We start from the raw sequence: 71,401 nt of genomic DNA on the forward strand, positions 1-71,401 counted from the left end.
CATTAAACTTCACTTACAAAGAGCTTTTAAAAAGTTTCCCAAATCTCTCTCTCTCTCTCTCTCTCTCTCTCTGTCGTCACGTCTGTTCTGGGATCTTTGAACAGCTTGCACTAAAAATTATGATTGACAACATAAATATCTGTCAGTGAGAAGACTAAAGAGTCGCTGGAGGCCTTTCAGAAAGTGGACAGTGTGTGTGTGTGTGTGTGTTTTGTCTAATGTTGTCCGATCAGAGGCTGAGACTGTACACGCCAATTTACATAATGATGTTTTAATAATGTAACCATGGAGTGCTGCTAAACACACTCTCACACACACACACACACACACACACACACACACACAGCCTCCAGCAAGAAGTAGCAGAGGAATAGAACAACAATGGCTGCGAAACATGCTATTAATATAAGCTGGGCTTTGTGCTAAATAGGCCTAGCATTTAACCTGAGGCAAAAAAAAGAGGCCGTCTTAGCCGAGTTAAAACCAGTTTCCCACTTTGGCCATGTTTAATTGTTTATAATTGTTTAAGTAAAAATTTTAAATGTTTTATTAGTTAACCAAGTTCTTTTGGAAACACAAAACCTATATATATATATATATATATATATATATATATATATATATATATATAAATACACACAAACACACACACATATATAGATCTGTATAGATTTATCTATTGAAAATATTCCACTATTCTTTTATTAATGAAAAAAAAGTACTTTTAAAACTGCATGATTCGCCCCTAAGCAACACTTTAAATTGTTTGTACTTCTAAAGTTGAGAGACAAAACAGCGTTTTCTTTCTTCCCTTTATTCTCCTTTTCGTCCTGACGTGATGTTCATCGAGCGATACGAACTTTAATCACCATAGAGACGAGTATACTTTGCATATTGTTAGCGTATATGTATAATATTGACATTTTCGCAGTGGTGACTGTGAGTTAGTTTGAGATATAAAACGTCGCCGGTGGGGTAGCGTCGAGTACGGTGTGTTTCGTACCTGGAGTGTGTGAAGGTGTGTGACGTGGCGACTTTAACCCAGTAAAGCTTTAATGGTGCTCCTTATGGTCTGATTGTGTACCTTCAGTTATTTCAATAAAGGTCAAAGATATGCACTAACGGTACAAAGGAGACACACGTGATGGTACCACGATGGCGAGAAGGAAAAATGTTGGTACCTTCATTCCTGACAGTTCATTAGCGGCCTGTGAGGAAACCGCTGCGTATCGAAGGAGAATCCGAATATATTGCATTTCAATTTTTCTTTTTGAATGTGGAACAAATTTGGGTTTATTGGAGTGTTGACGAGTTTACAGGGAACAGTCACACACACACACACACACACACACACACACACACACAGCCATTTCAAGAAGAAGAGGAAGAAGAAACTTGTAATAATGAAGGCTCATCGATTTTTGGAAATAAATTTAGTGTAAAGAAATAAAGGCTGTGACGTGATCAGATCGAGTTTACACTTTTACACGGTTACATTTCTAACAAATTGGCTAAAAAAAACAACCCAAATTCTTGTATGCAAGAAGCACGTTTACATGTACAAGTGTGTGTGTGTGTGTGTGTGTGTGTACGTCCGTCCGTGTCAGTGCTGATGATAGATGAAGGCCTCCGCAGTCGAAACCTATTTGCACTTCCATTAAGGACGGAGGAAGCCAAATGGGGATCAGTGTGCATATTTTATAGCTGCGAAGGAGTCGAAAAGCGACACCCCCCCCCCCCCCCCCACACACACACACACACCCAATCCCTCCTCCCACTCATCCCTCCATCCCCGCATCCCTCCATCCATCCATCTCAGCCAAAACGCCGCCGCGGGATAAGGGCGCGCGGGGAAATCGAGCCCATTCACTTCCAAAAAACACTGCGGGGAGAAAAGTAAATGTTTAGCAAAGCACCTTCTGTCCGAGAGAATTAAACCAATTCCCACTTGGCCCCCTGATCAAGCACACTTAATAGGCTGTACAGGGAGGGAGGGAGGGAGGGAGGACGGGAGGGAGGGAGGGCGCATTCAACAACACCGCCTAATGTCTGTTTAATAATATTTAATAGCCAAAATGTCTGCTTGATGCATTTAATGCGTTTGCCACCCCCGAAAAGAGGCGTGTATAGGCACTGCTGTGGGTCTGCACGTGTGTGTGTGTGTGTGTGTGTGTGTGTGTGTGTGTGCGCAGCCTACTTTACTGCTTAGTTCTTATCGTATTATTGCGCAATAATAATAAGAAGAAGAGTTGAAGAAGAAGAAACCAAATTAGACCAAATATCTAATACTAAAATAATTACAAAATGCCTAGAGGTGCATGCTACTGCACATTTTATTTTAAAAAACAAACAAACAACCCTCTAATAATAATAATATGAACCCAGAATTGCCCGTATTTCTGTTTGTAAAATCATGATAATAAGGCTTACGAAAGCTGCATGACCCTCTGTGTGTGATATTCAGCTGTAAACATTTCATCATCTAAGTTCCATTAGACTGCTTTTTAGAATAAACAGATTTATTAATTAAACTACTCAATGTGCTTCAACGTACTGGACTAGCAAAAAATAAATAAAAATGTCATCGGACGTTCAAAAAATATCGAGATCAGAACAATGCGCTGTGATGCTGGAGTGAAAAAAAAATCATTTTAAAGGTAATTTAATTACTTTATTAAACTGAATTAAATCACTCTGTTGATTAAACAAACGTAGACTTAAAACTCATCAAATGCTCTATAGCCTGTTTTTTTGTTTGTTTGTTTCAGATGAAATTAATAGCACTTTTTTTTGTTGTTGTTGTTGTTGTTGTTTTTATTTTTTTGATTTTTTATTTTTTTTAGTATTGTGATATTGGAGTAAAAAAGATGAAAAGAAAAACTAACAAATGTGTATTTTCGGGGTCGTGTCTAAATCGTTTTTAAATTGCACAAATTAGTCTTATTACAAATAAGTACTTTATCCGTTAATGAAAAATAGAATGAATAATAAACATAAACAAAAAGTATTGACTTTTTTTTCTTGGTCATTGAAAAATGTATTCTCCTTCTTTATCTTCTTCTTCTTCTTCTTCTTCTTATTATTATTATTATTACTATTATTAGCAGTAGTAGTATTACATTTAATATTATTTATTTTTATTAGTACGTTTAACTTAGTCCTTGGTCTGCATGTGATATTTCGACGGCAGTAAAAATTCTGTCCGAATGACCAACGGGTTGCCAGTTCAAATCCCAGGACTCCCAGAAAGCCACGCTGGAGTTCATAACCATCAGCGGTGCTGCCGAATTCTTCTTTACGTAGATAAAAAAGATTTTGCAGAATGAATTATTAGCGATTAAAAACACCTGCGTTAAATGAATATGAATCCGAACACGAACGTTCCTGCCCTCGTTGTCAGCATCCTGATGAATCGGACGCCTCGAGGAATCAGCACCGGGGCCGCTCGCTGTTATTTTTAATCTGATAACCGACTCAGTAATACATCCATGTGCATTAGTGAGGAAAAGAGTCGCCTAAATCCGCACCTCGCCGTGTTCAGTGTCTGGGGACAAAGCAGCAGCCTCACGGCTCTTAACACCAGCAGGTGGAGATTTACTTTTTCCTCCCGACTAATGCAGAGTGCCGTGAGATACGCCGCTCTGTCCTGCGCCTTCATGCTAATACATATCTAATGCATATCTAATACATATCTAATCGTTCCTCCAGGGTTTCATCTTAAACCTGTCACCACAGTGGAAATCGCACACTACAGCAGGGGGTCGCAAACTTTTTTTCAGCTCGAAAGCCTTTCGAGAGAGAAAATATCTCCACCGAGCCACTTCTGACTGCAGCACAGGTTTATTTTAGGGATATAATGCATCCATGCAGATGGACCATCATATTTCTGTACTAGATCCTTTAAACTGTCTTATTCCTTTCCAACTTTCCACATTACGCCGTGATTCGGGGAAATAAATAAATAAATCCGAACAATTTCCTATTTTGTTCAAACTGCAAAAAATTCTAAACCGAAGCATTATTGCGACACAAGATTTATTTCAGGGACCTAATCCACACAGAAGCAATATGGACCATCATATTCCCATACAGGAACCTTCAGAGGGTTTTATTTATATTCCTTTCCAACTTTCTTTTTCACACACAGGAACAAGTCGCACTGCGTTAAAATCTCATTTAGAAAAACCAAAACAATTAAAAGTCGTTTTCTAGTGTTGTTAAAATTGCAATCGGATTCAAATGAACATCATCTGAATTGATAAAACAATAATAATAATAATAATAAAAAGAACTATAATAGTAGATATATAGCCAATGATGGAGATTGAAAGTTATGTTCAGTATTAAAGAAAGAAAAAAGAGGAGGTACACTCACCCTAATTTAAGAAGCATGACACTGTTATTTAAATGCGTATTATTTATTATTTTTTTAAAAATCTAAATATTAAATAAATTGCATTTCCTAAAGCTTGGTTTAATGAACAATATTAAATATTCCTCATCGTCCTGCTTTCAATAAACTGGTCAGTTATCGTGATCTAAATCAGATCTTCGTAGAAAACCTGAAACTATCGGATTAGTTACAGTAATTTAGCTGGACGCATAAAGTCACATTCCATTAGGTAAACAAGTGCTAATTGCGGCAATTAGGTTCTTTTATACGACTAATGGACTGGAACGAGGCGTAATGTGATACTAATGAACAGACCCCTCTTCCCAAAATGCTTTGCAAAGCAAACGAAATGCTAATATTAATGCTGCTTATGACGGTAAACCGACTCATTAATTAAAGCACTGATGAGACCGGTGCATTAATTAATCAATTAAGTCATTAATTAGCCGAACACGTTGATGACGTGGCTCGTTATTCACTCGTCTTCCTGACAAGATTCTGAACGGACGATTATAATTACGGTTTTAATTAGAATTATAAAGGCCCTGTTTTCAATTCATCCAAAGTGGTAGGAAACCATCATCTCTCTCTCTCTCTCTCTCTCTCTCTCTCTCTCTCTCTCCTTAGAGAGACGTCAGGCCAAGTGGGAGAACAGAGTTTCTGCTCATCTTGTCTCATCTCATTTCATCCCATCTCACCCCTCTAACACACACACACACACACACTGTAACCTCATGGAGTGTGTGTTAATAAATTTATCAGGTGTGCAGACATGATATGCTCTCTCTCTCTCTCTCTCTCTCTCTCTCTCTCTCTCACACACACACAGCTCGCATTAGGAGTGTATTGTTTAGAAACGTGGGTTGCGTAACATTTAGGAATGCTTTTTAATTGCTTTTAACATGGCGGCGGCACAGCAGTTGGTTAGGGTTATTATCTAGTTATTATAGTTTTATATACACGTTGCAAGTCTAATTGACGGATTACTTCAGTGAAAAGGGTTTTATTGGAAGCGTGATATTTAAAAACAAGCAGAAATGACGTGAACTTGAATACAAATAAGACAAATCAAAAGCGGCTGATCTAGCGCTTCGAAACATAGATTTCTGTGAGAAGTTCCGGCTAAACAGGATCGTTTCTTTTCTTCTAACGTATCTAACGTTAAGATGTACGGTGGTGAGTGGGATGGTTGTTGCACGGGCTACAAAAAGGGCTTTAGCGCTGTAAATAAAACGGAAGGAATCCTTTGCATTAAGACTCGCCGTGTCCGTTTTGTTTGCAGGCATCACACGCCATGCAGCACTACGGCGTGAACGGGTATTCCCTCCACGCCATGAACTCGCTGAGCGCCATGTACAACCTCCATCAGCAGGCGGCTCAACAGGCCCAGCACGCACCCGACTACCGGCCGTCGGTGCACGCGCTCACGCTCGCTGAGAGGCTGGCTGGTGAGTGAGAGGCTCGGTGTGACATAACAATAACATCTGTACATACAGTAATGCTATATGCTAGTCATGTTGTGTTCGAGTTGGCCTAATGATGAACTGAAGGGGAACGATCCGTGACCCGAAAACCTGCGAATGTCAAAATTAAACCGTGCTTCGAAACTCAACAGCACTTTACATTAAGCAGTCGGGCTCGGTACATTCCGACTCTTCCGATATTCAATCACTCAGCGATACGATACTTCTGATCGCTTAATTTGATGAATTAACTTCATTGCTTGCTTTGTTTCCCATTAGTCCCTACCACTGGGGACACGTATACGAAAGCCTGCATGTGTCACGTTCAACTGATTAAACATCTTTCTTTTTTCCCTCTTCGAAAAACGGCTGCACATTTCAAGACATTATACTCGAGGCTCGTTACGGCTCTCAGCATCGTAAGCAGCGGCGGAGTCGCACGGCCTTCACCGCGCAGCAGCTCGAGGCTCTGGAGAAAACCTTTCAGAAAACACACTACCCGGACGTGGTGATGCGTGAACGTCTGGCCATGTGCACCAACCTACCCGAGGCCCGAGTCCAGGTGAGACGTTATTCAAACGCATAAACGTTTCACTACAGCATCCTTGGATTCAAGAATCACACGATAAGAAATAGCCGAGGTTTCCGGAACGTCTCCGCCTGTTTCAATCGGAAAGCATTCTTTTTTTGAAATCAGGTGTGGTTCAAGAACCGGCGGGCGAAGTTTCGTAAGAAGCAGCGCAGCCTGCAGAAGGAGCAGCTCCAGAAGCAGAAGGACGCCTCACCCGAAGGAACGTTAGGAGCGAGCGATAAGAACGACACTCCCTCCACTGTAAACCTGGAGAACCCGCTTCCTCCTTCGTCCACGTCCTCTTCCTCTTCCGTCGAGGCCGAGGGGCCGTCGGAGCTGAGCGTGGAGCTAAACGTCACCTCCGCGGAGCAGTCAGGGAGCGAGTCGGCCACAGAGGACAACACAACCGACAGGGAAGAAGAGTTAAAGCTTCACCAGGACGACATGAAGGTGGACAAATCCGGGAGGCTTTCTCCTCCCTGTAAACGTCTCAGCCCCAAACCAGGTAAAGACGTGAGCCGAGATGATATTTTTCCACGTCTGATCATGATATCCTGTCATAATACACTGATGCAGTTTATCTAACCCCATTAATGATGTTTATAGTAATGCTGTGATATTGTAAAACAGCATCTGTCCTGCACCAGGGTGGAATTTTAAGCGTAAATGAAGCTCAGCTGCATCTCATTTGGGATTTCTCTCCATCCTACATCATCCCTTTTGCTTTTTGTCCTTTTCACTCAGAATTACAGAGGTGCTGAGGTGACACGATGGTTATTTTTTGATAAGGTGTGGTTATGGATTCATATGTTGATGCTAAGCAAGCTAAGCACAAACCCTCTGACACAAATCGCTGTTTTGAGGAATTGTGTAACACGAGCACACGACTTCATGTTGTGGACCGTCATACTTTATCTGCGGCTAGAAGTTCATTATTTGGCTGAAAACATCTACTCAGGTTTGCTTAAGAGAGCATTTGCTCAAGGTGCCGTGGGGTTAATGGTTAACGCCTGGAGTAACGCCAGTGACTCCAGTATACGTCTTTCCATCTCCATGCTTCGACCACAACGGCCTTATTCTATTAGTTTCTCTGTGATGATGTTTTTATAGCTGATAATCGACTTAATGTACAAGAAAACATTGACTGCTAATGAATAATTCACGACTCCACAGTCCCGCCCACTTTTTTTCTCTTGGCTCATGAAACTGAGGCTCATGTCCTTTCCCCTTCGGTTAATCAGCTTTTCCAGTGCATTTATTATGAAAAGTTTTCGAGCGTCTCGCATATTCACGCAGCAAGGAGTCAAAAAACGTTGCCACGTCTGTGTAATCTACCCCACATTTTAACACACTGTCTCCATGTCTTTCCTTCCAGATTCTCCCCTCGGCTCGCCGGCGATCACATCCGGGGCTAACGGCATGACTGGAGGCATCTCTCAGAGCCATTCGTATTCGTCGTCACCGCTGAGCCTCTTCCGCCTGCAGGAGCAGTTCCGCCAGCACATGGCGGCTACTAACAGCTTGGTGCACTATCCGTCGTTCGACATGGCCGCCCCGTCCTCCTTGCCCTACCTGGGCATGAACGTGAGTGTCCCGGCGCCGCTGGGTTCGCTGCCCTGCCAGTCGTATTACCAGTCCCTGTCCCAGCACGCGCAGCAGGTCTGGAGCGGTCCTCTGCTGCAGGCCTCCGCCGCGCTGCCCGGCCACAACAGCAAGACGAGCAGCATCGAGAACCTGCGGTTACGCGCCAAGCAACACGCCGCCTCGCTCGGCCTCGACACCATGCCCAACTAAACACTGACTGCGACAAAACAGGACACGCTCGGCTGAACGAAAATGAAAACCCCTAGCTGCCACCTGGACCCGCAGAGACGATTCACAAAATCTATGTAAAGAAATTTGGTGTAATTTCTGAGCAACTTTTTTTTTTCTCTCCCCCTTTCATTGTTGATGCCGAAATATTTTTGTACTCAAGTTTTTCAGTGAAAAAATCTTATTTTGAAATGGGAAAAATGCATTTACCCTATTTTCCGGACTAGAAGTTGCACCTTAGTATAAGACACACCCCTCTAAATAAAGTCTCCTAAAAACGATAACCTTATATATAACATTTCACAGGATGCCGTATGGATGCCATTTTACCTACACGTTTGTTTGAAGTTGTTTTAGAAATAAGGCTAATAGCACACTTTTAACACGCATTGTGTCACTGTGGATGTAAGCAAAAAAAAAAAAAAGTGCCTTATAGTCCAGAAAATACGGTAAATGTAATTCATTTTCACTAGGTGTCACTAAACGTATTACGAAAACGAAACACAATCAGCAGGCTGCAAACGTCCGGCAAAAAATCTATGCTAATGCTATACCTTTTTTTTAAATTTTTTTATTTTTTTTAAATACACCTACATTTCTTCCCGTTTATACAAGTTACCGTAAACCTGCTTAATTGTAGCACTTTTTCCCAAAAAAAAAGCTTCATTCCCTGCATGCATTGAGGCCGTCCTAATTCAATTAGTCAAAGTGCTCGAATTACACATTACATAATTCCGTACGTAACGTCTAAATCCCTGCCTTGTAATACCAGATTGCTTAATTAAACCTGACGAATTCACCTGTTTTACGGCCAGCGTTTAAACCGTGTTAAACCGCAAACGGCCGGATAATTAGGAAATAATATCACCGACTCCATATGCAAAGCTTTTAATTACATTTAGCCTTGGGCTGAGGAAGGAATGCAATTACAGTCCATGCATATCATTTCAGATCGCTGTATATCTAACGCTCCGAGGGGAAAATAATTGCAACCGCCAGAAAATCCCTGCTTTGGTTTTTTTTTTCTTTTTTCTTTTTTCTCCTCCGCCCAGTGCATGTTAGCAATGTGGAGCGATTAGCCGAGACGGTGGATATAAAATAAATTCATTTTCCAATTTTATTTTTTTTACTGCTGTGCTAAAGTGACATCATTTGTTACACAGAATTTTTGCGTTTCATTTTTTCCATTTGGGAACCAAAAAAAATAAAATAAATAACAACGCTCCAAGCACTTCCACACACAGGAAGTCCATATGGAAAGCACTTCCTCCTCTCGCCGTGTCTGTAAACTGTTTTGCTCTGTAAATTACACAAAGTCGTTTATCTATAAATGTCTACTGGTAAGGCAAATGTAAAAAGTTTTATGTTTTAGATTGAGGAAGGACACGTCCCGCCTCCCGTGATGATTCTCGTAGCTGTCCGTCGTTGAGATTTGTACGAGGTGGACGCTAGTCCCGCGTCAGATATTTAACCTTTAACAGTCTGGTCGTATATATATATATATATATATCTCTATCTATCTATGTAACTCATCCGGTTGGTTTTCATTGTTGCTGTGGTCATAAAGTTTTACTCGCTCGCACTGTTTCCATCACAGTAAAGTGGTGAACTCGTAGTGTACACTGGTGCCGGGTAAGAACAAATATATACCTTATACGTTTTTCTCTATCACACCTGTAGGCTTGAGAACTTGTAAAATAAGTCGTCAATAAAACGTTGCTTGAAGTTATTAAAACAAGCGAGGCTTCTTCGTTTTTTTTCGGTTTCGTGTCAAAACGCTCATCCAATCCCACGTTCACGAAGCTCTCTCAGATCGGATGAATTAATCTTCTGAATGGATTGTAAACTTCATATTCTTTAAAAGTCTAGCAACAGTGCTTTGTCGAGAAAAGTAGCAAGTCGCTACTTTTTGGGAAAAGATGTCGAAGTTACCAGATGGTGTCGTAGACTGATTTGCATATTCATTGCTTCATCGTGATCATTTGCATATCAAAACATGCTATATAACGATGGAAGATTTTCTGAAGACACTCAGCAGAGGATAAAATAAAACAGCAACATAGCCGCTAACGTCAGCTCAAAAAGCGCCAAGTTTGTCACTAATCCACCCCCCTTTGTTTTTTTTTTGTTTGTTAAAGTAGCTAAAGGAGTCTAAATATGAGCTAATTCTGATGAGCTAACACTGATGCAGCAGAACCAGCTAAAGCTAAAGCGATACTCTGTAAATCTCCGCTTGTTTACATTTGATCATTATTAGTGACACTTCTTAGCTCTTCTTTCCATTCGCTAACAAACAGGCTAACCCGCAAAACTAGCATTAACTTACAAACTAGCAACGGAACTCAAACTAACACTTAAGAAGGCAACAAATTCCACTAATTTATCGAGAAGTGTTAAAAAGGAACAATTGTGAGACGAGGTGTTAGCCTGTACATTAGCGTGAACATCAGCTTGTTAACTAGTAAGCTAAATATACGTTAATGGCTACTCTTATTTATTTATTTATTTTTTTAAAAGGTCTAGATTAGACAAAGTTATCTTAAGCAATCCTAAATTTCCCTCAAATCCATCCATCATGTTTTAAAGTCTGTGATATTTGGTTGGAATTGATTAATTTGTCTTTTATTAATTCTTGCAACAACAAAAAAAAACCCAAATAAATCACAACTTACACTGTAACGAAGACTCTTATCTCAATCAGTTTGCTAACTTAAGGCTAACTCACACACACTAGTATAAGAAGATCATGTAAAACCCACATCTATCTCGGGTAATCTTCAAAATCGGCCATTCATTCAATCTTGCAAACTAGCATTCTTTAAAAAAGTGAAGTTAGCAAATGAAGGCAAACAATACACTAATCTACTGATCGGTATTGAAATAGAATTAATGAACTTACAAGCTGTAGGTATTATCCTATAAGACCACAGGAAAATCAGCTTCTTAACTAGCATGCTACAAAACGTTTAGCTATTTTTTTTTCAGTTCGCTAACAACAGGCTAACTCTTGAAATCGGCTGATTTTCATACCAATGTTGATGCAGTGTTACAGCACGTTTGTGAATGTCCTTAATCCATATCAGTATGGAAATGATCTATACTAATATCCATATTACACCGGGCAAAATAAATGTACAGGACTCTTTCTAGCTAGCAAACACAAAGCAAACAAAGCTAATTTCAAATCTAAATAACTAGCAAGACCAATAGGACTAAAGTATTGATCAGGGTGAACAATGAGACACAGTTTCTAGGTGGTCTTGTTAGCGTATGAGTCAGCAAGTTGCTTGTTAACTAGCAAGGACCAGCTCGCTGACGGGAAGCTATCATAATCTTTCCATAAAACGAATTCTGCCGTTTATATTTATTCTACATTTAAAAAAATAAATAAACGCTAGCTTCCTGTAACCTGTCTGAGAGATTACAGCTTTTTTATTACATTTCGAATAGAACAGCGTTTCTGCTAGCTAACGACATACCGTAAGAATAATGGCGCTCACTCCAGGAGCTTGCGTTTGCAAATCCATATATTTTATACAGCATCAGTACAGATTATGTTTATCCTCATATTTGTGTGGAAGAACAAGAAGCTGAGTGTGTAGAAATGGTTCGAGAACAAGAGAAAGACAGTGTTGGAGGAGAAGGGGAACAAGGTAATCTCATGAAATAAAATCGGTTTGGGGACACAAGCCATCCCCCGATGAATAAGCGGGCCATTATGCTGAAGAATGACGGCCTGGGGCCGTGATTATGCCGCTATTATATCTTAAACAGCGTGGTTTGTCAAAATGCATAAGCCCTTTGCTCCCCATAAAGAGGCTCTCCCTTCGGTGTGTATTTTACCAGCGGCACGATGCTGCTTCCACTATGCCCTTGCCATGGTCGCTAACCGCCGCTTTAAATACAGCAGATTTAAACAGGACGTAAAATATTCAGTCAATTTGCGAAGAGGCGAAATGTCATCGTCCGTATGACTAAGGGCGCTAAATATTCATACAATTCCATCCAGGGTTATTCACATGTACATGCTTGAACAGCACCGGCTGCACACACAAACACTTGAGAACACACGAGATGCCCGGAGGTGCGTGTTACAGATTGTAATATGGTAATAAAGGTCAAGGTCAGTGCTGTCTTGTTACTGTTCCTGTGTTCGGGAGGGGAGAAATAAATAAAACCATTCTCAAAACACACAGCACAGTAGGTTATGTACAAAGGTTACGGCTGTTTATGAGCCTTAATATTATTCAGAACATCACAGTAACTGAACATACGAACGGGCTAAAAGAGCGAAATACAGAAACACATCGACGTTAACTCAAAAAAGGGAAAAGATAGGTAGATCACACGCACGTTTCCTCATCTCTGATTGGCTATAGCAAGCGTCATTCATACGACGTTATGAGGAGTTACGAACGCTGAAAAGGAAGCCCGGTTACTCAAGAGAAAGAATTACTCACTATAACAACATAGATAAAAAAATAATGAATTAGAAAGATTAATATGCAAGTCGTTCAGGATGGGAGTTTTTTTTTCTTTTTTTTCTTACTGTCACATGACAAACGTGTCCAACTGGCACATGTGACCCATAATACTGCATGACACACGTACACACACTTACGACACGTCTGCCTTGCGAGAATCTACCAATACAATGAGACACTTAAATCTACAAAAAAAAAAAATGTTTTATTTGAAAACCCGAAACGCCGTGACCTCAGGAACATCACTGAAGATGCGTCCCCGAGCATCGTATGAAGTATCCGACGTAATTTATTTTATTTTTTTTGTTGTTTTAAATGTCCTCAACAGGATATAAGAACACGACCGAACACACAAATTGACATGTAAAGAAACACCTGACGATAAAAGCGGACACGGGGAAAATCTGTTAATTAATAAACAACTACCCTCGCCCTAGTGTCTGACAAGTGGGACTCACAGGTCTTTATTTTATAATACAACCCCCCCCCCCCTCCCCTCCCAACACACACACACACACACACACACACACACACACAATGGCCCTTGAGCATGCCCAGCACAAGAATCACAGTGTACCATTCAATCACTCCCTCCCTTTCACTTACCCCCCCCCCCCCCCCCCCCTTTTTTTTTGGAGCTGCTAAAGGTTTTAGGTGCATGGAGAATGAAAGCTGCCAGCGTAAGGAACCCCGGTCCATTGAAGAAGTGACAGGCACTGCCAGAATATGATCCTAATCCTGTTCTCAGCATTCTCTTAGCCTGCTGGCATTGCAATTTCGCCGCATACTCTCCGGCCTGTGAACTGGGCTAAATCCCTCTAATAGCACATTGCCCAGATACACATCAAAGTGCTCATGGAAACCAACACGGAGGCCCTCGCGGCCCCGACGCCAATCCAGGAGCAGAAATTAGCCTCTGCGGTCAACGATAACAAAATACCGGCCACCTATTAGACATGTGCCAATGATCACGCTTATGACGTATTGCGATATTGGGTCCTGACATTTATTCAGAAATAAAGTCACGATTGCGTTTAGATAATGGGGGTTAGCTCATTCACGTCATATAATATCACATAACTGAAATGTTCGCATGTTAGTCCCTTTCTCAGTGTAGTGACGAGCGGTACTCTCGACGGGGTCAAATCTCATCGTTCTCTATTTACAAAGACGTTTCTTTTGAAATAAAGCGCTGTAAGCTTGTTTGTCTTGTCGAAGATCGGTTCGGGTTGTTGTATTTTGTAAGAAATAAATCTTAATAAATGTTTGGCCTGTTTACTTTGTAAACCGGTTCCAAGGCGAGAGAAACGCCCATAAAGACGGAGTGTAGGGGGTCAGGGGCCGTGTACCGCGAGTACATCGCTCGCCCGAAGACTTCTGCTACACGTAAGTGATTCTTACCGACAACCGTGTATTTACAGTCCGTTCATAGTTGCGTTTAACGTCCTTGAAACAAATATAAGTCGTTCCTTCGCCGGTCTTTTATACTCGAAAGTAATACGATTATTCCTTATTATTAACGTTCCTTGAAATGTTAAATAACCATCTCCAGACGGAAAACTTCACCATATCGATGCTCCTGTACGTTTTTAACCCGTTTATGTTGAGCGTCTGAACGAGCCGTTACTATAGGAACTAATATAAACCTGCGATAAACCCGTAGCCGCACTACCGTCGAAGATTACACCTTCCGACCAATCAGAATCAAGGATCCAATGGCACGGCGGAAAGAAACATAGATCATTACCTAATAGAGCAGGCAACAGTTGAATCTGAACTGCTGTTTGTTCATTATTTTGAATCATTTTCTAGTTACTTCCAGAATATCTTTAAACGTCTTTTAAGACGTCTCGGAGGTCCGGACTGGGAGCATTAGCATTCCTGATAAATACCCACGCAGCAGAATGGACAAATGAACCCAAGAGAAAGTGAGTGGTGAAGGGGTGCAGAGGGGGACTGTGGGTTGTGACAACAGGTGATTGAACTCGGCTGCGAGAGGTCGCCCTCTTTAGTCCCAGCGACCCTTTTCTGATTCAGTCCTTTCCCCTTTTTATCCCTCTGTTATCGCAAACCCACTTAATCCTCTTAAAGCCGAGGAGAAGCTCTTTTTTTGGTTTTGGGGGGGGGCAGGGTGGAGGCGGCGGCAGCACTCCAGTGCCTGTCACCGAGGTGCTGTTTCAGTCACACATAATTACGCATCAATGCCACACTACACATCGCTTTTAAAAGGGCACAGGGCATTGTGGGTAAGTGGACGGAGGCCAGGCCTCTCAGTGAATGCAGCGTGTACTCTCACGGCTTAAAGCCTCACTCGACGTAGTTAAGCGGACTCGCCGAAATCTGAAATGAGCAGGACAGGTTTAAGATCGTCGCCGACACAGCGAGCGCGATAGAGCGTAACTTCAGACCTACGCTTGAAGAATTTCTCAGTTACTTCGTATAAAGTTGGCTGTAGAAGAAGTCATTCTCTGCCCCGAGTCAGTTCCACTCGGGTTCTTCTTCCTCGCCTTTCAGTAGCAGAGTCTCTAACTAGCAAGATAATTAAACACGTAGATTCTGCAGTCACTCTTACAAATAAAGGTTCCTTAATGGTTCTTTACAGCACCACGTCTTCATGTCTTCATTGTATAGTGTTCTTGAGTCGAGCTCTATCGTTCTTTGCAGGTTAAAGACATTCTTTAAGGTTCATTAGAGGTTCTCCAGAGCCGGGTATTGGTTCTTCAATGTATCGGTTTTTAAGGGGTTAAAGCGAACCCTATGAGGTACTTTATGGGACTGGAAAATGTTCTCCTGGCGTCGCTTTTCAGAACCTTACGTCGGGTTTTTTCGAGAACTTATAACAACATGGTTCCTTAGCGGCACTGCTGTGAAGAACCATTTCCGGGTTCTTTAAAGCACCAGTAAATAGATGGGTCTCTAATATGTAAAAGCAACTTAAAAGGGTTCTCCTGTGACATCAGGCTGAAAAAAAATTTGCATATCTCATTTGCATATCGAAGGTGGTTTAAAAGGTGTGCAGACGTACATAGCTCCGCCCCCAAAAATATAGACGTACCGAGAGACTCCGTTTTTAAATGGGGAAAAAAATTGGACTTCAGTGTTCTACAACAGCAGCTCTGACAGGAAGTGATGACACGGGGTCGATCCGTTTCCTATAACGGCACACCCTGCCGTATTTTATTATTTACTTAATATTATATTCTATTTGAAAGATGATGGATTTGTCTACTTTTAAGCGATCGCGTAAACTCACTCTTTCGTTGCCACAGATACATGAGGAAAAGAGCATTGCGGATCATTTAAGGCCAGAGTTTTTCCATACTTCTTGTCTGTTTACAATACGTGTCCATTTACAACAAATAAATAAATAAATAAATAAATAAATAAATAAATAACTAGGCTGTATAAATTAGGACCTTGCCGCTTTTTCACCTGTCTGGAGTTTTCATTTGAGTAATCATCTCAGAGAGTCCTCTCTAAACAATCTCTGTACAGCTATAAGCGCTTAATAGCACCGTGTGTGTGTGTGTGTGTGTGTGTGTGTGTGTGTGTGTGTGTGTGATGCTCCATTTGTCGTTATCTTCTTCTACCTAATGATGTGCTTAACATGAAAATAATGATCCTGACTCTGCATAAAAGCAGGAGAGAAAAAAAAAAAGTGTCAATCAATATGAAACGTCACGTGCAAAGAAAAGTCCATTGGTGAGACACCGATATTCGGTATCGTATCGGTGCGTCCCTGCGGTGCGCCGAACGTGATCTGACCTCACCGCGCAGGTCATGGAGGCTCCAGGTGCTATCAAATAACCAAAATTCGTCATTATAAAAAGATTCTCTCTCTCTTTCTGTCTCTCTCTCTCACACACACACACACACACGCACACACACACATTTGCGGTGTACGATGCGATTCCGGCATCACGGGTGAAAATAACTCGTCCCTAATGATCCCTGTTTCCTGAGTGTTAAAAAATGTAAATTTATGTAAAAGCCCATATGGAAGGACATATTTACAATATGTTTAGGTAATCACAAGATGCAGGCATGGAGAACTATAGCGGGCCGCGAGACGCAGCCGACGCGCAAAATAGTTTTTTATGTATCATTAATTCTCTTTGCATTCCCAAATAACCCTATATTACGGCGGTAATACAGTAATCACTCACAATCGCACAGAAAATTATCTGCACTCATCTGTGGAATCAAAGGCGAATGGGAAAACGAGGGCGAAACATCCCATTTTGGGATCCTCTTGCGTCCTTAATGTTCAGCCAGAAGCCCGGCACCTAAACGACAGCGCGGCCAATCTCGATCCCCGCGCCGATGGAACACTGTTTTCGAGCAGCTTAATGACAGCGGGGAGTCGATGGCCTTCCCCGGTGCCGTCCTTAAAGTGCGCACACCTTTTCATGCTACATTGGCCCAAATGGGAGGCAGGTTCGGGGGGGACAGACAGACAGGGTGAGGAGGGAAATTGAAGCTCGTACGCTCGTGGAAAACAAAACAGACCTCTCAGAGGCGTGGGGTCGGCCTCGGGGAGCCGCGGCGGTGCGCCGAACGCGTGACTCGACGTTAACACGGGATCGCACACGCGCGATCACGTGTCGAGGGCGTCGGAAAGCGCACTTCGACACGTCGCGCCCCGAACGTGCACGCGAGCTCGAGTAAACCGCGACAACATCGAGAACAATACGTGATCGCACGTGAAAAAGAACCGTTCGTGTGAGAAGATCGTGAAAGAAAGTGGGGGGGGGGGGGGGATCACGTGGAGAGAAAAAAAAAGAGGTCATTAAAGAGATATAAACGAGTCATGAGAAAAAAAAAATGAATCATGTGTATATAAATAACGCATCGTGGGGGGGGGGGGGGGGGGGGTGATTCACGGAAGGAATCGGGGTCGTGTGTAAAAACTCGGACGTGAAACAAATGAATGAATCATGTGGAAGAACAAAACGTGACAAAAATCAAACGTGAAAAGAAGCGGATGACGTGAAAATAGATTCATAGTGAGTAAAAATGAATGAATCGGGTGAAAAAGAAATCGTGTGTAAAAAAAAAATAAAAATCGGATCACGTGAGAACTAGACGTGAAGCACGTGTGAAGCGTGACATGAAGCGTCTAAACGTGTAAATATGGTTGTGTAACACATTAACACGTAAGAGAACATTTCCATCGCGTAGTATTACGCATTTCGTTCCCGCGTTTAATTCTCCGCACGGACACGTTTGCGATTTGTCGCCATCTTCGCACTGCAATTAGAAAACCTCTACATCACCCTGCAGCTCCTGGTTTCACGCTAACGTCCTGCTGAGTCTGACGATCACAATCTGATAGAGTTCACACTCAGATAATATCACTGCACTTAATAAAGAATTTTATAAATAGGGTTTTAAATACATCTTAATGTACATATGGATAAATAATAAATCTGACATTTCCACGTTAATTCTATTCTAATATTGTGATGTTTTAAATATATATATATTTTACACAAAATACTGAATATTATTTTAATATGCATATTTATAAAGTCTATTTGCAATAAATAAATAAATAGATAGATAGATAGATAGATAGATAGATAGATAGATAAATAAAGGAGACAAAAAGGCTAAAATCCTCCTCACGTGATCTGTGAACTGACTGGACCTAAACAAAACAAAAACCACTATTTATTTAATAAATATCATTTAAATGTAATTAAACTTTTTATCTGCATTTGGGGGAACAGTAAAAAGTTTACACAGCCAATAAGAGGAGAAGTAAAACAGTTTAGTGTTATGATGGTTATGAGAGTCATACGGCACTTTTAAAAGAGCACAGCAAGTGATTTTAATAAATAAACTGCCAAATATCGCCATCTACGGGCCGGAGAGAGAAGTACCAATAATTAACACTTTACTTTAAAAAAAAAAAAATAAATAAAATTGATAGGAAAAATAAATAAATCAAAACTTTATTACTATTTCAGACTGAACTTTTGGACGCACGGACTCAAGGTGCATGATTTTTTTCACTTTGTTCATTAAAAATAGTCATTATTTTATTTGAGATACCCTGACGATGTAAAACCTCACAGAGTAAAAGGATCATTAAATGAAGGAATATTTTTGCTTAGTCTAGATTTGCTTGACCACAACGTATATTATTTTACACATTTAGAGAAGTAGTGTGGCCACAATGAAGGTAATTCTGCCCAATGATTTACAAGCAATCGCTTTCAGAAGTCACAATAATTAGTGGAATGGAGTCCACAATTAAATCTCAATATAATCTACTACATCTGTTCCTGGAGTCTGAGATCACGCTTTAAAACACACAGCATCATGGGGAATAAACAGCGATCAAAACAAGTCCAGAATAAATTTCTGGAAAAGTAGGAGTCGGGGTTTGGTTATAACAAAATCTCAAACCTTTAAACATCTCATAGAACGAAATGAAATCCATCATTTTAACAGTGTGATTCTTTTTGCTCCCATTTCACATGTAGGGGCAATTTTGAGTAGATTCGTGACGTAAAAATCCCAGTTAAAGTCCCCTTGAACTCAAAACTGCAGTTTAGTGTGCCTTTCCGTATGAATATGTCAGCCTTAAGGTTATCTATAGTGCGCTCCAAAACAATGAGAAAAACCGCTTTCACAAAACGCACGCGTTCGAAATTTTACACGATACGGATCAACAGCTTTGATGACATCATTCCGCACATCAGCTTCTCATCAGACTTTCTGTCCGATCAAACGCTCTCTAGAATCCGAAGTGCCCCGCCCCCGACGTTATAAATATCCGTGGTACGGACCGTCAAGTACTGTTTAGCCCGGGCTTTCAGGTAAGCTGTACGCTATTGGATATTTAAAAAGGGGGAGGAGCCACTCGAAATGTCCCGCCCTGACTTCCTGATTCAGTGGAAATTACGTCATGTCGACTAACACTGCACGTTTCAAGGCGCTTCACGAGGAATTTAAGTCCGTTTCAGTTCCAGGTTTGGTGACACAAAAATAATGTTGAAGGGGGTGAATACTTATGTACGCCACGGTACGGTGTAACAATCCGACTATTCGGATCGATGCATAGATTTAAAAAGGCAACGACTGAAATGAATGACATTTCCTCCTCTAGTAAAAATTCCTTTGACCAGTCTTTAGTTACTAGAAAACACATCTTTAATATCTCCACCAGAGGGCAGTGTTGCAACGAGTCGTTTACACACAGCTGACCATGTATAAACCTGACTCTGGGCCTCTTCAGCTGACACGCAGCAGTTTGCACAAATAAATCGGCCCGAAGTTCGCGCACAGGTGCGGGAGGACGAGTTCCCCGAGCGCCGGCTGAGGGGCGAAGCGGAAAGTGTCCGAGAAGAGGCGAGCGAAGCTGCCGAGGTCCTGCACTCGCACCGTGATGTCCATCTCCTGCTGAGCGAGACCGAGCGCCTGCTCCACCACACACTCGTTCTGCAGCGGAGACAGAGAGCAGGTGGAGTAGAGCAGCTCTCCGCCCGGACGAGTCGCCTGGAGCCCCGCCCTGAGAGCAAGCACGAAGACACGTCAGGGCATTATCAGACATCATCATTTTGACCATTTATCGCTTGGGCGATATTTTGCAAAAGATCAAGGTCTTTATTTAGTTATTCGTTTATTGAAAATTTGCATATTTTGACAGTCTTGGTGCGCAGCTTTCGTGAAAATGTTGCGTCTCCATCATTTGCTCTTTTGGAAATTCAATTCAGGTTTCTTGTTATAAATAGCTTACAAATGAAAGGTTTATTTTAAAGTTCGATTGTTCCATGTTTAGCAAATGAACTAATTTTTACTAAATATAACTTGATCACTTTGCTTCTTTCTAAAAAAAATAAAAGCCTGAAATGAGTAAGCGTCCAGCGATACGCTGATTAATCCTACACCTGTTTTATAATGATCTGCTGAGAAATCTTAAACGGATCTGTATTATGTAAAGCTAGAATACATTTTTTAAACTTGTTTTTCCAGATGAATTATTGGTAAATAATAGACCATTAATGAATTATTACCTATTCCAAAAAGAACGAGGGAATTTCAACTTTGTGGGTTTTTCCCTCTTCTTTAATGAAATCTTAGCGAGAAGGGAAAAATACAGCAGCTATCTGACCGACTTCTTCCATTTTTTACTAATTAAACAGCACATGCTGCCTTTTCCTATGAGAATCCCTTCATTTTGTTTACTCTGTTTACAGAGAAAACTCTCCACTCCAGTGTGAACAAAACAAGGACTGTCGTGAGCACTAATGAAGTGATGGATGAATACTTAAAAAAATATATATTTTTAAAGATGACTTGAAAAAATGACTGAATAATGACTCACAGCAGGAGTTCGATCTGCAGTAGGGGAAGCGTCTGTCTCTCTTTAGTCCTGGACCTTTTAAAGATGTTGTTCTCATCCTCAATTAGGGAATGTCTGTCTGTGGTACAGGGGACGTCCACTAGCACCTGAGAGGAGAGAGAGAGAGAGAGAGAGAAATTAAGCACAAAAATACCATTTATATACAGAACACAGATGACATCTGAGCAGCTGTGCAGGATGCAAAGGGTGAAACGGTAAATGGTAGATAACACCAAATAAAACATACAACACAAGAAAAGCAAAACATGATCTTATTTGATATTTTCCATGTTTCCCTTTGCCAAAAAACGTCGCTAATACTGACTCGGTCAAATTCGAGGTCTTCCATATTCCTCCATTTGCGACCATCAAGAGACGTGACGCGGATCTTGTCTTCACCTCTCAGCTCCTTAGGCACGAAGCTCTGGAGCGTCCTCTGGAGCCGGGCCGTGCGAGACCCAGACAAGTCGTTGGCCCACAGAAACCCTGCGAGAATGTTAAAATCAGGGACACAATTCAGTTTTATTAAGGAAACACTACAACCAAAAACACAATCTGGAAATATCTTTACATACGGACAGCTTGCGTCTGCAGAATAGCAAGCGTCTTCCCTCCCGGACCGGCGCACAGGTCCAGAACACTGTGACCCGGCCGGATGTCCAGCGCCAACACGGGCAGGACAGAAGCTGCGTCCAGGAGATAATAACTCAGTAATCCTGCGCTGTCTGGTCTGAGAGAAACAAGACATATGAAATGTCACGTGATGGTCACAAAGTAGATCTAGGAAGAAATCTTCCCTACCTGGCAGGTTTGAATCGAGTTATGTCTCCTCTCGGAAAGACAAAACACTGGATATTTGAGCTAATACGGGCCGGTTCTGTAGAAGAATGATCATTTTGTTCAGATTCATCTGAGAGCTCGTGTGTTTCTGTTTCTCCAGCTCTGATGAAGTCTCTGCAGCCTTGAGATTGTAAAGTCGAGATCACGTCTGCATTAGAGGCGAAGTTGTTCATCAAGGCTCCATACTTCTGCTCGGACAACATCCCGATACGGACGGACGGCCACAGCTCCCCGAAGTATTTCTTATACGTGGCATCGAAGTGCTGCAGAGCCAGGTTAGTCGCTGGGACTTTGGCTCTGGTGCTGGCCTAGTAGACAATTAAAAAATAAAAGATATCACAAGTGAGTCATCTTCTTGTACAGTGTGATAATGTTTCTGTCTGGCACCAAAGAGGGACTAAAGATGAGCAACGCTTTTAATATTCAGCAGGCACTTAACTATAAAATTTAACATAATTTGAAACAGGTGAAAAAAGGGATTTACTGTAGCATTTAATCATCACTTTCTTTTCCTATATATTTATAATTCTAATTTTGCTCGTTTTGTTTTATCTTTCGTGGTACTAGATAGTCATTATTCTTATCACAATAATAATAATATCATAAAAGCTCTCGCTTTAATTAGTTTCAGTACAATAAAAACAATCTAAATATTTTACCCATTTCGTTTTAACGCGATTCCGTCGCTGGATAAAACAAACAGAGTCTTTGAACTTGTTTATCAAAAATCTCATTCTCGTGTGCGCCGCCATTTTGTGTGCAACTCCTAAAAGCGTCCGCGACTCACAATAACTTGTTGTTATTGGTTCCGTTAGTCATACGGATATTAGTCCAAGCACTCGAACATCCTTAAAATAGCGTGCTTGGCGATCAAATTACATTTTATTACTTTTAAGACATTTTATAATGACTTATTTATCATTCAAGCTACAATGACCCTCTACGGTTTTTTCCCCCCTCAACGTAATCTGATTAGTTTACTAAAATATTTGTATGTATGTATTGATTATCGCACTCGTTTGTCATAAAAAAATGATGTAAAAAAAATACGTAGTTTAAATATCGTTCATGTTTTTATTTTTAAATAACGAAATAATTTCGGAAATAAATTCCGCTGTGACGTGCTTTTAACAAGCTAATAAACTACTTCCGGTGTGTTTCTAGCACTTTCCTGCGCGTGACCTCCACTTTCAGAGTGCGTGTGGGATTAAAAAAAAGTTATTTCTCGCCTGTAAGGAATTTTTTTATATATAAACTTTAATCATGGTTCACGAAAGAGAAATGATCATACACGGAGATCCTGAGGTAGGACTTCATGTTTTTATTTACGCATAAAAAAATAAAAATAAATAAAAATAAAAAAAAGTTATAAGCAAGAATTAACCCATTAAATCCCCAGTAAATTAAATGTCTTTTCACATTTTTTTTTCTTCAACAATAAATAAATAAATAAATAATAACACATTTCAAAATAAATAAATATCTTTTCAAAACTGTTTAGGAAAAGATATAGATAGATTTCAGATATATAGATATTTTTTTTATTCTTGGTCATAACCAGGAAACTACAGGCAAAAAAATAAAATCAAATAAATAGAGTGAAAAACTCAAAAGGTGAACGCAAATTTATTTAAACACAATTTGTAGTGCACGGAAGAGACAAGTCTAATTAGAATGCATACAGCACACTTGTTTATATGCTTAATGAAGTGATTAATTGAAGTAATGACATGCTTAATTGTGGGTGTATCTGTATTTAAGTAATCCCCGATAGTGTTCAGCATCACCCGAACGTCTGACTGTTTTGAAATGTTATATTAATTAGAAACTTTGCAACACTCATTTTTTTTCTACAATAAATAAGGATGACGCTCCAGCAGAGGAAGAGGAGCCAGAGGAAGAGGAGGAGGAAGAGGAACTGGTGGTAAGTTGTCATTGAGTGACAGGAAGCTGTGTCCAACACTATATCAGACCTGGAGCCACGCTCACCGTGTCTCTGTGTGATCAGGACCCGTTAGAGACGGTGAGACAGACGTGTGAGGGGACGGAGCACTGTGTACACACACGGCACAAGCTGGAGGCGTGCGAAGCCCGGGTGAGCTCACGGCCAAACACGGCGGAAGACTGCACCGAGGAGCTGTTTGACTTCCTGCATGCACAAGACCACTGTGTAAGTGCTTTACGTGTGAATCTATGTAAGATATTTAACTGTACATATATAGAATTGTATAAGACTTGTCCGGCTCTTCACAGATCTGAAGGATCTGATGTCTGAATATATATGCGCTGTTCTGATGTGATCGAAAATACTATAAGCGTCAGCACTTGGAAGTACAAAGCCATGCCTCCTTTGCTGGGACTGACACTGAGGACACGCCTCCCCTGACTAAAAAAAAAATGTTTTGTACACTTAATCTGGTTACGAGCTTTACAATCTTGAAGTGCAGGATTTTCCTGTATATACATTTAATTTGCATCATTATAGTTTAGTTTGTTTTCTGTAATTTGTTCATAATCATTCCTAATTTGTTTTGTTTTCCAGGTCACACAGAAGCTCTTCAGTTTATTAAAATGAGCTGCACTACCCCCTACCTCACGGTTTAATACACTTATTCAAGAAGCATCTTTGTGACCAGAATACCTTATTGTACATGTCAGTATGATTTTTTTTTAAAAATTTTAAAATAGATGTTTAATTGTTTTAGTTAAATTACCATTCTACATTTACAATTTATTCCATTAGTCCATTTTAATGGCGAAGTTCTCATTACTTTTTGGGCCATTGTTTAGCCAAAAACACACCTAAAAAAAACTTGTAAAATAAAAAGCAGAATATTAACACCATACCTTACAGTAACATTTTGTTTTCCTCAACACCAGTTAGCTTTTTATGGATCATTACTCCAGTTTAAAAACCAAGTTTCAAACACTTGAGCGTAAAATCTGAAATCCAAAGATACTTGCAGTTCTCCAGCGAGGCCCCAAGATGGCAGCAGAGTCAACGCCACATGAGCAGGTCACAAATGAGTTCATTTATGCTGCTTTTGTTATTAGTGACATTTTATTGAGTTTGGCAACTTTGTCCGTTATATCTTCTAGCCCTAGTGCAGTTTTACTGCCAAACGTTTTAAATAAATATATTTAATTAAAGCTTATGGTTTACATACACAAATTGTAATAGAACAAAGTTCCTTCTACTGATAAAAACAAAAAACTGGCATCACTATGCGGACCAAAATCTCAAATGTAAAAAATAATTGTACGAGGCATTGCTTCTTAAAAAAATAATTTATTAAAATCAAATACAACCAGGGATAAAAACTAAAAAAAATTCACTCCATCATGCCAACACTAACTACACAGAGTTTAATATTCTACAGCAGCACTATGATGAGGATGACATCAGAAACTGAAATCATGATAAATTAAAGCTTGATGGATCAGTTGAGTCTGGTCGAATGCACAGGATCAACAAGCTTCGTTCTCCTTGTTGCTTTTCCCAACAAAGTCATTCATGGAGGACTGTAAAACAACCACGGGGATGTAGTTAGGGTAGTATCGGGAAGGTTCTGAGACTCGTTAGCAACACCACATCCACAAACGGTTATCGGTTATACAGCCTTCTTAACACTACCACAAAACAATTAAATATTAGATAAGCATTTATCAAGACAGTAAATATACAAAAACGGTCAAGCACAGTTTAAGCCTCACCGTGAATTTTTTTTCCTCGTTAAGCAGCGTTGTAATTTTTTTGTAATCAACAATTTTCTATAATAAAAGGCTCGTACACAGGCAGGTTCCTCCAGTCAATGAAAAACAAATCTGTGCTCTGATGACTTCAAATTTAAAAAAAAAAAATAGTATTGTAAATGTACTAAAAAAAACCTTAAATCAGCAAAAAAAATTTTTTTAAAACAATTATAATAATGAACAAATAAGTTATGATTGCAGCTAAATGACATTTTTACTGATTGAACTGAACATTTTATGGCTCGGGTCATCACTAAATATTTGCCTTCATCCATTTTACATATTTCTATGCACCACCCCCCACAAATCCACTTAGATGTGGACCCGCGACCTCGGCCCGCCCTTAAATCGACTGAATAATACCGATAATGGTGTGCATGTAAAAAATAACGGCACGTGACGGGATAACTGGCCAGGTCTTATCGTTACACCTCTCTTTACCGAGCTGGACAGAGTTAAAAGTTCACTCGATCTACGTTCCCTGACGGGTTTTTTAAAAAAAATGATGTACATCTAAATCTTTTCATACAGAAGAATGGACGTTTGCTCTTTGGGGAAGATGACAAGCTGGAAAATAAAATTTCCCTTGCTGGTATAATGGGTCATTCTGAATACAGAATCGAGCTGCCTGCCACAGACGATCCATCTCCTCCCCTTATCTTTCAATTTCCCTCCTTCCTGTAGAGAAATTTTTACGGCACCACATTCATCTCCCTCCCCTCCCGTGACAGGATAACAGAGCGAGGTGGAGCTGACCTGCAGTAGAAGTCGGTCCCTCTTCAGCTTCTTGTAGAACATCAGAACGTCTGAGTTCGCGTGGACCACTCGCGGGTCGAAGTCCATGACACGAAGCCCCTCCAGACTGCGGGCTCGAGAGAGAGCTACGTAAGCCTGTCCGCTCTCAAACACACGGGCCAGAGAGATCTCCACGCAGTCCAGAGTCATGCCCTAAAACACAGCCAGCAACAACTACAGCGTGAATGCGGCTGTACGCCGTGTTAATTACACCGTAATGAAAATAATAATTAGGGGTCCAAGCACAAAAGGCGCTGGAACCTCATGGCTTTCGTTAGGATGTTTATTTTGACCGCTCCTCTGAAAAACCTAAATGACCAAATGATGCCTCTTGATGGCGCTAGAACATAAAATAAAGGGTTTTCTTCACCGGAACCAAGAGGCCCGAACCTTTTCCAGCATGACACAAAGAGCACAAAACATGCGAGCTCTATGAAGATGTGGTGTGAAGGTTGGAAGAAGGTAGAAGAACTGGAGTGTCCTGCAGAGCCCTGGCCTCCTCACTCAACATCAGCACCTGACCTCAACCTCACGAATGCTCTTGTAGCTGAACGACCGCCCCCGAATCCCCAAAATCTACTGGAAATTCTTCCCGGAAGAGTGGAGCTTATTCTAAAAGACTACAGGAGAATAAATCTGGAACGAGATGTTCAACAAGCACACATGGCTGTGATGGTCAGGGGTGCACATACTTGTAAATAACGAGGGGTCATACGAGCCTCCGTCGCCCCGTTTAAACCAGGACCAAACGATGAGAAGCAAGAACGATACACTTCCATCTGTAGCTAATAAGCACAATTACCCCGAGCTCCATCTCCAGCCAGCTCTGGCTAATTGAGAGCCATTAGTGCTGGTGGCACACGGCCTGGAGGCACTGCTGCTGTGAGAAATAACCAAACACCGATCTGCAATCTACACTAATGCTAGAACATGCTGCAAATGAGCGAGTCACTGAATCTGATTTTACACAAACAAAAAAAACAGATATGGACAGTCAAGACGTCAGCGAGGGGGAGAGAAAAGAAAAACAGGACCGAAGAGACACAGATGCTATAGCGGTGCGTCAGGTATAAATCAGTGGCTTGAAGTGATCGGATTCGAGTCAGAAGAGCTCTCACTTGACTCTTGTGGATGGAGATGGCCCAGGCTAGCTTCAACGGGAGCTGCTGTCGGCTCAGGTACAGGCCTCCCGCCGCTTTAAACGTCCAGCGCTCGCGCTTCATCACTTCTACAGCACCGCACAGGAAGCGCACTCTCGGGAGGCCTGATGGAGCGAGAGCCAGATACAGGACATGCAGATGATTAGATTACTACATTAGAAGATTGGATTAGTCCAGGGACAGCTGGAGGAGGGAGAAGAATAAAACACAGCGATAAAAGTTAGAGCGTTATCTATACGGAAGTTGTCCTAACGTACGTTGTTTTACAGCACGACGGACGGACACGTACTGAAACGCCTTTCCACTTCCGGGGTCATGCACTTGTTAGGAAATAAATCAACAACAGGAACGAAGCCATGAAGTGGCGTTACTCTCGCCACTCCAAAGGTGATTATTTTTGTTTAAAGTCCACAGCAATTTGGCAACGATTCATCAACCTTTTAGTAAAAAGTTGTGTAGATGTTTGCATGAGCCAAACCAAACTCAGATTTTATGCCAGATTTACAAAATATTCACGACGAAGCTGATTTTTTATCGTGTTTATCAGCTGTGACGTGCATGTAAAGCATGTTCCTAGCACAGCTCATTTGCATGTAGCGACGCCCACAGAACTCCATAAAAGGTCAAAGTGTACAGGCAGCGGGGAGCACAAAATGAACACTCAGGGTAAAGACTGAACGGCAGAACTGGAAGTTATTTTGACGCACTTCTGGTTTATACCTTGATTTCCTGGTAGGAAGTCAACCACGACACCTCTCGCACCGTTCACCAGCCCTCTGTGGACATCCAGGTTCTTAGTCAGCATGACCTAAACGATAAAACGAGTTATTCAGTCGTTTAAAACTTTAAATCGTTGCCCTGATATAAAACGAGCTTCGATAGCGTGCTAGCTCCGAACCTGAGCTCCCACTTTCAGCTGTAACGTCTGACCCGCTGGACTCTGTGCGTCGATGGTTTTAACCAACATGGGGTCACTGTCCAGCGCCTCAAACACACGTAAGGGTCCTAAAAGCAGAGCGTGAGATTGGAGAATATTTTTGGAATCGCACTATTGATTCAACCTCCTGGAACATCAGCACATCAACACCCGAGAGGAAAGGAGTCACTGTGCACAGCTTGAGACGGTTCCAACACACCTGGTAGCTGCTTGAGTTTGTTCTCGTTAGTCAGCTCCACGTCGTCCTTGTGCGTGCACAGCCTGGTCGCTACGATACCGTCCCGCTCGATGGGGTTACTGGCGCTCTTCAGGAGCCGGGCAGAGACTTCCTCAGTGACTCTGAAGGAGAGAAACGAATAAAAAAAAAAACCTCAAACAAGACAGGAAGTACTGGGGTCACTCGACGAGGCGATCGACTGCATGGGAAACGACACCGAACACGGCTGTATACGGGTTTGGATACCTGCCCACTCGGATGGCCTGCAGCAGCGAGATGAAGGTGCGGTCCGTCTGCCTCCGCACCTCCGTCAGCTCCATGTTCACCTGGATGCACTTCCTCCAGCTCCTCGCCTACGGAACAGCGAGCACACGGTTAACGTCCAATCCGAATCGATCGCTAGTTAACGGGAAAGCGCAACGAAACTAAAACATGAATAATTCATGTTGCCGAGCAACTAGATAAAGAGCACAAAAAACAACCCCATACAAATGGAAAGACTGAAACACTCTCGTCCTTTATCCCTTTAATTCACCAACCATTTTTAAATTGAGGAAAAAGCACAACCGTGCATGCAAACAGCGACAGAAATCCGGCCGAGTGTTTACTGAAACCGGAAAGAGACGTCTCCATTAAGCCTTTTTTTGCTTTTGTGAAAATGATTAACTCGACGTCCAGAGTGGCATTTAATAAGCCTGGTCTCTCCACGATAAAGCACCAAGCTAAGATTTAAAATGAACAAATTTCTAAAAATAAGACAGGGATGTATGGCAACTTTTAAATAAATAAAATAATAATAATAATAATAATAATAATAATAATAAATTAAATATAATAAAGTTCAGTGTTTCATGAAAATAAAAAGGAGCAAAAAAAAAAAAAAAAAAAAAGCATAAGTGTAGAAAATACATATTAATTAAAAATTCCCCCAAAATAAAATTAAAATAATTATTTATAATAATAATTATAAATATTATTTATAATTATTATATTTATGTTTCGTGAAAATAAAAAGGAGCAAAAATTTTAAAAAGCATAAGTGAAGAAAATTCAAATGTAATTAAAAATTCCCCCAAAATAAAATAATTAAAATAAATCAAATAAGCAATTAAAATAAAAAGGACAGTAAATTGAGCAAAGCAAGGAATCAAGACGTGTTTCTCTTAGAAATTAATTTGATCATAAAATAACGTACTTAAAGACAGAAGAGTAATAAGTTGGGTAAAGCAGAATTGCAGCTGAGAAACAACAACAACAACAACAACAACAACAACTAGAAAAAGCAAAACTGCTGAGTACTGTACATAAAGGTGACACAAAGCAAACCGATAATAACTAGAGATTTCAGGGAGATTTGTGTTACAGTCACGAGTCATGAGGTGCGAGAGATTTCGTACCTGGAAGCAGAAGCCGGGTTTCTCTTTTCCTTTAGTGACGGGAGGAAGCTGGAGAAAATCTCCACACACGATCAGCTGAATTCCTCCGAAAGGCTCGGAAGATCTTCTAATTGACCTACAAGCACCAAAAGCACACAGCTCATGTTATCAGGACACACACACACACACACACACACACACACACACACACACACACTGCAGCATGCGTGATGTTCAGACTCATTAATTTGTAATAAACCTCCTCGTTGTGCTGTGAGGTTTAAATCAGAAACACTCGCCCGCAAAGCAGACATTTACCATCTGATATTCATTTCAGCACATTCACCCGAGCGAGCTTCCAAGTCATTAACCTGAACCGCATAAATTAAGAAAACGGGTTTGGGGGGGGGGGGGGGGGGGGGGGGGGATTCCTGCTGTTGCAATCTCACCTGGTCCATGGAAAGTAAGTAAATAAATACATTAAATGTAAATAAAATAATAAAATAATAAATAAATAAATAAAGAACTTCACAATATAAATAAACTATAAATATTGGACGCATTATAAAATGTACAAAAACCACATTTATTAAATATAATATTAGCTAGATTAAATAGAAATAAAAGAACTAGAAGTTGCAATTTCCTGTTCTTTCTGTGGTGTGAAACATTAATGAGGTTCATTTTAAATGAAAAAAATATATATATCATAATAATAAATATATAACGATGATAAATTCACACAATGATTTATCGCTAGATGTTGAAATTTTGTACCGAATCTAATATTCTAATCTTCTCAAATGGTTTACTTTGAAATAAATTCTTTTGAAGACATTAAATGAAATCCTACTCATTTTTAAAAGTTATACTAATGTTTTGTCAGCAGTCCTATAAAATCGTAATACGCGCGGCGTGTCAGAAACGTTCATGTCTCGGCCCTGATGGAGGAGCTCTAGCAAATCTGGGTGTCCCCCTCACCCCCCACCCCCGAAACAATGTTTGGAGAATATAGAAATAAAGTCAAGAAATACTTTTCAGATTTACCCACCGCACCTTTAAACGTTACTGAACACGTTACTGAACGTAACAGCACCAAATAAATAAATAAATAAATAAATAAATAAATAAATAAATAAGGTTTTTTAAAAAGGAAAGCAAATGGAGATTAAGCCAAATGTTTAAAGTCTATAACGGTGGCAACCAGACAGGCCCGTTATTTCTTTATTTAAACACTGAAACAAACGCTCGTTCTGTAAATAAGGAGAAATGAACTTTACAACAAGGCATTAATAATAGTTGGAGGAAATGTGATGCTTCAGACACCAATTAAAACGCTCTACGTGCCTGGCGACGGACTCCAACTTGTCAAAGAACTCTGCCTCCACCATGGAGATCTCGTCGATGATGAGGTGTTTGCAGCTGGTCCAGTGCTGCAGGACTCCGGGCCGCTGTGCGAGCTCCAAACACTGCTCCAGAGGAGCCGAACCCGAGCCGATACCTGACCAATCGGAGAGCAAGACACACGAAGCATTCATAATCTTCTACTGGGATTCAAATGATAAGTTACATATTACTATTATAATTTCATCCAACCAATCCAAATCCATCCCATCCAATCCCAAATTAGTAATCCTTCCAACCAGCCCCATCCAATCCCCTTCATCCATTCAAAGATAATCATCCATCCAATCTAAACATTCATGGAGTCATCAAATCCGACCAAAATATCCATCCTCCAATCCCAATCCATCCATCCATCCCATTCCAAACATAAATCCTCCAATCCCATACTAATCATCCATCTCACCATCCAACACCAATCCTACATCCATCCTGAAAGCCCAACAAATCCAATCCTCCAGCCATCCAATCCCAAGCATGTCCTCCAACCCCACACTAATCCATCCATCCAATCTAACATCCATCCTCCAACCCCCATTCCAATCATACATCCTCCAATCCCACACGAATCATCCATCCGTCCCTCCATCCAATCTAAACACCCATCCTCCAACCCCAAACAAATCCAAATCATCCATCCACCCAATCCCAAACATATGTCCTCCAACTACATGCTCTCCATCCATCCATCATCCATTCATTAGCTCAAACATGGTGAAATCTGACCTGCGAAACTGTGTAATGTCGTCCCTCCTATATGACAGGCCGCTACACCGGTGCTGGCCGTGGCGTATGTGCTTTTAGGAGGCAGCGATCCCACAATCCTTTTCAACAGGAAGGACTTCCCCGTACCTCGGAACACAAATCATTGCAGAATGTTAGTGTGTTAGTTAGGCCCTGTCCAAAATAACACACTCGTGCTTGTCATTTTTTTTGAAAATTAGATAGTCGTGACATAAATGTGTGACCATGTGCATGAACTAGATCATAAGACACATTTTCCCCCTGTGATCCAAACGAAAGTACAATTACTTCTTCCTACATCTAAAAGTCTTCTGATTTTTGACGTCACTGTGCAAGCCACAGATTTAGGATTTGAGACAGGGCGACAATGTGTAAATACCTGCACTTCCAGTGAAAAACACATTCTTCCCGCTCAATACTGCATTCAGAACCGCCATCTGTTCCTTGCTGAGTTTCTGCGCAACTGGCAACGTGAGGACAGGCTTCTTGTGAGGGTGGAGAGCTTTAACCTGGAAAACCGAGAACCAGAAACCGGGTTTGATCTTCAGACCAAACTAAACGACTCATGAGACATGTTCGGTGTGTGCGAGATGTTTGCTTCTTTAGGTTTGCATTGAAAATACGAAGCTGAAATATGCATCCAACATGTAACGGACGCAGATAAGCTCCAGCTTAGCGTCATGGACTAAATCAGATTTGTGGAGCTGCTCAGTGTCTGCCTGACTTGTGTTTCCGGACTCTGTACGATACCTTACTATCTACAAACCTGGACAAAAAGACATCAGAGATGAAAACGGTCTTAGCTTTATCTTAAAGCACAGTGTAGTGTCAGCTCACACCACCACTGAACTCAGGTAGGGGGGCGTGGCCTAAAGTCTGAACCTGATCCAGATCAGGTAGCACGTCTCCCTATTCAGACAGGATTAGGTTTACACGTGGAAGTCGAGGATGTGTTTTATCCCTTGATTACGTCCATAAGTGGGAGATTAACGTCTGATGTGATCTTAAAGCAGTGATCATACCGGGCTGGCGTCTCCGTCCGCTCGGGGTCGTTTGACCCGCTGTCGGCCGTCTGTTCTGTTCACAGCTCTCTCGGTCAGTGCTTTCACCTGCACCGGGGCGTTCACTTTGCTCCTTAACTCGTTGGCTTTCTGGATGTCCTTCTGCTGCACAGGGCTGATGATCTCGAAGCTTCTCGGGACACCCGCCCGCATCCGGGCCCTTTCGCTGACAGGGTTAGTGCCCCGTGAGGCTTCGTGCTTTATACTCAGGGTCTTCAGGAAGGTTTTCAGTCGGTCAGGCGGACAGTCAGAGATCAGGACCTGCGCGTTGCTCTGCGGGAAGTTCACCGTGCACTTGCCGTCCTTGACAAACCGCATGAAGAGCCGGAAGTCACTACGTAAAGCAAAGTTCTCATGGGCTCCGCCACGGACGTCCTGAACGCGCAGCACCAGCTCCCGGAACTCGTCCCGGCCCAGAGTGACCGTGGCACGGCGGAGAACCCGGCGCTGAACCCCATGACCTGCTGATGCTCCGCTCGCACGCTCTACTGCAACACTGCACTCCAGTCTCGCACCGTCCTCCGCGTGCAACATCCTACCACAACGAACAGTCACTCGAGTTTACACCGTATACAGAAAAGTACACAAAAACTAGATTTCATTTCTGCATCTTATTATTATTCCTTTATTTAACCTTCAGTGCTCCTAAACATGCCTGAATATTTTATACAATATATAATTACTGAAAATAAACCCCCGGCATTTAACACCTTCTCCCTCAACACACCTGAAGCTCAATCAATCAATCAATGGCTTGATAATGATCCGACTTAAACCTTTTAAATTACACCGGTGTAGAGAATAAGTACATTTTATTTGCTCAACAAACACATTTGTTTAATATTAGTGCATTCTGACACACAACCTAATCTTCTTAGTAGGTGAGAATTATTGTGTTGCATTAAACATTAGCTATTGAAGATTTCATATTGACATTAATATATGAATTAAACATTAAGAAACATGGAAAGATTAAGTCTTTCTTTTTTTTTTTTTTAAACAGTGTATTCTTGTTTTTGATTCATGGTGTCTACATGGACAGCTCACTAAGTGATATTTAAACATAAATAGAAAAGAAGTCATGTTCACCATACAAATGAGAAGTTTATATTAATTTGTAATGATACAATTAATATTAGGACAAGGGTACGTTTTGTTCCATTTATTCATGAAAGGGGTTTGATTGTGTTTTTAAAAAATCCACCAAATTCAGCATCAGGGGGATTTAAATAGATAAAATACGCATTTATAGCTTTGCTATTTTTATCCTGGGACGTTTAAAAATGATATGTTTTAAGTCGTTCAAAGTGTAATTTTGTAAACAAACGACAACAAAGTGATAAACTCACCCGGCTCGCCTCGGTTCACTTCACCGCAGCAAACAAACACACGCCGCAAATTTCAAACTGAAAGCTTTAAACCGGAACAGCCAATCAGATCGGGGCATTTAAACACACAACCAATCAACGTCAACTTCCGTAAAAAAAAAAAACGAGGCGCAGCTACGTCATCGGCGGGCAAGGGAGCTGGTTGCCAGTTCCGTGGGTTTTCTTTCCGAATTGACTTTCATTTAAAAACATTTTAAACAAAGTTTTGTTTGTTTGTTTCTAGGGTTTGGGGATGTATATTTTCCTCATATACAATTTACTGTGTTTTTAATGGTTACTTACATTTTCAATGCAAAAACAATATTTATAGCCTATTTTTGTTGGACTGTGTTTATAATTATGATTAACAGGGATATTCAGATACTGTATAGAACATGCACATTCAATTAATAATAATAATAATAATAATAATAATAATAAATCCATAGTAGACTATTTTTAAAAAATAAGACTGTTCTTAATGTGTGTCACTACTTCTCCTAGACACTCTACATATATAAAAGGCTAATACGAGACAATTTTACAACATACAGGCCTAAATTTAGGAAAAATAAATTTTTTAAGACTGCTTCAGGAAAATTGAATAGAAAATGAGCAGGTTATTTAATGAGAGAGAGAAAGAGAGAGAGAGAGAGAGAGAGAGAGAGAGAGAGAGAGAGAGAGAGAGAGAGAGAGTTATTTTGATGCAAATCATATGCCTATATAGTCATCATACTAAAGTAGCCATCTTTTATTGAATTTTTGTTTTATTTTTGCTCTGTTTAGTCATATCAGTAGTTCCAGTTACACTGCATTAATTTCTGGAGGGAGGGGGAATGTTACAACTAGATTGTTTTTCCTGTTACCTACCCTTTGTAGTACCTCCAAGTACCCCTAGGTACCCATTTGAGAAACACTGGTGCAAGCAAGCATATGTTAATCTGTTATACACACGTCATCAATAAGTGACGGGACATCAGCGAGCGAGGACGCCTCGTATGACCTCGGATTTGTCCTGCCCTCGTGTCCTGCGATGAGCTACGATGCAAAGAAGGGAAGTGAGGAAATAAAATAACGAAATGAGAAAGACCCGTGGGTTCTAATTACCGTAGTCCCCTTCACGTCCTAATCTGGTCACTCGCTTCCATCGCTTAAATAGTGGTGACAGGAATTTGAGACACGTCCAAAAGCTACCATTTCATTTCACTGTAATTAAACCCAAAACCCGAAAAAGCAACCCGCCGGCTCTCTCTTTCATATACTGATACCATTGCATGAGACCAGGGATGCATGTTTCTCAGGCACATTTCATTTTTCACACGTCTCCTACAGCCTAACCACGAAGGAGGACCACAAGACGAAAACCAAAACGCACACCATAAAATAATAATAAACGCCGCGTTCAGTTCTGGAACAGTGTGTGTTAGGATGAGATAAGATAACGATTAATAACCACTAACCCTAGCACACCAACACCAGCATTAACGCTGACAGAGCATCAAATTATAACGACAGCCACAAGCAGCAATAAAACACATAGTGCTGTGCTCCTATGGGAAAATAATTCATAAATGGGATGGTGTGACGAAGCAGAGTTACTGCCAACCATCTCAACATGTTTTATTCCTCTTATTCCAAACAAACAAACAAACAAACAAAAAAACCTCAAGCTGCCATGTTTGTCTAGCAAACAAAAGAACACGGTCTGAATGCTATAATGTTGGAATAACAGGACTTTTGCCATCCATTGCCCCATATGTCATGATAGATAGATAGACAGACAGACATACAGAGAGATAAACAGACATACAGAAAAATAGATAGGCAGACAGTCAAGCAGGCATACAGGGAGACAGACAGACAGACAGACAAATAGATAGGCAGGTAGACAGACAAACACAGAGAGATAGACCTGCAGACACACAGATAGATAGGCAGACAGACAAGCAGGCATACAGGCAGACAGACAGACAAATAGATAGGTAGGCAGGCAGGCAGACAGACAGACACATAGAGAGATTGGTAAGCAGGCATACAGACAAACAGACAGACAGACAGACAAATAGATAGGCAGGCAGACAGACAGACACAGAGAGATCGATAAGCAGGCAAACAGACAGACAGACAGACAGACAGACAAATAGATAGGCAGGCAGACAGACGGATAGGCAGCAATCAGATAAGCAGGCAAACAGGCAGATAGACAGAATACTGGATTTTATATTAAATGTTATTAGATTGCAAGGCAACTTGTCAGATCATTTAGAGAATGATGAATGTGCTGAATCACCGGCATGTTTACAGCTCTCGTGATATACGGCAGCACTCACTGAAGCTGATAGAGTATATATTTGTTCCTCATCGTAAACGCATTCAAATTCCTAATTAAAGTTCCAGCAGCTCTACACTTCAAACAGGATGGGCATTTGATTGTATTTTTTGATTTAGAGACAGTACATGCAGTCGTTGGTGGGCTGCGCATTTCGTCATCACGGCTCGTTTTGCGTAGACAGATGTGAGAATTTCCAGGAATGCTTCGAGTGTCGCACCATTAAGCTTCAACAGCGTGCACAGTGAGGCCATCAGTCACGGCCGTGACACGGGAGAGAGAAGAGGGCGGGGCCTTTAGACCTACAAACAACACATTTTCATCTATTTCCCTTGCTTCTCTCATTTGTCTCTCCTTTACAGGGAGCAAATGCTTTTTATATGAGCTGCTCGGGTCAGCGGAAACTTTATTTAAGGGTCATTAGATCTAGGTTTTTTCCTGCATGGAGATAAAAAGGCTGACTGTGCCACCCAATTAGATAGATAGATAGATAGATAGATAGATAGAGTTTTACTGTATATTGTAGTACACTATATAACGTGCAGTATTGTAGTTCACTATACACTTGTGAAATTCAGCTATCTGGTTATTGAAAATGTTCTCATACGTCTTCCTAATTATGTGAAATACTTCCAGCAATGCTTTTTTCTGTGACATATCCGTATAGGAAATATAGGATAATGTCTCCTTATCACAGACTGCAGTCACCCTCATTTATTAGTGACAGGAATATTGCTGAAACAGAGAGTTGCGTAACGATGGAAATCACTCTGGCCTAATGATTGAAGAACACTCTGTTGTGTTGATGTATTTGACGGGAAGGCAGCGGTAAATGGGCCGGATACCGAGGACACGCCGCGTTAATGAAGTCCCCCGTTCATGTTTACTTCATTTGTCACATTGAATAATGAGCCGTCGCACCGGGAACACATTATTAACATCACTGCTTTCTAAATGCGTCCCGGAATAACAAATAAGATCCGCGTATTGTATTCGATTTTTATGGAGATTCAAACAAATAGCACATTTCGGCTCATTTGTAAGCTCGAGGGCTTTTTCATGTCTTCAAAACGGGACAAAAACTAAACGGAAATGGATCGTGATACTAATGGAGGGCTAAAACAAAGCCACCTAATAATCAGGGGGGAGAAAAACTAACAAATGTTGTCGATCAAGACATGCTTGTGGTGCTAACAAGTAATGAAAGCTTATTGCTACCTGTTTAGCTTTAGAAAAAGCAGAGTAATGCAAAAAACTATAGTATTATCTAAATACTTTTGCCTGTACACATTAGGCCACGCCCCCTACCTGAGTCTGATGCTGGTGTTCAGTAAAACCAAAGTATAGGCGTCTGTGAAAATGCTCACGTCCCAGTACTCAAGAACACCAGGAAGTGTTCTTGATTCTCCCCAAAAAGCGAGAGTGCATCTTTCGGTAAATTGTCAACGAGAACATCCCATGGTTCGTTGAGACATGGTGGCGGACTCAGCTCAGACCCATAACCGTACGTTCTGTAAGCTCTCATATTAATTAAATGGTGCATGTAAAACATTTTGACCCAACTTGAGTGGTATTGCTGTCAGCTCTGTTTTTTCGGTACAAACAGCACGTATTATGAAAGTTGTTTGCGATGGGATCGTAAACGCACTCCTCTGTTACAGCGCCAAAACCCCGACTGTGACGCTGAGCGACCTCACGATGCCGTCGGAGGACGAGGTTAACTGGAAGCTATGAGTTCAAAATGTATAGTGCATACAGTGGATCTAAAAAGTCTACACACCCCTGTTAAAATGGCAGGTTTGTGTGACGGGAAAAAAAAAAATCGAACCCTGGATAAATCATGTCAGAACTTTTTCTACCTTTATTGAGAAATTTCAACCTATTCATTAAAGTGAGAAACAATAAGAATCATTTTAAGGGAAAGAAAAATAAAAAAATGTATAATAACCTGGTTGCATAAGTGTGCGCACCCCTAAACTAATACTTAGCTGAAGCAGCTTCAGATTTTATCACAGCATTCAGTCTTTTTGGGTACGAGCCAATCAGATTGGAGCATCTTGACTTAGCAATATTCTTCCTTGTAAAAGCGTTCTAACTCGGTCAGATCTCCCGTACACGGCCCTCTGCAGGTCACCACACAGATTTTTGGTTGGATTTAGGTTCTGGACCGTTCCAGAACCTCGGACTTGTTTTGGCGAAGCCGTTCCTTTGTTGATCTGGAGGTTTGCTTCGGCTCGTTCACAGCGCTGCCACGTTCCCAATAATAAAAGGGTGTGCACAATTATGCAAGTATTGGAAGTTTTTATTTTTCATTTTTCCCCCCTCAAAATAAAAACATTTCCGGGTGTTTGTGACTTGATGTTTATATGTTGCAATGTGAAAAAGGTTCATATAAGTGTAAACTTTTTATATCCACTGTACATTCGAGGTTTACAATACAGATATGTTATTTTACGGTCATTCTAACATGACTACAACTCATTTTTTTCTGTACTGTTCCTTTAAGATGACGCTTTTTTTTTTTCTTTCTATTTCAGGCATTGGAGCTACACAGCGAGTATTAGAAAGTAAAAAATTGAAAAGGAAAAGTAAGGCCTGGTGTCGGTGGAAAGGTCAAACGATGAACATGTTCTCTAGAGAGCGATGACCTTTATGGAAGAAAGGTTCTTTTAACTCTTCGTCCGTATAATTGATGTAAAATCTTTCGTCTTCTTCCGTAATTTTTTCCTTCACCGTGATTCGTCTTTTCCACTTAGAGGTCGCGCTCTTTCGGTTTCTGGCTGGCTGTTTCGTGATTTTACCGCACGGACAAATGAGTTTTCAGCAAACTGAACAGACAAAAAAAAAAAACGAGGCTTTCCAGGTGAAAAATGATTCTGTAACAGTAACTTAAGGAATTCTGCTGTCTCTGCGTTGGCGAAATCTGATAACGTTCTCAAATGACTGTGTCTGTTATTAACAGTGAAGGAGGCGTGGTCTGTCTAATCGTCAGTTCCAAGAAAGGAGGCGTGGCCTCTGCGTCTTAAAGTGGTACTGAAAGGAGGTGTGGCCTCTGTATCTAAAAATTGAAATGAACTCTTACAAAGGCCACTCCTCTTTCTCACGCCCGGGTAACATTTCTATTTAGATTTTCACAATTCTATGCAAATGACGTATGAGAAATAATCGTTTGGATTTGTCACAGTAAAGCAAGAAAAAAAATCCAAACGATGGCTCGAATGATTCCTGGGACCAATCCTACGGGGCGCGTGGTCCGACGTTTCCTCAGTCCCTCACTCGCCACTTTGGTTTTTTATTCCTATCTGCCAGTCGAATTAAGAAAAAGAAATGAGTAAAACAAACGTCTCGAAATAGGTTTAACAATCTTATTAATGATATCATCAAAGAAAGCGCTAAATAAATTTGACAACATTCAAGACATATTCACTTGGTAAGATGTCGGTTTTTGCAGTGTTCAAGACCTCCGTCACGTTCTCCTCTGTTCGTCCTCCTCTAAAAACGAGTGAAGGTCGAGGAGACGAGCTGTGCGAGACACGTCTGTACTGACTGTGATCATACGGTGAAGGAGGATTGATTAGCGGAGATGGTGACGGTGGTGGGAATCCGTCCGTACGTTTGCACGAAACTGTGCTCCGTCAACAGGCAGTGCATATGTGCAAGATATCTGGATGTGTGTAATGGTAGTTTAAAAAAAAAATAAAAAATCCTTTACAAAATGGATTCATTTCTAAAAATTCTCCGTTTTGTTTGCGTTACTCTGATATCTCTAATGCAGTTTATTCACAGTGCATTGCTGACAGATGTTTCGGCATGGCACTTGTGATTTCCCGTGTGTGTGTGTGTGTGTGTGTGTGGGTGGACTATATTTATGGACTCACTCGATCATTAGCTACTGTACGGTAAATGTCACAGAGCTATATATCTGACGGTATGAAAATGTGCACTAGAGGGCTGGAGATTACATTCGATCAATAAATCTCAGACAGATGTGAGGCTGTGCTGTGGAGAGAGAGGAACAGGCATGAGGAACAGAAAATAAAATAAAATCAAGCCTCGGGTTACCAGTCAGGGCCGCACGAGATCAATTAAGGACATTTTCAGTAAAGGAGAAGGCGTCATAAAGCCCAGAGCTTTGGAGGGATCTTTTATTTGATTTTTTCCCTCCCATAGCAGTGCTGCTGAATTAACCGTGTACAACTATTCTGAAATGAAACCCGTGAACAAAACGCATTCGTCTCCCGCGGGGCGCGGTAGCGTTCATTCCGTCCTCACGAGAGCGAATCCTAACGACGCCATAAAGACGGCTTCCAAAGACGTTCCGCGCGTCTCAAACCGACCACGAAGCCTTCGATCCTCTCAAAACCGGTAAGCTTCACGTGACAGCGGAGAACCCGCGTGTTTTCCTTGGCTTTTTGTCCACGTCGACACGCAGTTCACGGTCTCTACGGCCCTGACGGTAGCGCGGCTACGGATCGTGGGTTTATATTAACGCGCTCGTTCTAATACGTTCGTTTCCATAGTAACGGCTCATTCGCAGGGGCTCGTGCAGCTGATGCTCCACATGAACGGATTTTAAAAATCGCTGATATGGTTATAATGATCATGGTTATAAGGGAGATTTTTTTTTTTTCTTTTTTAAATGAGATTTACGTAAGGAGTCTGCAGTGTCAGCGCTTTATAACAGTCGGAGAAGTTTACAGCTTGCATGTCGTAAGCTGCAGGGGTTTTTTTTGTTTTGTTTTTTTGGTCTTATTTACTTCAAAAGAGAGAAAGAAGAGAGGGAGAGGCTGATGAGGGAACGATTGTTTATACAGTAACGTAAGTGATGCTTCACGGACATTCGACAACATCAGATGTGACTATAAACCGCTTTTTTTAATTAAAAAAAAAAAAGTGCCTTTTTTAATTAATCGCTGTGAATAAATTGCAGTGGTGTAAAAGGGACGCAGACAAGGACGGATCTGAACTAAAATGTCAAATCGGGGCTAGTGAACGAGTCAGCGATTTCATAAACTTTCTTAAATTTAAACAGTAACCTAGAAATATTCAAGATATTAAATATTCAAGGAGACGGGGAAAAAAAAACGCATTCTCTGTTTTAAATTTTGGCCTCAGACTGTTGGACGGCGCCGTATACGTGTCGGGTCAGCTCTCAACGTTCGGCAAAAAGAGTCGATTCACAGAGCTGACTCGGGCACAAACGACACGTCTCTACCAGACATTCTATTAAAAGAACGACCAAGACGTCGTTTTCTCGCCTTTCTAAATGTCTTTGTTCTCACTCGGGGTCGGATCGTTTATGCCTTTCAGGCCGGTGAAGTGCAACGTCGAAATCCATGACGATCGCGCCGTCTCATGGTGGACTTCTCATGAAGACGTGTAATCAGCAAGACTGACGATCTTTCGATTCGCCTGTATTCTTATTGGACAAAAGCGTCTAACTAATGAAAGGCTGTACGTGTCCAGCTTCAGAAATGCTAATCACCCGAGGTTTTAACATCTACTTGTATGCCAGCACATGCTTTGCTAATGAACAGGTAGACTATAGAAATAGACATACTCAAACAAAACCCCATAATACTATGACGTGCGAAACTAATGCCCACACCGGCGTCTGAGGAGATAACACGGAGCTGTTAAATCCGCACTGCGGATTAACAGTACTTTTGTTTGCTCTGTGCTGATAAAAGGTCAGTGGAGGTTTGATTTGTTGCACCGCAAACTCCATTTTGACAAATTGCACCACGGACGTGGAAAGAGAAAAGTCTGCTGTTACGTAAGCCTCTGTGAATAGCCGTCGAATCGGGTCACGGAGACCGAGAGACGGTTTGAGGTTCACGGTGGAGAAGCAGCTCGGGGAGGAGAAATCTGAGAATGAAACTCAGCGTTCGAGGCCTTTTTGTTGTAAACATCGCTAACAGCTAGCTAACAAAGCAAAGCAGGCTGGAGATAAAACAGTAAAACGGTTCCCTGGAGAAGTCAGCGTGGTCACGACGAGGGCTTCCGTCGTCATCTCATCAATCATTCAAACCTTTCCTGTTGGTATTCTGACTCACTTGTTCATTCGGGTCGTCGTTAAAAGGGGTTTTGGTGACATGTAGCCCAGTGCAAACATTAGCCTTTCTCTTTTTCAATCCATCCACATCTAAAATCCTGCCCTGAAGTTTGGAGAGTGGGTTATAAATTCCATGATTTCCCTGATATCCACACGCCCTAGCTACAGAACGTCTATCAAACCATCCACTGGACAACAAATCTGACATTTCTGGACAGAAATGCTTCTGTATAAATTATAAAACGTTGTGTTGCTTATTTGATGTACCAAAGTTCTGTTTACTGTTTTTTTTTTTATTTTTTTTTTTTAAAGTATAACCATGATTTCATCTCATCCTGTCAGATCTCATTCATTTAAATCTCATTCATCTTCGCTTTGGATAAAAGCGTCTGCTAAGTGAATAGATGTAAATGTAATGTAAATATGTATAGAGACATTACGAAGGAAAATAAAGCTGGGCAGGAACTCACAGAGATCGTCGATGATTCTGCTTAGTCTGCATAGCTAATCTGAGACGCGAACAAAGATAGTACAAAAGCACGAGCACTTAACATGTCAAGCATGTCATTTAATTGAGATTAACTAGGCAGTTTTAGAAGATCTCACTGGAACTAAAAATTTTTTTTTTTAAATTTCAGGACAGGCCACGCCCACGACAGACAAATTAATCAAACTTGTCAGTTGCTAGTGTGAACATATAGTAAAAGGGATCATTACAACACGATACGCTCTGAGTGGTGTTCGTTTATGGCATTTTATAGCATCGGTCTGTGATTTAGTGTCTTGTTTTACTGCTGCCATAAAGACATCTGGAAATTCCTCTAACTTCCCTCTGCCATAAACATGTGAATTCATTCTATTCCGATACGTGTCGACTTCAATGTCGGATTTTGTTTAAGTGGGTAAGCATAATGTCTCACCTCGTGTTGTGAGTGGAAAACAATAAATCAGCTGCGATTAGTCCTCGACTCTAGCAGGAACTCTGCCAGGGACTTCATTATCTGATGAACTTGATGCGGCAGACTTGAAGCGACGTTCAGGAGCAGCATACGTGTCTGTTGTCTGAACACTGGTCACGGAGATCACTAATTGCCCCGTCCTTAACACACCAGTTCCTTTCAGTTCCGCCGAAGACGCAGGCTTTTTAATTGGACGATCTTTAATATCGAGGAAGCATCACTTCATGTGGAACTCGGCTGGATCCCATTAAAGTACAAAATATCGCTGTAATGCACTGGAAGGGAGCGCATGATGCACTTAGGTTGAAATGACTCTAAAGCCGGGTAAAAGCATCGCTCGCTTCGGGGTTTTTTTTTTTTTGACCGCCGTGGCTTTAATGGAGTTAATCAAGCAGTCCTTGTTTCCATTTCAGTCTGATTATCCAGACATATATCACTCACAAACCAGGCTTATCAACTCCCTGACGTATCTATGATCCAATTATCATTGCAATTATAACGATATGCAACGTTTTTATTTGAAATCGCGGAAACGTGACACATAAAACTTCCGACAGATCTCATAAAAGATAGTTTATACCCAAACAAACCGATCGACCGAATCGTATTTCCTCCTCGTCGCCAAAAGCAGACGCCATTATAATAATTGAAGCTGAAAGATTTTGAGATGATGTAAGTCACTAAATGACAGCACACACCCACACACACTCACTCATGCCTTTACATCACCCAAGTGAAAAGTCCCATGTGTCTTTGTGACCTCAGTGACATTGCTGTTGCCAGTTCTCTCGCTAATTAGAGACCTTCCCCCTGGAGAGTTCCACTCTCAACATCAATTCGGAGAAAAATCAAACACTTTTTTTTTTTTTACAGCATTCTGGCAGACGCCCTTATCCAGAGCGGCTTAGATTTATCTCGTTTAAATAACTGAGCAGTTGAAGGTTAAGGACCTCGCCCAAGGGCCAACAGTGGTAGCTTGGTAATGCTGGTAATGCTTGAACTCCTGACCTCCTGATCAGTAACCCAGAGCCTTTAACCTCTGAGCCTACACTGCTCATCTTTCCCGCCTCCTCCAGATTTCCGGATCACCCAAGACAATTGCTAACAACTTTTTATCGATCTTTTAGTGAAGTTGTGTATGAATGTTTTCCCCAAACTGAACAACAAAAAAATAAATCCCTACTGTATTTACAAAACTAGTCGATTTTTTTTGTACACGAGTCCGTTTGTACGTTTGTTTACATTTAGCCCCGCCCACAAGACTCCAACATAAAAGGGAAAGTTCACAGACAGTTGAAAATAACAAAATGGCAACTAAACGGACGTTCAACAACACATATCTGTGACACTTTATACCTTACTCCTTCGTTCCGGCGTTCAGGAGCCGTGTGATGAGCGTTTGCGATAATCTTCCACGCCACGCCACAACACATCACAACACACCACCCGCTGTAGCCATCAGCCTCCACAACAACGCAATCTCAGCCAAACCCCATCTGCCTGACACACACGAGAGAACTCGGGATCGCCTTCTGCGCAACATCTTATAGCATCCGTGTGAAAACGTCTCCGCTGAGGCCCGTTTCTGAAAACCAAACTGCAATAACGATAGCGCGAAAGGCGTCAAGGCTGAGATTTAAACCTGCAGCCAGTTTTTCCCTTCTCCTTCCTCTCTCATCACAACTTTAGAGCGTCTCTCTTCACCCGGGCTTGAGGGAACGTTAACGTGTCCGGATCCCGAGTGTGTAGGAGGTGGACTGTAGTTTAGCTTCATTATTATTTTTATTTATTGCTGTGTGAGCACTGAAGCTCCATGATACAGTCCAGTCTCAGTTTTTCCTTCAGTTTTACTCAAAAAAAAAATCCAATACAATGGATCAAGTAGCGTCAGAGCAGCTCTTTCAGTCAGTTTCACGCTTTCTTCCTCGGAGCAGATCAATAATAAATGAGTTTCGGCTTTTTAACAATTCAGAGAGCTTCAGGGATCACTTATATATACACTATATATATATATATATCTGTGTGTGTGTGTTTGTGTGTGTGTGTGTGTGTTCAGAGAGGCACGGTCTGCATTCTAATAACGTCTGATATCAGACACTCATTTTACAGTCTTAGTATTTGTCTATTTTATTTGATTAAGTGCTTCAACGAGCCGTGATACTCGCTCTATCATTCTACATTTCTTCTGTTCCCAGTATGGACGTATTTATATACAGACATATTTTTAAAAAAACATGATCAGATTTTCATATTAACACTGCGAAGAAATTCTATCATTTCTACAATAAAAATATTGTGTTACTGTAACTGAAACTGGAGACTCCTTCCATGAAGGCTAAACAAACGTCAACCGCTAAACAAAAGTCCCTGTGAATGGGCTGCTACTACAGAAACGGTGAATGCATTGGAAAGACCGTTAAAACGATCTGTCATAACAACAACGTTAGCTAGCTAGCTTGCTGCTAACTCGAACAAACAAACAAACAAACAACAAACGTTCATGGAGGCGTCCGTGTTGTTGTTTTTGTCGTCTCTTTTTTTTTTTTTTGGAGGATGAAAATGACACTAACTCCGAGCACTTAGCACTCCTGAGTTATTTAGCTAGGCAATGCTACGTAATACGAGTACCGAAACTCACTCAATATTATCGTGTAATGTTTCGATTTAGCATGTTTGGGGTTTTTTTTTTTTTTTTTAATAGTGTAAATAGCTCTTTTAATGTGCAATTTTGAGATTGATTTAATAAACACATCAAAATTTATCGACTGTTCACGGTATATCTGGCAATAAGACTGAAAATAGCAGTTTAACTGAACAGTAATTTACTGTTATGAATATGAAACCCTGTAAATATATATATATATATATATATATATATAAAATACAGCACACCGAGTCATTCCTGTACGTTACAGAAAACATTACAGTACAAATGCTGTGAATATTTATTTATTTATATTGATTTGAGATATCGAATAGTTCCTGCTTTACATTGTATAAACAGAGGTAAAAGCCTATTTATAATAAATCTGAATAAGGAAGTCACTCCAGTTTTAATTTATTTATTCATTTTCATAGTAAGTTCATAGTTTCATTCATTTATTCATTTACATGGGATTCATATTCATAAAAAAAGTCATTCCAAACTCAAATCTGCGAAAAAAAAAAAAAAACAACGTAATAAAATAGGCAATAAGAGGATTCTGAAAGCCTTAAAAGCCCCTATTAGTCAAAAATCGAATTAAAACTCTCAGGTTGCGCATCGCTGCGAGAGGGGACAAAATTACACCACGCAGGAAATTATTACTATTAAATACTTTCTGAGACATCCATTAGAATATGATTATGCTTTTGATCAGCCCTGGGACTTTTTTTTTTTTTTCCTGTGGAAATAAGGGGAGGAGGAATGAGGAGAAAACAAAAGAGGGAAGGAGAGAAGGAGAACATGAGGTCAGACATGAGGAAATAGGAGAAGCGAATCGAAACAGAGAGAGACAGAGATACAGACACAGAGATCACTAATCTTCATCTGCGAGCATGACTGTACACCGAAAGGGCGAGAGAGAGAGGGAAAAGAGAGAGAGAGAGAGAGAGAGAGAGAGAGAGAGAGAGTGTTAAAGCCTGCAGGGAGATACACGAGTCTGGCAATTTGGTCTGACTGTTTTGCAGGATCATTAGATCTCTAAAAGCTTTATTGCGCTGCAGAGGTGATGTAATGAGCTCATCTCTCACTCCACTCAGATCCACTCCGACGTCACGTCTCTCACGCAAGTCTGTTTTCGACGTTATATCTGACGTCACGGCTCCGCAAGTCCCATTTTCCCAGTCGGGGGATATTTTACAGCTTATGGGCTGAGAGATCCTCCAACCTAGTCGGGAGCGTGAAGACACGACAGCAACGACGGCTTCAACGAATAACACGCAATGAAAAATGTTTCCGCAACTATAGAGAGACGTAAACCGTTAATACGTCAGGAAATGGAGTCGAGGTTGATGATTTCCCTATAACGGCACGTCCCGGAGTGTTTCATTCCCCTCATGACGCAGCAGTTTGCGAAAAACAATTCTCGTTTTTTTATTTATTTGATCCGCGGCCATTAAATAAAGGATCGCTTACGTTACATCAGCTGTAAACAGCCGTTCCCTCGCCAGCCTCATGGGGGTTTTTTCTCTCTCTTTAAATAGCTACAGCTCAACCTCTGACTGCTGACACTGGAGACTCCTTCCAGAAATATGAACCAAATAAAGAAAACAACAGATCAGCATAACTCGTTCGCACGGAGCGTCCGCCGTACACGTGCCCCTGTTGCTATAGCGACGGTAGCGTATTAGAAGGAGCGCGTTAATATAAACATGCGATTTGCAGCTGCACTGCTGTGCCAGCTGCTGTTTGAGACAGCCGTACAACAGCTCATGCATTTATTTTTTAATAAAATTGTACTTTGCAGTACAGATTCAGCTGCTAACTCAACACGGTAATGTTCCCTTGATAGCCGGGAGATGTACCACAAAAATATTCTTTCCTAAATCCTAGCGTAAGGTCTGACAAGTGCCAGACGGGCTCCATATTCCAGGTAATCCTATCCTCATTTAAAAATGAGCGAATCTTTAATCTAGTCAGTAATCCGTTGTTGTGTCTGTTGCCTAGCAAGCGCTGACGCACGCGGACCGGGACGCAACCGGGAGGAAAATTTTAATGACGTCCACGCTTCAGAAATGTGGCGTATAATTTAATATAACACAATGCTGGAGGGGGGGGGGGGTCATCAATTACTCATGATAATCTCCGCTATTTTATAGTCCTGTTCCTCCATAAACTCTTCTGACTCCTCTCGGATCGTTCAAGCTCATCCTCCACAAAACAGGACATTTCGCACTCTCCTGGGGGTTTTTTTTTCTTTTCTCCGAACTCCGCTGTCGTTCCTCTCGCATTTCATAATTTTCGCTTTTTAAAGTAAAAAAATTAATAAAAAAAAATCAGCCTCAGATTTGACGAGTCATCCCGTCTTTAGCGCGCAAGGCGAAAGTCGAGATCGCACCGTTAATAAATCGTTTATCTTACTTATTAGTTATTGCAAATGACAGATCTGAGATATCGATTCCCCCATTATATTAACGCGCTCCTTCTAATACGCTATCATCGCTATAGCAACAGGCACGCGTACGGCGGACGCGTTAAAACCCCGTGCGGTCGTCCGATGATCCGTTGTTCTCTTTAAGGAGACGTTTATTTGGTTCATATTTCTGGAAGGAGTCTCCAGTGCCAGCAGTCAGAGGTTGAGCTGTGGCTTTTGAGCGTTTTTCCGTACATTACAGCCTATTTTTACGCAAACAGACGTACGCAAAATGAGCGTTCTATTCTAGGGAAAAGAGGTGATGTGCGGTAGTTCATAAGAAAGTGTTCACATTTGAGCTAAAACAGACAAGCAGCCACTTTACAGGGCTCGCTAAAAGTTTGTGCTCACAAACTCGTTTTTCCACGATAAGGTGGATTTCTGCACGGATCTGGCCTCTGGTTAATATCTATGCAAGAATATGAGAACTGTGAAAGGCTGACTGTACGGTGAAAACACACACACACACACACACACACACACACAGAGTGGGCCTGCAGTGCGCTCACGTGCGTGGGTGAACGCAAGATGACGTCAGCAAAAGGTTATAGTGTGGAGTCGATACACAAACAAGTGCGCAAGTGTGAGACGCCTAGAGGGTCAATCACCACTTCCTTGTGTGTATATATCTCTGTGTGTGTGTGTGTGTGTGTGTGTGTAAGGGGGAATCGACTAACACAGACAGAGAGTGTGAGGATATCAGGCTGTCTTGCGAGATATGACGGATTCTTTCATTATTTTAAATTCAATTTCCACTTCATGACTGCCGTCGTGTCGACCTGTGGAGCGGCTGCTCTTTAATGAAACACAGCGTCCCTGTGGCACGATCTCTTGGGTTTTAGGAATTACCCATCCCCTCCGGGCTCAAATGCTCCAACACGGATTGCAGGATGGATGTGAGCGTGTAATATTTATCTCCGACAGAGGAGCGATATCGCCCACCCCGTTAACTCTACACGCTTCGCCGCCTTCGCGCGTGGATCTCATTTCTCGGCCCGCTGCATAACCTGACGTATAAGTGAATTCTCTCCGTACGTTTTTATTTTATTTCATTGATTTGGATATTAGGCTCTTTCAGGTCGCAAAAACATAATCGTGTAATAATGTCTGAGTAATAATAATAAAGTTTATCGTCTCGGGAGGACCGTTCTCAGCACCTGGGTTAAATTACAACACGTGCAATGAAATAACACCAAGCAATAAAAGGAGGGAATACTGGAGGTGTGTCTCAATTCTTCTGGAGACGTCGCGATACATTTAATGCGCGTTGGGTTTAAAGCTGTTCAGGAACAACCTGATGATCAGGAACACTACGCACTTCAACAAAACAAAACAAAAAAAAAACGGTCCAATCTAGCATTAATCTAAAAGGTTCTTTGATTTACAAGGGTAGAACCCTGCAACAGAAGGTTTTCCAACTACTTTTGTTCTTTTGTAGAAACCTAGAAGTCTAAAGAACCCTTGGAGAACTCTCAGAAAAACATCGGTTCATTAAAGGGTCCAATTGATAATTAACGGTTCTCGTCTTCCAAAAAATAAGGGAAAAGTAAAGAAAAAGGGATTCTACTTGAGACCCTTCGTGATAGGTGGTGTACACTGGTGTCGGGTTCTCCTAGAAGAACAATCAAACGACCTTTAAGGATGATATTGCTAGAGTATTGATATTGCTGCTTGGGGAAAACGTTTTCATTTACGTTTACAGCATTGGGCTGATTATTTTACAGAATATGGTGTAAATCTGGTGAGGGGTTTTTTTTTGGTTTGTTTTCAAGTGTCCGTTATGATTTTTCATTGACGTGCCTGTGTGTTTAAAAACAGCGAAAGTCTCAGCTGTTTAGACCGCCGGGAGGAAAGTCATTCATTCCACCACCTGGGTGCCAGAATAGACGCTCTAGCTGCTTGTCTTCCTCGTGTCTTGAAGGGTTTGACGTCACTCCGAGCTTGGTTGCTCAAGGAGCAAGATTCGAAACGTCCAAAAGAGATATGAAGCGAAACCACAGCTTCTTAGGATCAGTTTCACAACGTCATCTTTTCTCCTCAGGTCTGGTTTTTACCAGCAGATACTGGATATGTTCTGATCACAGAAAGGTCGACAAGTTAATATCGATCACTTGCTGCTGAAAGCCTTTCATCAGCTGTTTATCAGTTTATCAGCTGTTTTAAAGTCTGGAAGTCTGCAACCCTGCTGGAATAAAGGGTTCTGTTCTTAGGAGCTTTCATCAGATCAGAGATCAGCGTTTGACTCAATCAGTCTTTTCCTTCATGTATGTGATTCCCTTGTTCAGTGAGTCTTGTCTGGAATAACGATATAATGTTATCGATGATAAATGTAGCCTGAGGAAATATAATCTCAAAATAAACATTTAAACAAGGTTGCTCTTGAAAATGCTGGCCATGTCTGTGTTCTAGGTGTGAAAACATTTCTTTCTAAACATGGGTGTACTATAATATTATAATTTAACACAAAATAACCCTAGCTACGGGGCCAAGCATCGAAGGTGCATACACACTATTGTTATTCTACTTTTCTTATTTTTCTTCTTCTTTTTATGGCAAGGCCATCGATGGCAGCCCCTAGAACCGTCTGTTAAAAACTTGTGAAATTTGGCACACTGACTGAGGAGGGTCTAAGGAACATTCTGACCAAAATTGGATCAAGCGCTGCCAACGCTGTAGCGCCACCATCGGGTCAAATTTGGGCAATTTCTGCCTAATTACATTTTCCGCCATCTTGGATTGATTTTTTTTCAAAAACGCTACTCCTACACATTTTGTCCAATCATTACCAAATTTGGCAGATGGCATCTTCAGAGTACGCTTCACAAAAAATCTCAAAAGAATTTGGAATACTCCAAATGGTTTGTCCGTATTGGGCCAACGAATCTGACAGTGAAGCCACCACACTGGAAGTGAGGCTGAATGTCAGCAATGGCTTTGTGCAATGGCACGAAACATGGTAGGCATCATCAGGACCATGACCGGAGGCTATGCAACAAATTTCATGCCAGCGCCAGCTATTGGTCAAAAGTAACAATAACAACAATACGAACAACTGTAGCACATCTATGAATGTGAATACGGGGGATGCTTTTAATTGTATTAATACCTCTACTTCTATCTAATTGGTCTGTACACTTTTTCGACCAAAAGCTTTAGGATCTTAAAGGATGCAATCTAATTAGTTCTGACAAAGCCTGAGCAAGATATTGCCATTGCAATGAGTCAGAAAGATTCACAGCATTTCTTCTTCAAAGGTTATTAGTTTGTAGTAGTCCATGGTGAGTAAATAAGATACTCTCAGCTAAAAAGATGTGAAAAAAGACTACTGCGAGACTACTCTCGTGTACTCCCACGAGCTGAACTCCCATGAACCGAAGCTGATACACATATACTATTGTAATCCATCTAGAACAGCGCACATCAGCAGTAATGACAACAGTTTATGTAATTGCACACTTGAAATTAGACGGTAGGACTGAATTTCGCTTTTTATATGCAGAGCTCCAAGGTTTAACCTCCTCGGTGCCGAATCGGTCTTTTAAGATGGTATAACATCCGGCTTGCCGCTAAATACAGCTCCGTTTTAGCGACAGGTCCTACCTCCCTGTCAGATTTCTCTCATTTTTTAACTGTTTTGAACTGGAACATGGGATTTTAATTGTCTCACAGATGATTGACACAGAACCCTGAAGAAGGATAAGCGGTATAGAAGATGGATGGATGGACGGATGGACGGATGTATGATTGACACAGATTATTATTATTATTATTATTATTATTACTACTGCAGTGAAGATGTGCAGAAATCTCTATTTAGAAACACAGCACTCAGATCATTTCATTTTGTATTAAGTAGGTTCTGTTGAAGAAGTTAGCTGCGTGCTGTATCTGCGACACAGCAACAGATGGTATGCACGTTTTTGGAATACTTGGCTATTTATACTGTGAGGTCAAAGGTCACAGTGTTTTCAACTCCCTTTCAAACTTGTACATGGCAGCCGGATACTGGATATAATACAGCATGTTAGCCGGAGTATTGAGATCCGGACGTCTAAAACATTCAGGTCAATTTGACATGCGATAATGGCTCGACACGTGGATGGGCCAGAGAAATATATATATATATATATATATAGCGCATCACTGATCGTTATCATATCCAAAGTTGACATTAGAAGTTGAATTAAATATTTGGCTGTGTGCCGGTGTAGAAAAATAATCAACCATGGGATGGTGTGATGAAGTGATTATTGTTATATATATAATATTGAATATATATATAATGTAAATAAATGTAAATGTAATAGAAGGGCTTGGAGAGCTTTATATTTATATTATAATATTCTGGTGAGAGTCTAAAAGGTAAACAAAATGGTGTCAATTTAGGAAATCCTGTAAAAGTTTCAGACTGTGTTGAAATATCATCCACAATTTAAACAAACGTGGCTGGTCTAATGCCGCAATAATCATTTAAAAGAATTTATTAGACTATCGCCCGAATGCATGTAAAAAATATCTTCTAAGCCTAATGTAAGGATTAAAAAAAAAAAATGGGATTAGGATTAAACCTGTAAACCAGTTTCTGCTCATTTAAAAGAATCAATTGAATCCATTGACGTTCTTTAAAGGTCAATTTGGCGAGCTACAAAGTATTGGACCTTAAAAAATCTGAAATCTTAACCTTCTTTATCTGCTTTCAGATAACGAGTGAGTGCTTGTCCCTGTACAGTACCAAACATTGAGTACGCTCAGATGTGCACAAACATCTTAACCTCACGATAACGCAGGAGTTTGTATCTCTACCGTCGTTATTTCTGCATGGAGGAGGATCCCTGTACGGGTCTGTTTAATGAAATGTTACCAATAGAGCCGGATTCCTGATTAATTACTTGTCGTGATGTCTCCTGATTTAACGCCGTGTGGGTTTTAACTGCTAATTTGTTCTTAATCACCTTTAAACTGCTCCGATACAGACATTAGGACTCTTAGTTGTGCAACAAAATACACACTTAGTTCTCTTAGGAAGAGTAATAATATGAATAGAGAAATCTCCAGCACTCAGGTCAAGTAACATGCAGCTAACAGTGAAATATGAATGAAAATTTTGCATGCTTTAAAACAAAACAAAACAAAACAAAACTTGTCAATCAAGTTTGCTATAAAATCATCTCAGACTGTCTCAGACAGATTTTCTGGTGCGGTTTCTGTCTCTGAACAAGACACGGTCATCTACAAAAGGCCGATTTTTAAAAAAAAATGCCCCAAATGACTTTTTTCCCTCCACTCCACACTGGAGCCTATCCCAGGGAGCATCGGGGTACACCCTGGACGGGGTGCTAATCCATCACAGAGCACTTTGGACATGTCAATCAGCCTACCGTGCATGTCTTTGGACTGGGGGAGGAAACCGGAGTACCCGGAGGAAACCCCCGCAGCACGGGGAGAACACGTATACTCCGCACACACAGGGCCACGGTGGGAATCGAACCCCCGACCCTGGAGGTGTGAGATGAACGTGCTAACCACTAATCCACCCCATAAATCACGTCGATCGTTTTTAAATGTTATTCAAAGAATTAGGAAATATTTTCATTTAGATTATTAAAAAAAATGAAAATTACATTTTATTCTTTCTTTTTTTTTTAAAGTTAGTGTACCAGTTCTTAAAGCAAAGTGGTGTAAAAGGAGTAAAAAACAGTTTTACTCCTTTTTCTGTGTTTTTAAAGGTTTTTTTTTAAATTATTATTGTACTGTATTTTAATACACTATTGTAAAACTTCAGGTTATAAAACGGTGCCCAAATAAATGAATAAACATCTCTTAAGTGCATGTGGATGAGGGAAAAACCCACCTGCAGTCGGTGACGTGTGAGTGAAGCTCCATGATGTGATGACATCAGAGATGTAGTGGTGTAGTGGTGTGGAGGTGGAGATGCAGACCGTGATGGAGTTTATATCCACGCAGCTCGGCACTGTACAGTGTGACGGGAATGTGAACCCTGGACACGGTCATGCGCTCTGCTCGGATCACTTCTGCAGCTTTTTGGAGAACAATCTCAGCTTAAACATGACCGACTCGGTGCTGAGCGCGCACGCGAACGCGTCGGCGGTGTTCCTGAGCACTCCGACGGCTCCCCCGACGCCTACGACGACGCCGCGCGTCTTGCGCCTGGACTCTCGTTCGCTGGTCATCTCGGCCACGATGTTCGCTGTAGGTGTGCTCGGGAACCTGGTGGCCGTGGCCGTGCTGTGCGTGTCCAAGAGGGAGCAAAAGGAGACGACGTTTTACACGCTGGTGTGCGGCATGGCGGTGACGGACCTCCTGGGGACGTGCTTCACGAGCCCCGTGGTGATCGCGACGTACGTTGCGGGTCGGTGGCCTGGCGGCGTGCCGCTCTGCCACTTCTTCTCCTTCTCCATGCTGTTCTTCGGCTCGGCCGGGATGTCCATCTTGTGCGCCATGGCCGTGGAGCGCTACCTCGCGATCAGCCACGCGTTCTTCTACTCGCAGCACGTGGACCGTAACGTGGCGCGGCTCGCCTTGCTCGCGGTCTACATGGTGAACGGGGTGCTGTGCGCGATGCCCAGTTTCGGGTTCGGGCGTCACGCCAAGCACGTCCCGGGAACGTGGTGCTTCCTGGACTGGCGCGCGTTGGACGCGCGTGGAGCCGCGTACTCGTTCCTGTACGGCGGCTTCGTGCTGCTGCTGATCGCCGTCACGGTGCTGTGTAACTGCGCCGTGTGCCGCTCGCTGGTCGGCATGAGGAAGAAGACCCGCGTCGTCGCCGCAGCGGCCAGAGCCGAGGCGCACACCGGGCACATGGGATCCAGACGCGCCTTCCGCAAATTGCCCGCAGTCGCCTCGGCGGCCGAGATCCAGATGTTCTGGCTTCTGATTTTCATGACCATCGTGTTCCTGATCTGCTCCATCCCTCTGGTGGTAAGCATCCAAAAACAACAACAACAACAACAACAACAACAACCCATATAACATGGTCTTCTCTTTAAGTGCTCAAAAAGTCTGATAAGAAATGGCTATAAGAGTGTGCTCTCAGAAATAAAGGTACCAAGTGGTACTTTTCCTCGTTGGTGTTGGGGTACCTTTTGTAGGCTATAGATCTTTCACCTGGAAAAGTGATTGTAGTGTAGCTTAAACAGTCATTTAAAAGGTTTTATACTTGGACCAATGATGTACCTTTAAAACATCACTAATTAAAGCTCCATCACCTGCACCTTCCCAGGTTTAAATAAATAAATAAACAAACAAACAAACATAACAAAGCACATTAAAAGTATTAAAGATGATAGTATCACGATGGCACAAAGTGGTACTAGCTCTAAAAGCAGATCTTGGTGCATCCATTTCTGAGTGTACACATGAATCCAGGGGGTAATTAAGGGTTTTACAGCATTTTGTGTCATGTAGAGTTTAATATATATCGGGTTTTTGAATTCTCATCTCCTCTTAAGACCTGATGAGACATTGAAGATGATGATTCATTTCTGAAATGTTTAAATAATCCATTTAAATCCAATATTTATATTATATTTTACCATCAGAAGCATGCTTTAACATTTTGTCAGGACTGACTGAAAACCTTTTTTTTTTTTTTAATTATTATTCATTTGCTCGACATGTTTGCAGCATTAATAAATCAATAACAGGACTTGAATAATAATAATAATAATAAAAATCTCCTCAGGATAGAAGATATGTTAAATAATGCTACATGGAATTATCTTTCATTACATTTTAATCATTTGGACTTGACTTTCCAGTTAAATACACTTAATCATCTGTCTCTCAGGCTCTGCTCAAGTCTAGCCAGCTAGTTTATCTAGCTAGCTTGCTCACTGCCAAGTCACACCAAAAAAAAAAACAACAACAACTGGAAGCTGGCTTGAAAGTTACAGAAGCTGGCTTTGAAAGTTGTAATAAAGCTATGTCAAAATCCTAAAACATTCCTATTAATAGGAAAATTAATCTGAGAGGTTAAAAAAAAAAAATTTTATGAGTCAGTGAATGCTAAACCATCAAGCTAACATCTACAGCTGCTAAATGCTTAATCATGCTAGCTAGGAAAGGACCCTGTAAATATTTGCTCATGCTGGTTGTCATGCCTAGCTACAAGCAAACACATCCAAGTGAGAGAAAGTTGAAATGAATAATATTTTAGCGTAAAGAGTTTTGGTGAATGAGATTGTGATGTAGCGGTGCGATATTTCAAGTCTGAGGAATTGAACTAGCGTGTTGCTAATAAGCTAGGTGGCTAAAGGGATTTCGCTAATGCTTATTCTGGAAAATAAAACCAGTTACTGAAGTTATTTGTTGAATGACCAGGTTTATTGTTCGTTTCTTTTTGACCGTGTGTGTCCTCCACAGGTGCGCATCTTTGTCAATCAGCTCTACGGCCCTGCGTATATCGCCGCAGGCGTACAGCCAGATTACCGCAGCGATCTTCTCGCCATCCGGTTTGCGTCCTTCAACCCGATCCTGGACCCGTGGGTGTACATCCTGTGCAGGAAGAACCTGTTTAGCAAATGCTGCGAGTGGATCAAGCGCACCATGGACCTGAGCAGAGAAAGTCCTGCACGGAGATCCGGCTGGGTGCTCGGGCAGAACTCACCGGCGTCACTCGTTCACAGCAACGCCACCAGTTACGCCTCGCTGCATGCAGCCTCGTGCAGAAACGCCGTAGTGAAACTGAACACCGTAACGGCAAAATCATACGTCGACTTGAGCGTGCGGCAGGCCTGGGACCTGGACACGGCGGTGGACGACTTTCATCCGTTCAGCGTGCGCCAGAGCCCGGTTCTGGGCTCAGAAAGCGAAACGGCATCCGGATGTGAAATGACGACCGTAAAGACGTCCGGTTGCGTCCAGGCGACACCGATGATGTCCTGCTCAAAAGTGCTTGAACATAAAGCCGTGATTGTCACATGTACCTTCAGCACACCGAGTTCCTGTTTGTCAGAGGAGTGCTGAGGAACATCACACACACTGATCCGATTAAGAGTGCAAAGAAATGCACTTTCATTAATGAACTGTAATTTACAGGCACATCTACGGTTATCGCCGGTGTCTCCTCACGCATCACGGCAGGAACTACCATGTTTTTATCTTTCAACGGACAAAACCAAATCTGCACTGGAGAAATGTTTGTTTTTGTTGTTGTTTATTTGTTTTTGTTTTGTTTTTTAAATTCAGCTAATTGTTAAGTTAAGCCCCTCCATCAGAATGAAGACATTTAATTTCTGTCACCAATGGACGCTTTAATGTCATGTCCATTGCTATCGATTGCATTAATATCGGCATCGCTAGTTTAGACAGAACCTATTTTTTGTGCATCCAAAGCTTCAGAAGTCTGGAAGAACATTTTGGATAAGAGCGCGATGTGATGTATGAAGTGCATGGAGACTCGCAAGATGGTGCCGGTACAGCATAACGACACCAGGAAACAACTCTCTATTCAAGTGTGCTGCCATTTTGTTCGAAAAAATAAATCATACGACAGAAACGACATCCATTTCCTGTACGAGGTCGCGACCACAAAACCAAACAAATTCCAGTAAACTCCTTGGAGCAGTCCTTTAACGGCTATAACGACCTGTCTTTAGTTTCCCGTCCAACAAGTGTCTTGGTTTTAATACAGTATTTAAACACATCTTAAAATAAAGTCATGACTATATTATCAGAACTTGAAAGATAAGCCACACCCACAATCGACAGCAAGAGATAAACCTGGAGACACATTTACGACAGAACCAGCTACGTTTATTCGGGACTGGGGTGACAAGAACAGTCCTCTACGTCACTGTGACCCGACTCATTAGTATTTTATAAATTTACGTAAAAATAAATCAATAAATACATCGAAACTGTCCCTTGTCACAGTAGCTAGGAAATGTGGCTTCATATGGAGGTCAAAAAGAGCAATCTAAAAATCCGAAAGTGATTATTGACACGCTCGAGGGTGTGCGACGGAGTGTTTCCGAATGAAATGCAAGATGAAGTACACGATGCATAATCAATTTATTAAAAAGCATTCAGTCTCTCGATTAATTCACATTTTCAGATTCGCACACACAACGCATTTCTCCAAGCACATGGGCACGTTAAGATATTTTAGCGTATAGATCCAACTTTCTAACGGTTCTGAACTTACACAGGAAGTGAACTGTGTGAACGCAGGGTTACTACTTCCTGTTTACGGCCCCTTCCTTCACTTTACGTGTATATGAGAGTCTCATACCGTTCAGAAAATCTCTATCTTTTTAAAACGTTATCTGAGGGACATCTTGTTTGAAATGTCCTGAAATACTTAACCGTGAAGTTTTCTAGAACACTTTGTCAGCATCTGGTGCTGGACTCAGAGACGAAACCTGACAGACACTGTGCTACATGTCTTAATGTTCTTATTCAGTGTCTTCTACTACTACTTCTTATTATTATTACTGTTTTGCCTTTAACATGATCATGTTCGTATCGTGCACAAATTCTTATACATGTGAATTCTGTGAATTGACATACTTTTGATATACAAAAACGATCCATTTATAGAGATCGGACCAATCCTACTGATGGCGGTAGACATGTTTCAGCGTCTGCTCTTTTTTATAATGTGAATGTACAGTATAAAGGTTTATTCATGGACGTGCTGTTATGTTTACAGTATGACGTTGGATTTGCATGACTTTAATGACTTGTAAAACTATGAAAACAATGTGTTATTGACAATAAAAATGGTTGGAATATTCTTTTAAAAAGCATCGATTTGGAATTTCTTTAACCGGCATGTTAATAAATAATAACTGTACTATTCTAGCAGTTAGGATTTTGGCCAGCAGGGGGGGCGCTAACAGCACAGGAATACAACAGCTACATTATGGACATGTAGCTTACCATTTTTTACGTGTACATTTTTACTAACTAAGCTGTTAAGTTTGTATTTTGGGATAAATATAAGACCTGTCTAAGAATGTTACATGTCAGCTTAAAGAAGAGAAATTTTGAAATGGATTCCTGTAGCAACCGAGCTCTAACAGAGGAAGTGTGTTGTAAAATATTCCATTACTGTTCAATCCCCCTCCTCCTCCTCATCGTCATCGCTTAGAGCAAGTAAAATCCCTACAGTCACCTAAGGATGGTTACACAGTGCTCAGTGTGTCAGTTTATTCTGCTTAATCCTAGCTATCTAACACATCATCTTTTTTTTCTTGCATATTTACTGCAAGGACTGTGATCGTAACCTTCATTTATTTATATATATATATTTTTTGAATATTTGTCTTGAACTTCAATAAAGTCTTAGATATAAAAACTACAAATTTATCAGTGAAGCCTGTCGTAGCATATTTCCACCACCAGGTGTCAGTGTTGTGTGGCTTTTAAATTCTTAGCACTTTAAACCATCTTTTTAAAACAAAATAAAAGGATTTTCGAAGGTTAACATCAGTTCATATTTATTTTCTTAACTCTGTACTGGTATGCTGGGATGGCTTTGATTGCTTAATTTGAGGAAATAGCTTGCATTCAAACCTACATTCGTTTATTTAGCTGAATCTTGGTACAGTAGGTTATACAAACTTTATCCCTCAATTACAGGAAAGAATGACAAAGGTTCTCTTTGTTATTATGACCTGTGCAAATATCGATCTTTTTCATATTCCCCTAAATGTAAATAATTTAATCTCTGCATTAAATCGGCTTTTTAAAAACACATCAAGCCTCATAGTTAATTACAGACTGCTAGCATGTTAATTTCACCAATTTTTATTCTCTTTCTCCACAGTAGTTCATTGTTTACCTCAGAATAGTTGATTATAGAAGACATACCTTGGGTGTGTGTTTTGCAAAGTAAAAAAAAAAGAAAGAAATCTGAATATTTTGAGTGTTTTTTGGCAGGGAGGAGGCGGCAGGATATTATAATGTGGTGTGGTCTATCACAGGAGCACAAAAACACATCCTCCTTTTCCACCTGCATCTGTTTCCAATAGCATACATCTACAGAACTATCAGAGGGGCCCCATGTAACATTAATTAACCTTAACCACACAGAGAGGTAACGAGAGGTAAAGAGCCCAGAGCCATGGTGAAGGTGGGCTCATTAGGAGATGCCCGGCACATGGAAACGTTCTTTGCATTTTGGTGTAGGCCAAAGTTACGGCTTTTTAGAACAGGAATGATAATGATTATACAGACAGACAGCTCCAAGCTTTAAACAACCAGCAACATGCTATGTCCATGCATTAAAGGGAAACTCCACCCCTAACGATTTGCATATTAATCGTTACGAATAACATGATCTTTAACGTCGTCCAAGATTTTTTATATTATTAATGAACTGTTTGTAAACTTCTTTCAAGGACACACTGCTCTACTTGAACAGCTTCCTACGTTAGCCACAACGTCCAACGTCCGACTAGCTGCTGATAGCGGTGCAGCGGGATTTAGGTCTCGCTTCACCACGATCTAAAGAGAGTGCTGCAGCGGCGCTTTAGTCCTTCAGTCCGTCCAGCTCTCTCATCTCCTCACCCGTGCACTCCGCTCAGACGGATCCGCTTCCAAAGCTTCAGTTTTCTCGCTAACACCGCCGACGCCATCGCTCATCATCCCGTAGGTCGCTAACATCTCTGCGCTTCAATTCTCAATGATACGAATGTCGCTGGAATAAAACGTGAGAAAGGAAACTCCTGTGCTTTTTGTTTCTCCGAGTCTGATCATTCTCACTCATGTTTGAGATTGTTTAAACGTCGTTGTTTTTTTTCTTTCTTGCTAATGAACCCCATCGCAAGTGCGCTAGTGACAACAACGTCCACCTGTGACATCATCGCGACACACAAGCACTAACTTCTCCTTTACACGTCAGCGCTGTCGAATTCTCATTTCCGATTAGTCAGAAGGTGTCGAGTCATTTATTTATAATGTTTATATTAACGTCCTCGTTCGAATACGTTAACGTTTCTGTAATAACACCTCACGCAGGGACGTGTACAGCGGACACGAAACATAAACAAACGAAAACCCTTGATTTGTGTGAACGGTGATATGGTGACGCTTTCCGTAAGGAGAGGTTTATTTGACATTCATGGAAGGAGTCTCCAGTGTCTTAGCTTTAACTCGAACTTTTCATACACCTTCAGGACGTCAGAGGAGCTTACGCTTCTTTGAGGTTTCTCGGTAACATGACGTAACGAGCTGCGCTTTATTTGTCTTTTTGAACTTCAAGAGAGAAAGAAAGAGGCTGGTGTTTATAGCTGCTATAACGTAAGTGAGAACAGGAACTTTCTCGGACGTTCCTTAACAGAAAACGTAGCTATAAACGGAAGAAGAAGAAAAAAACATACTGTATGACGTGTCATTCTTTGATAAATGTTTTGTTTTTTAATGTAATTGGCAAATTTTTTCCTTACTGTATTAGCGCTAATGCGAAGCAGAGAGTAAAGAAATAAACCATGATGCACCTTACATAAAAACAGCTTTATTTCTTTACAGGGTTGTACAAAAATAATAATAATAATAATAATAATAATAATAATAATAATAATAATAATAATAATAATATGCAAATACTGTGTAAAAACTAATAAATGTCTACTATAACTACTGTTGTACATTGGAGTATTTCCTCGAGAGCAGCTTTTCTTTAAAGGGAGAGTAAATAGCAACAAGGCGAGCGGTCAGTGTGATGATACACACATTAATTAGCTCGATTCTGACCCGGAACGTTTTATAACTCCTTATAGAAACTCTTCACATCTTAAAAAATAAACATTAAAAAAGGCTTCTTTTTGAAAGGTTTTAGTGTGTTGTTGTTGTTGTTGTTGTTGTTGTTGTTTTTTTAATCAAAGCCTTGCCGATTTCAAATAACAAATGAGGTGGGAATGAAGCAAATAAACATTATTATTATACACGTTAATAAATATATATCTATATATAATGGGTCAAAAACACATCCTTATACACAAGAATGAATAAATAAATAACTTAGATGCAAAAATAAATATTGAACCTATGAAGCATACAGTAAATGCTAAGAGATGCACAGCATCCGTGTTGTAGCACAACGACAAAACGCATTGGAGTCGGTCGCAACGTCAATGACAGGTGTAATAGATGTAACAGGTAGAAATGCTAATCCTGGTGTCATGCTACTGCTGGTGTTACATCGCTGACCGGATCGGGATCAGTTCAGCCGTCAGCCGTCACATTAACACATTACAGCAATTTCCCACTTCTCCTAAATGTCGTCAGTCAGCCATGTTTGCTGTCTGACGTTTGTAAGGCAGCTACGAGGCTAATGTAGCTAAGTGCTAGCTAGAGTATTAACTGTAGAGTGGGAAATACTTGAGTAACTGTACGTCGTTACTGTACTTAAGTACTCTTTGGGAAAATCTGTACTTTACTCAAGTAGAATTTAAAGAGAAAAACAACATAGGTTTTACTCTACATTTTCAGTTTGACGTACTTGTTGAAGAAAAAATCTCAAAAGCTAAGAGACTTTTTTTTCTTAGTAAGATATTGTCCTAAAATCCACCGTTAAATCTAAAGACGTGTGTTGATTTAATGTTAAATTGACTGAATTAGCTTAGTTCAGTTTTATAAATGAGATGATGAATTAGCTAGCTAGTTAAGCTTTGTAATTACCTTGATGACTTAGCTAGCTAGTTAAGCTTTGTAATTACCTTGATGACTTAGCTAGCTAGTTAAGCTTTGTAATTACCTTGATGAATTAGCTAGCTAGTTAAGCTTTGTAATTACCTTGATGAATTAGCTAGCTAGTTAAGCTTTGTAATTACCTTGATGAATTAGCTAGCTAGTTAAGCTTTGTAATTACCTTGATGAATTAGCTAGCTAGTTAAGCTTTGTAATTACCTTGATGACTTAGATAGCTAGTTAAGCTTTGTAATTACCTTGATGACTTAGATAGCTAGTTAAGCTTTGTAATTACCTTGATGACTTAGATAGCTAGTTAAGCTTTGTTTTAGCTAGCTAGTTAGGTTTTGTTTTCACTGCGGATGTGCTTTAGCATTCTTTCAAACAGGATCATTAACATTAGCTCACAGCCGAGCCAAATTCTAACTTCTTCTAGGTGTGAGTTAGCATAATATTTTCCTTAAGACATATTGCTTGGCGAATCAGTTAGTGTGGCTTATTGAATGCATAAACATGAACAATACCTCACCATTACAGAGACAGCCATCTTGGACAACTAGAACCCGCCTCCTAGACCCCTCCTAATCCTCTCCTACGACTCTGTCTCCTAATATGGATGGCAACGTAGTCTTAAATCTTAAAAAATAAGCTACGATTTAAAATTTGGAAATGCGTTTGTGCAGCATATGGATGTAAAGATGTAAAGATTTTGGGTGATACAGCCTTCCATTCCTTGCTAGCTACTAAACATTAGCCTCATAGCTCAAGTGTAAAAGTAAAAACGCTGGACTTGATTGGGCGAAAGTTTAAGAAGGAAAGTCACGGCGATTTTTTTTTTCTCCCCCCGACAAAGTAATCCTTTAACCGTTTATAGACCTTTTCATCAGTTCCCTTAACAGTCCAGAGCTTTGTGTAGGCATGGTTTAATTCAGTATTGTAAGTTTATAAAATCATGTATAATAATAGCTGTTGTAATTTAGGCAGCGTGTGATATGTTAACCTGAACGCCAAACAAATTACAATCCGCTTCTTCTCAAACAATATACAATGGTTTCACTCGGTATTGGCACGTATACACACTCAAAGCTCTGACATTCTTCCGTAACAAATGGACAAATGGAACATTCCATCTTATTATAGTCTCGCAAAGTTTCTTGCCAAGTTTCTCATGACTAGTTCTTGAGCAATCCATCAGCGTCCATCGCGGCGCCATCGTCTACCTTCCAAAGAACTTCTCCATGCCATGCCCCAACCTCGGGCGAGTCCGGCATCACTCTGGGCTTTTTCACTCCGGTTCTTGGGAATACAGAAGGCTGAATGCATACATGGAGCACATCACTTGCTGTCTCCTTTCGCTGGAACAGCTTTCATCCCAGAACGCCTCCCATTCCTGTAATCCCGATTTCAGGAATCCGTATGGCTCCACTTCGCTACTCTTTCTCGAGGGGGGATCGATTTCTTTTCTCCTCCTCCGACAGCGACTTAGCCCACGCACTTGCAGTCCAAGGCCGAGACATTCTCGATGGTCCTCCACGTTGTGGACGTGTCCATGAAGGAGACGGACTTGTATGCCGTGGGTCGGCAGCAGGGTCTGGCGCTGACCTTGCGTGCTGTGCGTTTCGGCAGGCTGCCGTTGGTCAGCAGAGCCCGCAGCGCAGCGTCGTAGTTCCCCCGTGCACTCTGGCACAAACCCACGCAGAACTTAAAGAGCACGATCTCGTCCGAGTCGTAACCCATCCCCAGGTCCCTCACTCGCATCTCACGCCGCTCCAGGTGGCAGTCGCGGCTGCTCTGGCCCCGCCCCTCATCCTCGCCTTTCTCCTTCTCTTTCTTCTTCTTTTTCTTTTTCTTGCGCGAGCCCTTGGACTGAGCATCAGAGGCATCTGAGGAACGTGGGGAACGCTCCCACCGGGCTGGATGCTCCTCCTCTACTAGAACCGAGGGTTCTGAAAGACAAGAAACAATATCGTCACGTACTAGATCTAATCACTAAAATCAAATTAACTTTTAAGATCAAGTTTGCAAAAAAAAAAAAATCAGACAAGTACATTTCCAGCCGCCAAACGTAAACTTACCAAAAACGTTATGCCACGGAGAATAGCTGTCTCCGTCTCCCATCTCCTCGTCTTCCTCGGGTAGGGCGTCAAACGGCTGCTCGTCCAGCATGGTCGTAACCAAACCCACTGCGTCCACGGGGTCTTCGCCAAACCCGGGCCTGTCTCCGACTACCAGGGGCAGCAGAGATACAAGCACCCATACCACCATCTGCATGAAAAGGAGTTCAGAAGTTCATGCATTCAGAATTTCAGCGGCAGCAACGGTATTATCTTGACGTTCTTGATCGTCCTTCTATCTACCTTCCAGTTTCTTCTTTGAAACGTGGCATCAGTGGCTGCAGATAACATTGCAAACAGTCCTCGTTTTGCTCGACCTCTCCTCCACCTTCTCCCACCTGCACAGAGAAAACAAAAACATTGTGCAACCCTTTTCTGTCTCTAAACTTAGAGAGCGGCATGCAGGCGATGCATACACCTCCACGCACCCATGCATCAACATTTATAAACAAAGGCGTCCTGTTAATCAAGAGCACATGGCCTCTGGAAAGTGTGCTTACAATCACGGAGAGCGTGACCCCGTGCAGACATGCGGGTCCGACAAAGCTACAGCGTCCTGTAAATAAACCCCTCTCAGGGAAGTCCTGAGAAGCTCTCTAGGTTTGACGAGATTAGCTCTGTGTTAAAAGGAGGCATGCTGGGGGATTGTGGGTCTCCCAAAACCACATAGATACAGCTCGGTTGATAAGGCTTCCAAGCAATGCAGATGTTTACTGACTCACAGCGGCGTGTGAGTCACCAAGCTCGCACCACAGGCTTCTGATTTATATCAGGGTTGAAACGAGGCCGGCGAGGACCGGGCCGTTATTTACACGCCGAAGATGACTAATGGGTAAATTAGCAGAGCGTGTCACGCTTAGCCTCACGGACGATTTTTATAGAGAGACACGGTTGTCCGAGGACGACAGGATGATTTCTGGCCTGAACACTTTCCATTTTAAGGAGGATCAGAGACATGAAACATGGCCACCTGGATTGGGAGCCATCATGTCCCTATATTACACTGCACAAACCTGGACAAACTGTTGATGCTCTATTAATAATAATCCACATGAATGATCTCAAATCAGCTTTATATTCTTATGATGGGGGGGTTGTTTGTTGGTTTTGTAGTTGCATGGGTCATGCAGCAGGTGGCAGTATGTAATATGAGATTCGTGTGGTCTCATTATCTGAGGCTCGTGGAATCGCAGCAATAAATACAGCCAGAACATTTGAACTTATTCTTTTGGAAGATACTTATCCAAAAAAAAACAACAACAACAACAACAACATTCAAACACAGAACACATACAAGGTGAAGAAGAATAAGGTGAAAACGCTCAACAGGACACCGCTGAGAGGGTTTTTAACCTAAAAGACAAGATTTAACAGGGAGTACAATTTACATTTAGCACAGAACAACAAAACAAAGAAACGTCTACACTCTTCCGTCAGTTTTCCTTCTATAGATTCTAGAAATATGCAAATTAGGAACCTCACCCAACTCCACATGACACACCCCCTTTGCTTTGGACAACAGTGTACTAACAAACGATATTTGAATACTGCAATCTGATAGGCTGTTCTGTTTTATGACAAAATCAAACATCACCAATCTGTATACTTTCCATTTTAAAAAAAAAACACTTCAAAACACTGCTTGCTTAACTTTTTATTTTTTTTTTTTTTACCCAGACCTATGAAAGTATAATCATTAGAAACCCATTATATAAAGTCCAACATTAAAATCTCTATAGATTTCAAACGTGCACACGCCATGTCGCGCTGTTAACGGGAAATAATCAACGATGGGGTGTTGCGATGAAGCGGAGTTACTGTTAACACCCCGAAGACGAATATTTCTCTTGTCAGCGATTACAATTTGTATTATTTAAATAATTATCCATTTATAGTTACATATAATGCTGTGGAACGTTGCTGAATACAAAACGATACGACGGGGGGGAAAAAAGTCACGCGTAAACTCCGCTGTCCGGACGACGTCGGAAAAGTTACAGCTTCACCTCTGACTGTTACAGAGCGCCGACACTGGAGACTCCTTCCATACATGTCAATCGGAGAAACGTCTCCTTAAAGAAAACCTCGCCATATCGATGATTTATCTTGGATCTGTTTATTAATGTCCGCTGTAAGTGTCAGAGAATATTTTGAGCAGTTGTATAAGCACTGGCTTTAATGCACTTCTGTCTGTTTGGGTTGTACACACACATGAATCTGCGCTCCCTGAAATCGTGCCGTGTTGAATCCCGGAACAGTGCGTTACATAAACACCCACCAACATCTACATGCTTCAGTCAACAACAACAACAACAACAACAACCTCCTGTATGCATGCATCTGTTCAGCATATATAATCTCAACTGACCCCTCAGGTATCAATCCCCGTCAGCACATCAGCCATGTCCAAAAGTCATTTCTCTGGATGTGATAAATTTATTATAAATAAAACAATAGTCACGTCTGTCCTTTTTATTCAAGAATGCATTATTGAAACAAAATCTTTGTGCACAGTGTCCCATTTTCCCCCTCCAACAATTCTTCTCCATCAGCCACGGCGTGTGTTTAGTGCCTGTTTATGTTCTTTAGTTTTGCACTGGAGCGACGAGGCTAATTTTGCTAACAAATCAGGAAAGCTTACTGCTACCCATTTTAGCATCATGCAAACTGCATGCCTAAATTGCTCTCTCTCTCTCTCGCTCACACACACACACACACACACACACGCGCACAGACGCATACAAATCCACACACTCGCCTAAAACATGTCATTTAGCTCAGTAACATCATAAAATATGTTTGTCTTTTATAAATAATAGAAGTCAAACTGTTCCTTTAAAACTGTTTAGCTGTGTGAGAAATTCTTTTGATCTTATGACCAATTGATGTGTCGTTCATGAACAGGTCGACTCTTTGATTCGGCTCTTTTAGGTGAACCTTGAGAGCTGTAGAGGGTAGATCTTTGTAGATATTGTCAACACCTTCAGTCTAACTTGATCAAAACACTTTTGAGTGGAAAGTAAAAGTAAACCTTTTTCCAACACATGAGCGGTTCGTCAGCGGTGCCGGTTGATGTTCCTTTTGTTAATTATCTGATAATTGTTGACTGTCCCCAGCAGCCATGTTCATGTAAGGGATAAACCACTCAGTGTTGTGCTGTTATTGTAAAATAATCAACAACTAGGGGTGGTGTGATGAAGCAGAGTTACCACCCCGAAGTTTCTTGTTTTCCTGTAACAGCGTGTCCTAAAGTGTGTTAATTCTCTTATATCATCAATTTTCCAACCATTACAGTATGTTATTATCAGATTTAGTACAAAATGAACCATCCGGGAGCCGTAAGAGTCGACTCTTTATCGGTGAACCGAGCCAAATGATCCGACTCGCTGAAAATTGCTGGTATTCCCATCACTACTAATCACTAACACTCGATACTGAGTCAGTGTGCTCTGGAACGAGTTATAGACTTCTACATCTATAGTCGTTTATATTCGGCTTTCGGTCAATAGGAGCATGCTGTTTTGATGTTAAGAATAAGTTAGATGAGATAATTTAGAAAAATAAAAACAGTTGTACGGTGCGATGGACTGGCATCTCATCCAGGGTGTAATCCTGCGTCGCACCCAGTGTTCCCGGGATAGGATCCGGATCTGGAATGATGTGACTGCAGATTGGTTGGTGTTTAGGTCTGCCGGGACTGTACAGGTCATTTTGTATTCTCTTTCTCTCTCTCTTTCTCTCTCTCTCTCTCTCTCTCCCTCAGGACTTCCTGTAAGCTAAACTCTCATGCTGCTGGAGAGGTCAAAGTTCATGACATGAGCAGCGTCTGCTTCCCAAACACACCGCAGGACACAAATGAGGTTTATGAGGCAAGAAATTCCTGCAGGCAGGACAATTACCTTCTGATTGTCTCATGAAATTCACATTCTTAGGTTCATGTGACAATAATTAAGGGAAATTTGTTTATAAATGTTAGCTGTTGGGTTTTTTTTTCCCTTGAAATTTCACTCGAGGAGTAATAAATAAATAAAATGAAAGTGCAGTAAATTAGGTTAGTTTCACCTTGAGGCCAACCTCCATTCTGTTTTCATTATTTTGCTGTGCGAGCACCAATCACATTCCTTTCTGTGCCTAGGCTAGCTCTGATTGGCTGGAGTGTGAAGCTAAGTAGAATGGAGTTTTACGTTAAAACTAAGAACAATATTGAAACGTTTCGCAATAAATAACATTAACAACACAAAGGAAATATCGATACTGGTTAAATTTCGATTATGGTCTTGCACTGTCGTACATTTTGATCATTTGTGATCAAATTAATGCTTTAATGCTTGAATTAATGCTTTATCTCGTTATAAATGGTTGAGGGCTGAGATTAGGATTCGAGTGAGTCGGGATGAATATAAATCCAGTTATCATATTTTTATAAGCTTAGCCAGTGTTGTGCTACTAGATTCGGGTCGTTGCGCTGCCAGTTACATGCCGCCCGAGGCTTCTTGGCTCTCCGTCATTCACAAAATATGTTGAGAGTCGACTCTGTGAAGTGTGCAAAGCATCAAAAAATCAGCAGGGCAGGACTCGAGAAGTTTCCACCAGAATTCCAGATCAAACGTTCCAGTTCGCTCCAGCCTTAAAGCCCAGGAACAGTGTTTCATTCCTTCGTTCTCCGCAATGCTTGTGCACCTGGTAGTGTTTTAGAAGCACCTCAGTGCTCCTCGTGTATCAGAGCTTTTCACATGCGAGTGTGTCTGTGCCCGTGGGGTCGATCCATGCGGCCCTGATCATGAAGAGCTCCAGAGAGAGTGTCTGTGATAGCCTCTGCGCTGATTAAAGCCTCGCTCGGCCAGTTCCACTCCGGCACTTCCCTCCGCCCTCAGGCTCAAACCTGGTAGGAAAAAAAAAAAAAACAGGAAAGCAGGACCGCCACATGATCGTGACAAATATGGGCACGAAGCCTGGTACCAGGGCGAAGGATGCAAATGAGTCTGAGAGTATTGGGCACTTTTTCCACTCCGCTATTGGTAATCATATATAAAAGCTCATGGGAGACTATTGTTAGTCACGTCGTGACACACACGATGTTCCTTTCCAAAGAATGCAAAACGATGCAAAAATGTTTAAGGTGAGGTCTGAATGTGTGGAACCACTCACGGTCCTTTGGAGCTCAGGACGTTAAGAGCCAAATTACTGAAATGAGCAAATTGCTAATACTGAAATACTGAATACAAATAAGATCAAATACTCAAACACTCAAACATAGACAAATGGACAAATATACAAATAGTCAAATAGTGTTATTCGCAAACAGTCAAATGGTCACGTACTCAAATACTCTACCTGCTTATTCTCAAACCGTCCAACAGTCAGGCATTCAGATACTCAAATACTCAATCATTAAACTGCTTCTGCTCAAACAGTCGATATGCAAATACTCAAATGGCGTATACT

The 71,401-nt window shown here is 41.3% G+C and overlaps 6 protein-coding genes across 7 annotated transcripts in view; 3 read left to right on the forward strand and 3 right to left on the reverse strand.

The window, feature by feature from the left end:
- The window catches only part of dmbx1a (diencephalon/mesencephalon homeobox 1a), a 10,982-nt gene extending 2,236 nt beyond the window's left edge, over positions 1–8,746 (forward strand). The window contains exons 2-5 of the mRNA XM_017495114.3: positions 5,676–5,841; positions 6,240–6,418; positions 6,554–6,932; positions 7,803–8,746. Coding sequence (XP_017350603.1) covers positions 5,688–5,841; positions 6,240–6,418; positions 6,554–6,932; positions 7,803–8,221 — 1,131 coding nt within the window. The 5' untranslated portion in view covers positions 5,676–5,687 and the 3' untranslated portion in view covers positions 8,222–8,746. The remainder of the gene's footprint in view (positions 1–5,675; positions 5,842–6,239; positions 6,419–6,553; positions 6,933–7,802) is intronic.
- Positions 8,747–18,419: 9,673 nt separating this feature from the next.
- On the reverse strand, positions 18,420–22,706 carry nsun4 (NOP2/Sun RNA methyltransferase 4). The gene is made up of 6 exons (XM_017496268.3): positions 22,576–22,706; positions 21,878–22,224; positions 21,652–21,806; positions 21,402–21,562; positions 21,059–21,183; positions 18,420–20,242 (listed from the first exon to the last, which is right to left on the reverse strand). Exons 1-6 carry the CDS (start codon positions 22,666–22,668, stop codon positions 19,966–19,968), a joined length of 1,158 nt encoding a protein of 385 aa, XP_017351757.1. The 5' UTR covers positions 22,669–22,706; the 3' UTR covers positions 18,420–19,965.
- Positions 22,707–23,062: 356 nt separating this feature from the next.
- LOC108280833 (cytochrome b-c1 complex subunit 6, mitochondrial) lies at positions 23,063–24,762 on the forward strand. Its single transcript, XM_017496269.3, has 4 exons — positions 23,063–23,221; positions 23,781–23,840; positions 23,925–24,086; positions 24,459–24,762. The coding sequence occupies exons 1-4, from the start codon at positions 23,180–23,182 to the stop codon at positions 24,489–24,491; spliced, it is 297 nt and encodes a 98-aa protein (XP_017351758.1). The 5' UTR covers positions 23,063–23,179; the 3' UTR covers positions 24,492–24,762.
- A 427-nt stretch (positions 24,763–25,189) lies between these two features.
- On the reverse strand, positions 25,190–34,788 carry pif1 (PIF1 5'-to-3' DNA helicase homolog (S. cerevisiae)). 2 transcript variants are annotated; one of them, XM_017496266.2, is made up of 13 exons: positions 34,713–34,788; positions 33,325–33,898; positions 32,682–32,811; positions 32,285–32,410; positions 31,502–31,655; positions 30,176–30,290; positions 29,025–29,131; positions 28,761–28,900; positions 28,523–28,629; positions 28,345–28,432; positions 27,583–27,728; positions 26,426–26,617; positions 25,190–25,438 (listed from the first exon to the last, which is right to left on the reverse strand). In XM_017496266.2, exons 2-13 carry the CDS (start codon positions 33,895–33,897, stop codon positions 25,385–25,387), a joined length of 1,932 nt encoding a protein of 643 aa, XP_017351755.1. In that variant the 5' UTR covers position 33,898; positions 34,713–34,788; the 3' UTR covers positions 25,190–25,384. The 2 variants fall into 2 exon arrangements, with proteins under 2 accessions (XP_017351755.1, XP_017351756.1); XM_017496267.3 differs by lacking the exons at positions 25,190–25,438; positions 27,583–27,728 and having other exon boundaries at positions 26,432–26,617.
- Positions 34,789–55,013: 20,225 nt separating this feature from the next.
- On the forward strand, positions 55,014–59,969 carry ptger4c (prostaglandin E receptor 4 (subtype EP4) c). The gene is made up of 2 exons (XM_017496270.3): positions 55,014–56,126; positions 57,570–59,969. The coding sequence occupies exons 1-2, from the start codon at positions 55,119–55,121 to the stop codon at positions 58,170–58,172; spliced, it is 1,611 nt and encodes a 536-aa protein (XP_017351759.1). The 5' UTR covers positions 55,014–55,118; the 3' UTR covers positions 58,173–59,969.
- Positions 59,970–62,647: 2,678 nt separating this feature from the next.
- LOC108280527 (glial cell line-derived neurotrophic factor) overlaps positions 62,648–71,401 on the reverse strand; it is an 18,907-nt gene continuing 10,153 nt past the window's right edge. The window contains exons 2-4 of the mRNA XM_017495600.3: positions 66,200–66,294; positions 65,918–66,107; positions 62,648–65,788 (exon numbers count right to left, since the gene is read on the reverse strand). Coding sequence (XP_017351089.1) covers positions 65,325–65,788; positions 65,918–66,107; positions 66,200–66,294 — 749 coding nt within the window. The 3' untranslated portion in view covers positions 62,648–65,324. The remainder of the gene's footprint in view (positions 65,789–65,917; positions 66,108–66,199; positions 66,295–71,401) is intronic.

Source organism: Ictalurus punctatus, chromosome 20 (genome assembly GCF_001660625.3).
Source record: "Ictalurus punctatus breed USDA103 chromosome 20, Coco_2.0, whole genome shotgun sequence".
NCBI classification, from domain to species: Eukaryota; Metazoa; Chordata; class Actinopteri; order Siluriformes; family Ictaluridae; genus Ictalurus; species Ictalurus punctatus.

Coding starts and splice junctions, on each gene's coding strand:
- nsun4 (XM_017496268.3), bottom strand. CDS start 22,668: ATGGCGGCGCACACGAGAATGAGATTTTTGATAAACAAGTTCAAAGAC. Junction 21,563..21,651: donor TCTGCAGACGCAAGCTGTCC/GTATGTAAAGAT, acceptor ACATTCTCGCAG/GGTTTCTGTGGGCCAACGAC. Junction 21,184..21,401: donor AAGACCTCGAATTTGACCGA/GTCAGTATTAGC, acceptor CTCTCCTCTCAG/GTGCTAGTGGACGTCCCCTG.
- LOC108280833 (XM_017496269.3), top strand. CDS start 23,180: ATGGTTCACGAAAGAGAAATGATCATACACGGAGATCCTGAG. Junction 23,222..23,780: donor TCATACACGGAGATCCTGAG/GTAGGACTTCAT, acceptor ACAATAAATAAG/GATGACGCTCCAGCAGAGGA. Junction 24,087..24,458: donor TGCATGCACAAGACCACTGT/GTAAGTGCTTTA, acceptor TTTGTTTTCCAG/GTCACACAGAAGCTCTTCAG.
- pif1 (XM_017496266.2), bottom strand. CDS start 33,897: ATGTTGCACGCGGAGGACGGTGCGAGACTGGAGTGCAGTGTTGCAGTA. Junction 31,656..32,284: donor GACATTACACAGTTTCGCAG/GTCAGATTTCAC, acceptor CCGATTGGTCAG/GTATCGGCTCGGGTTCGGCT. Junction 25,439..26,425: donor GGGACCGACTTCTACTGCAG/GTCAGCTCCACC, acceptor GTTGTTTTACAG/TCCTCCATGAATGACTTTGT.
- ptger4c (XM_017496270.3), top strand. CDS start 55,119: ATGCAGACCGTGATGGAGTTTATATCCACGCAGCTCGGCACTGTACAG. Junction 56,127..57,569: donor TCTGCTCCATCCCTCTGGTG/GTAAGCATCCAA, acceptor TGTCCTCCACAG/GTGCGCATCTTTGTCAATCA.